This window comes from Stomoxys calcitrans, chromosome 2 (assembly GCF_963082655.1).
Source record: "Stomoxys calcitrans chromosome 2, idStoCalc2.1, whole genome shotgun sequence".
Taxonomy (NCBI): domain Eukaryota; kingdom Metazoa; phylum Arthropoda; class Insecta; order Diptera; family Muscidae; genus Stomoxys; species Stomoxys calcitrans.
The window spans coordinates 70,054,509-70,126,597 of record NC_081553.1 but is presented as its reverse complement, the minus strand read 5'-3'; the positions used below and the strand labels follow the sequence as shown (position 1 = coordinate 70,126,597).

Below are 72,089 nucleotides of genomic sequence, written 5' to 3'. Positions count from 1 at the left end.
TCTTCAAGTTCTCCCCATGTGTGGTGTTTAAGTGTCCTTTGGGAATACGAACAACAATGCATAATGGGCAAGTCGGTAGATCATTTAAAATACCTTGCCTTTGTTTTCATGGCTGTTTATCGCAAACCAGCGATAAATAAACAATTAAGTGGATACATTAATAATTTATGTATGGTGTCGAGTTTCTGAAATAATTATGATATACTCGGCCAACGATAAACACTTCTCTCGGCATCCAACAAGCAAACACCAAATGCAATTTGTATATGTGTACCTTTAAGTATGGGGCCAACTATCCGGTCCATTCGTTTGGTTCAGTAGGTACTTACTCCAGCTTTTGTCGGCGGTGGCTATCTGTACGGCCATAAACATGCAAACGATACGAATAAATTGTAATTAAAAACTGTTCAATAAATTCACATAAATTTGCCAGCAACACACCTGTGTGAAATGGCTAAATAGAGATGTTAATGGAGTTTAACAAAGACAACAACAACAACAACAACTACAGCAAAAACACAATATTATGGAATTGTTATTAATTTATGTGTTCTAAAATTCAATTGTATAGCAATTAACCTTTTCTCGAGAGAGAATTGACAGTTGCGACATGCCAATTTAAGGGGGAGTTTATTTAAAATAATTATAAAAAAAACTTAAATTATAGTATTTTGAATTTTTGCAACTGATAATAGAGGTTTAGTTGTGCAAGTGGAATATTAAATCATCATGTCATCCATAAATAAAATAATTGCAGCTTTTTTATTAAAAAATAAATTTATCACATATTTAAATTGTTTGTGGATGAACATTGCAAAATCATCACATTTTTATACCCTACACCATAGGATGGGGGTATACTAATTTCGTCATACTGTTTGTAACACCTCGAAATATGCGTCTAAAACCACATAAGGTATATATATTCTTGATCGTGGTGACATTTTAAGTCGAACTAGCCATGTCCGTCCGTCTGTCCGTCCGTCTGTCCGTCCGTCTGTCCTTCCGTCTGTCTGTCGAAAGCACTCTAACTTTTGAGTAGAGCTAGCCGCTTGAAATTATGCACAAATACTTTTTATTGGTGTAGGTCGGTTGGGATTGTAATTGGGCCAAATCGGTCCACGTTTTAATAGAGCTGCCATATAAACCAATCTTGGGTCTTGACTTCTTGAGGCTCTAGAGGGCGCAATTCTCGTCCGATTTGACTGAAATTTTGCACATAGTGTTTTGGTATCACTTCTAACAACTGTGCGAAGTGTGGTTCAAATCGGTCCATAACATGATATAGCTGCTATATAAACCGATCTTGGGTCTTGATTTTTGAGCCTCTAGAGGCCGCAATTCTCGTCCGATTTGACTGAAATTTTGCACATAGTGTTTTGATATCACTTCCAACATCTGTGCGAAGTATGGTTCAAATCGGTCCATAACCTGATATAGCTGCCATATAAACCGATCTTGGGTCTTGACTTCTTGAGCCTCTAGAGGGCGCAATTCTCATCCAATTTGACTGAAATTTGGCACTTAGTGTTTTGATATCATTTCCAACAACTGCACGAAGTGTGGTTCAAATCGGTCCATAACCTGATATAGCTGCTATATAAGCCGATCTTGGGTCTTGAATTCTTGAGCCTCTAGAGGGCGCAATTCTCGTCCGATTTGACTGAAATTTGGCACTTAGTGTTTTGGTCTCACTTTCAACATTGCGGAGTATGGTCCAAGTCGGTCCATACCCTGTTATAGCTGCCATATAAACCGATCTGGGATCTTGAGTTCTTGAGCGTCTAGAGAGCGCAATTTTCATCCGATTTGGCATAGATTTTGTACAACGGACTCTCCTATGGCCTTCAACATACGTGTGCAAAATGGTCTGAATCGGTCTATAGCCCGATACAGCTCCCATAAAAACCGATCTCCCGATTTTGCTTCTTGAGCCCCGACTCGGACTATAACTTGATATAGCTCCTCCTCCTCCTGCGTCCATATTCATTATTCTTTGTTTGCCAAAAAAGAGATACTGTAGGACTGCCACAATTTAAATTAAAAGAATATTCTCCGAACTTCGTGTTTCAATCTTAACAATTTCAAACAAAACTAGAAATTTTATTTCAATACATAAAAAGTATTTTCTACAATAAATCCAAAAGCTCCTTAGACTATATTATATTAAAAACTAACAAAGTAAAATACAGTACAAATATTGTGGAGATATAGTCACCACAGTACTCCCCCGCGGAAGAACGCTAGATGCGTTCTGGGATAATGATAACTCTTCCATAGCGCGTTCTTCTAACTGCAGGATTATGTGTAGGTACTTCTGCTGCTGGTGTTGGGTCAGGTTCATCATTCAATATAAATGCGGGCTTAAGTCGATCTATCGATATATTTTGATGCTTTCCATCAATCAGCAAAGTAAAAACCTTTTTGCGTCGATCTAGAATAAGGTAAGGCCCTTTATACTTAGGTTGCAATGGTCTCTTGTTACCATCTTGTCTAATCCAAACATGAGAACAACTCTGTAAATTCTTGTTTATAAAAATAACAGGTTTGTTGTGATGTTTTGGTTCCGTCGATAGCATATTTCTAATAGCAGTTTTAATGTTATAAAGTTGGCTTGTAGGATCCATATTGGAATCTAATTTGAAGAAATCCCCAGGAAGTTGTATAGGTTCACCGTATAATATTTCTGCTGGACATGCTCCAATGTCTTCCTTCGTAACAGATCTGATTCTTAAGAGAACAGTGTTGAGAGTCTTAGTCCATTGAATGTTTTCAGCACATGTTAATCCTGTTTTTAAAACTCTGTGGAAACGCTCGACGAGACCGTTTGATTGTGGATGAAAGGACGTCGTAAAGTTATGTTTTATGCCTAATTTACTTGTTATTTCCTTAAACATGTGGGAAGTAAATTGGCTACCTCTATCAGTAGTAATAGCATTTGGAAGTCCATATCGACAAATCCAGTTATTGTAAAAAGCATTGAAAACGGTTTCAGTTTTAATATCTTTCAAAGGAATCGCCTCTGGCCACCGACTGAAACGGTCCAAGCAAGTTAGTAGATACACGTAATCTTCGGATGGAGGCAAAGGTCCGACAATATCCATATGTACCACAGCAAAACGCGAAGTAGTCGGTGGAAACTTACCAAATTCACTTTTTGTATGTTTGTTTACTTTGCAACGCTGGCATTCCAAACAACTTCGAGTCCATTCATTAATATCTTTGTTCATTGAAGTCCAATAAAATTTCTTTGTTATAAGCTTACGAGTTGCTCGTATTCCAGGATCTGAGAGACTATGAAGGTTATGAAATACCTGTTTGCCAAACTCCTTTGGAAGAATTGGACGGGAAACGCCTTTTGATACATCGCACCATATTCTTATATCCGTGTTTGGTATATTTACTGAAATTATGTTGTCGTTTTCGCGGATAATTTCTTTTAGTTCTGGATCTTCATCTTGAACCTTCGAAAGTTTTTCATAGTCCAATGGCCGTATTTTGATGGCTTCGATTCGTGATAAAGCATCTGCAGTTACGTTTTGAGAACCAGGGATGTACCTTATGTCAGTAGAAAATTGTGCTATAAAATCCAAATGATTTCTCTGCCTAGGAGATGCTTTCTCCAGCTTTTGTTTGAAAGCGAATGTAAGAGGTTTATGGTCAGTTAAAACGATGAATTTTCTTGCCTCCAATAGATAGCGGAAATGTTGCACGCTTTTGAAAATTGCTAAAAGCTCACGATCATAGGTACTATATTTCATTTGTGTAGGCGTTAGTTTTTTAGAGAAAAATCCAAGTGGTTGCCACGATCCATCTACATATTGCTCCAAAACAGCTCCAATCGCATGGTTTGAAGCATCAACTTTTAGCACTAATGAAGCATTTGGAATGGGATGTGTAAGGAACGAGGCATTACATAAACTTTCTCTGCATTTAATAAACGCTTGCTTCAACTCATCAGACCAATCAATTTCGCGTGTATCATTTTTCTTTGTCTGGCCTTTTAATAAATCGTTTAGAACAGATTGTAGCTGAGCGCCATGAGGAAGAAATTTGCGATAAAAATTTTGCATAGCCAAAAAACGTCGGAGTTCTTTGATTGTTTTGGGCAAGGGAAATGACTTAATAACATCCACTTTTTCTGTAAGAGGTTTAATGCCATCGGGAGTGACATGATGACCAAGAAAATCTATTTCAGTTTGGCCAAATACACATTTTGAGGGATTTATAAAAATTCCGTATTTCTTGAAACGTTCAAATAATATTTTCAAATGTTCCAAATGCTCTTCCTCAGATTTTGAAAAAACACAAACGTCATCTATGTACACAAAAACAAAATGCAGGCCTCTACATACGTCATCAATGAAACGTTGGAAAGTCTGGGCAGCATTGCATAATCCAAATGGCATTCTCAAGAATTCAAATAAGCCAAAAGGAGTTATAACTGCCGTTTTCGGAATATCGTGTGGATGGACAGGGATTTGGTAGAACGCTTTCATTAAATCCAATTTTGAAAATATTCTTACTCCGTTAAGATGCATCTGAAAGTCGGTTAAATAAGGTACGGGATACTTATCTGGAACCGTAATTGTATTGAGAGCTCTGTAATCTCCACATGGTCTCCATTCGCCATTAAGCTTTTTGACCATATGCAGAGGATTTGCCCAGTTGCTTCTGGAAGGTTGTATGATTCCTTTGTTCAGCATATACTGGAACTCTTCTTTAGCTGCTTTAAGTTTTTCAGGATCTAGACGTCTACTTCTGCAGGAAACCGGTGGACCATGTGTTACAATGTGATGATAAATGCCGTGCTCAGAAGAAAAATTTTCGTTATGCATTATTATTTCAGGATATTCTCGAAGAAGCTGATGAAAACTAGTATCTCCAGAAACCATTTTTATACCTATAGAGCCTTCTTTACATAACGATCCACTTACTGCGAGCAGTGTTTGACCATCCACCAGTTTGCGGTTGTTGAGATCTGGCAAAAGATGAAATTGACGAAGGAAATCAGCTCCAATTATAGGACGAGAAACATCAGCTAGTATAAAGCTCCAAGAGAAAGATCTGCGTAAACCCAAATCTAATGAAAGGTTTATTGAGCCAAACGTTTTGATTTCAGTTCCGTTTGCAGCATAAAGTGATAGTTTTTGGGGATTTTTGCGATTTTTGCTAGGATAAACCGATATTTCTGCACCAGTGTCGACTAAAAATTGTATTTTTGATTTCTTATCGGTTATAAAAAGGCGGCCAGAGCATGCACCATCGACACTTTCAGCCGAGATTGGCGTCGATGGAGGAATTAGTTTTTTTGTTATACTGAAGCTGCATGGAGGAATACATTTGCGAGCGTTTTCCCCAAAACGAAGATGGTACCAGCACTTGTTTTTATTATTTGATTGCGTACGCGGTTTTGAATAAGAACGTGTTTTTTGTCTGGAACGGTTTTCCAAAGCATCAATTCGACCAATGAGATCATCTATTTTTGTTGACAAATTGCTTGCTGCAACATCCGGTTGAACCTCTGACACGAAACATGTCGTAGAAGTCGAGAGTGTTTCCATGATTCTATCAGCTCGAATTCCCAAATGGTCTATTTCTTGAGAATCGCACACTGCTTCGGACTTTCTCTGGCAAACGCTCAATAAATAAAGTCTTTAAAACTTCATCAGAAATTTTGCCAGCTGACAAAGATTTTAAACGCTGTAGGCAATGTGACGGTTTCTGATCTCCCAATTCTAGACCGCTTAAAACACGTTTGATTTGATTTTCTGCCGATTCAGCGAAGGAATCTATTATACGTTTTTTCATGGTTGCATACTTATTGTTATTTGCAGTGTCCATTAGTATATCTTTCACTAAAAACAGTACCGATGGATCCAAATTTGCCACTAGGTATTCATATTTGGTTGAGTCTTGGGTAATCCTATATAAACGAAATGTTGCTTCAACTTGCAAAATATGGTTTTTGCAAGTTGAAGCAACATTTTGCTGGTTCTTCTTTCCAAAAAGGTGGAAGTTTCGCGATTCTTGCCGATTCAATTCCAATATCATTAGAGGGAGGCATATCGCTATTTGCTGGATTGTTTTCTGTTGACATCTTAAAAGGTTGGAAAATTCTTAATTTCGGGGTCACCAAATTGTAGGACTGCCACAATTTAAATTAAAAGAATATTCTCCGAACTTCGTGTTTCAATCTTAACAATTTCAAACAAAACTAGAAATTTTATTTCAATACATAAAAAGTATTTTCTACAATAAATCCAAAAGCCCCTTAGACTATATTATATTAAAAACTAACAAAGTAAAATACAGTACAAATATTGTGGAGATATAGTCACCACAATACTGCGCAAAGAACTCGACAGATGCGATCTATGGTGGATGGTATATAAGATCCGGCCGGGCCGAACTTAGCACGCTCTTACTTGTTTCATTTAATTTTTATACCCTCTACCATAGATATTTCGTCATTCTGTTTGTAACACCTCGAAATATGCGTCTAAGACCCCTTATTCTTGATCCTCATGACATTTTAAGTCGATATATCCATCGATCTGTCTGTCTGTCTGACGAAAGCACATTAACTTTCGAAGAAGTAAAGCTAGCCGCTTGAAATTTTGCACAAAAACTTCTCATTAGTGAAGGTCGTTTGGGATTGTAAATGGGCCAAATCGATCCATGTTTTGATGTAGATGCCATATAAACCGATCTTGGACCTTGATTTCTTGAGCCACTAGAGGGCGGAATTCTTATCTGATTTGGCTGAAAGTTTGCATGAGGTGTTTTGTTAAGGTTTCCAACAACTGTGCTTAGTATGTTTAAACCGTTTCATAACCTGATATAGCTGTTATACAAACCGATCTGGGATCTTGACTTCTTGAGTCCCTAAAGGACGCAATTATTACCCGACTTGGCTTAAAGTTTGCATGACGTGTTTCGTTATGACTTCCAACTACTGCGCTAAGTGTGGTTCAAATCGGTCCATAACTTGTGATGCTGCCATATAAGCCGATCTTTGATCTTGACTTTTTGAGCCATTAGAGGACGAAATTCTTATTCGGATTTGGCTGAAATTTTGCATGAGGTGTTTTATTGTGGTTTCCAACAACTCTGCTTAGTATGATTGAAATCATTTCATAACATGATATAGCTGCCATGTAAACCGATCTGGGATCTTGACTACTTGAGCCTCTAGAGGGCGCAATTATTATCCGATTTGGCTGAAATTGGTCTACATATATCTTATTGCAGCTCTTATATAAACCAATCTCCCTATTTTACTTCTTAAGCCCCTAAAGGACGCAATTCTTATTCGAATTGGCTGAATGTCTCCAACATTCAATTCAATTATAATCCGAATCGGACCATTACTTGATATAACTCCAATAGCATAGCAATTTTTGTATCCTCTGTTGGCCTAAAAAGAGAAAGAGAGAAAAGGGTATATTAGATTTGGCCAGGCTTTTAGGCTTTGTAGGCTTTTATTTTTTACTTAGCTACTTGGTTACCTCAAAGGACTTGTGGTCATTAGCGGAACTCAGAATACAATTCCAAGCGCCGCGATCTACTGCGCTTCTTCTAAAACTTCTGACATCTAGTTTCGACATATATTGCTCCACTTGATCGGAGTTTTGCTCTTAGGTTAGGTTAGATTTAAGTGGTAGTTTGCCATCAAACCCACGTAGATGTTTTCGTCCATTGTGATGCCACAGGAACGGAAGAAGTAAGATGCCATTAAGTTCCTTTCATTAACCACCCGGATCGCTTTAAAAAGCCCAATAACTTGCGAATGTTTACATCCGCTACAACAGTCAGGTTCTCAAAGAAATGAGAACCCGAAGTGGAACTCCTGCTGACTGCTAGTGCGGGACACACACACACAGAAGGTGTTACATAGTGTCTTCTTCTTCGATGTCCTCACAGCTTCTGCAAAAGTCGTTGCTGGCAACCTTCAGTCTGTCAGCATGTTTTCCGATTAGACAGTGACCTGTCATGACGGACGTAATGACTGAGACGTCTGTTCTGGATTATTTCAAATAATTTTGGAATACTCACAGCGCCCTCTTTGTGACCAGCTATCATTCGTTGTCCTTCGGGCCTTGTCCTCAAAACTAAGCATACATGTAGCTAGAGGCATACCCACAGATGGAATATATAGGGTAGTACCTAGTCTCGCATGCTCGTCCGCATTACAATTCCCTGGGATATCTCTATGGCCCGGCACCCAGAACAGGTGAAGAATTAAAGGGTTCAGCCATCTCGTTGAGAAATCTGCCACAGTCGAGGGCGGTTTTTGTGTTCAGTAGTACGTTCTCCAAGGATTTAATGGCTGCCTGAGAAGATATTTATGCTAATCGTCGTATTTTTCTCCACTTTATTGGAGTTTTGGTCTTAGGTTACGCTAGGTTTAAGTGGCAGTCTGACATCAAACTCACTCAGACGTTTTCGTCTATTGTGATACCACAGGAACAGAAGAAGAAAGATGACTTCTAGTTCCTACCGTTGAACCATCCAGAATTCTTTGAAAAGCCCAACAACTTGCGAATGTTCACATCCGCTAAATCAGACAGGATCTCAAAGAAATGAGAACCTAAAGTGGAACTCCTTCTGACTGGTAGTGCGGGATACACACACAAAAGGTGTTCTATAGTCCCTTCTTCTTCGATTTCCTCAAAGCTTCTACAAGAGTCTTTGCTAGCAACCTTCAGTCTGTCAACATGTTTTCCGATTAGATAGTGACCTTTCATTACGGACGTCCGTTTTAGCCAGTGAAAGCAAAGCGGTAGACCTCTTCAAGTCTAGATTAGGCCACATAGTTTTGGAATGCTCACAGTCCCCCCTTTGTGATCATCTATCATTCGTTGTCCTTTGGGTCTTGTCCAGAAAACTTAGCTTACATGTCGCTAGAGGCATGCCCACAGTATCCAGTTTCCCTGGAATCTGTAGGGTAGTTCCTAGTCTCAGAATCTCGTCCGCTTTATAAATCCCTGGGATATCTCGGAGACCCGGCACCCATAACAGGTGAATTTTGAACCGTTCAGCCATCTCGTTGAGAGATCTGCGACAGTCAAGGGCGGTTTTTGTGTTCGGAATAATTTAATGGCTGCAAGGCTGTCTGAGAAGATATTTATGCCAATTGTCGTAATGACATTATCATAGCCATTCCACCACTTCCTTAATTGCAAGGATCTCCGCTTGATACCCACTGCAGTGGTCGGGTAACCTCTTCGATATGGCCAGTTCTAGATCTTTAGAGAACACCCAAAGCCCGCCTGGTCGTCTAGTTTGGAATCATCTGTATAGAAGTCTATGTAACTTCTATTACCAGGGATATCCTAGCTCCAATCGGTTCTATCAGGAATAGTGGTGTACTACTTTTTTTTATCAAAAAGTGGGTCAGGTAGGGTGTAATTCACACTGCCTGGCACATCGGATATTGTATCAAGGATAACACATTGTCCGTAGCCGCCACATGACCAAAGAAAAAGTTCTCTTAGCCTCACAGCAGTGGTCGCAGCAATTAGTATAGCCACAATGTCCAGAGGTATAAGTTGTAGCATTAAATTCACTTGATCAGATGGTGTCGTCCTCAGTGCGTCTGTAATGCACAAACAAGCCATCCTTTGGATTCGGTTGAGTATTGATCAGTAGGTGGAATTTTGAAGCCCCGTCCACCAGACCACAACACCATATTGTATTATAGGTCTGACAACTGCGGTATATACCCAATGCATGACGCTCAGTGTAAACCCCCAACTTTTGCCAATGGCTCTTTTGCAGGGGTATAGGAAAAGAGCTGCCTTTCCTGCTCTGCTTTTCCTGCTCTGCCTTTCTCCGACTATATCTTGATATAGCCCCCATATAAACCAATCCGCCGATTTAGGGTTTTAGGCCCATAGAAGCCACATTTATTATCCGATTTCGCTGGAATTTGTCAGTCGACATTCTTCTTCAATATAGCCCAGATCGGTCCAGATTTGGATAGAGCTGCCATATAGACTGATCTCTCGATTGAAGGTCTTGTGCCCATAAAAGGTGCATTTATTGTCAGATTTAGCTTAAAATTGGGATAGTGAGTTGCGTTAGGCTTTTCGACAACTTTCTGCAATTTGGCCCAGATCGGTTCAGATGTGGATATAGGTATCATATAGACCGATCTCTCGATTTAAGATTTTGTGCCCATAAGAGGCGCATTTATTGTCCAATTTCACCAAAATTTGGTACAGTGAGTTGTGTTAGCCCCTTCGACAGTCCTCTTGAATTAGGTCGAGATCGGTCCAGAATTGGATATAGCTGCCATAAATACCGATCTCTCGATTTACGGTTGTGGGCCCATCATAGGCGCATTTATTGTCCGATTTCGCCGAATTTTGGGACAGTGAGTTGTGTTAGGTCCTTCAAGATTCTTCTTCAATTTGGCTTAGATTGGCCTAGATTTGGATGAAGCAGCCATATAGACCGATCTCTTGATTTACGGTTTTGAACCATAGAAGAGGCATTTATTGTACGATTTCGCCGAAATTTGGGACAGTGAGTTGTGTTAGGCCCTTCGACGGCCCTCTTTAATTTGGCCCAGATCGGTTCAGATTTGGATGTAGCTGCCATATAGACCTATCTCTCGATTTAAAGTCTTGTGTCCATAAAAGGGTCATATATTGTCCGATTTAGCTAAAATTTGACATTGTAACTTATGTTACTCTTTACGACATCCGTGTTCAGATCGGTACGGTATGGTTCAGATCGGTCTATATTTGCATATGGCTACCAAAAAGACCAATATTATGTTGTACAAAATTGGCCCGGCCGAACTTAACTCCGTTTTAATTGTTGTAATCTGTAATCGTTAAGGAAGAAGTTTTTCAGAAACATATTTCGTATATCTACACTCAAATACTCTTCATATCTTTATGTAAAACTTAAAAGTACTCTTTCCGTCCCAAAAGTACCTTTTTAGTACCATTTGAAAATTTGGTTTTTCCATCCCTGATTCACACCCATAACAAATGCCATAGAAAAATCAACAACAGTTTGCTGTGTTAATGCTTCTTCTTCTTTCATTAAAAATCAATTCCTCATTTTCATGGCTTTTCTTTAAAGAAAATTAATTTTCATATATATTCGTCGCTTCTCTGAAAAAAAAATTTCGATTAATGCCAATTTCATTAAAATCCATTCAGCCGTGTGGCCGCAATATGTACCCCAAAATCGCCTTCATAAAACCTTGGCCAATATTATTATTAATCATTTCTAGAGAAAATCTTTTGGTTCTTGCATTTTATATCCATTTTAATGATTTTAATGCTCACATACTCACGTTAATGACGTTCATTTTAGTTTCCCAAAGTGTTCTTATTTCACCAGTTACCACCTATGGATATTTTTATAACTTTATTGAAAATATTGCAAATAGTTGTGTTAATAAAACTATATGAAGCTAATAAATTACAAATGTTTATACCTGGTTTTAGCACCCCAGTCCAAGTGTATAATTAAAATTAATTTCTTCGTTAGCACTATAACGGTATAATTCCACTTGGATGGTCGTAAACACTTTAAGCGTTCGCAACTTAGCAAAAGTCATAAAATCTTACGTGGTATACGTAATGAACGTTACACTTTGATCACACACACACACACACACATAACGTTTACACAACACACACACACTCATATGGAGTAGTCAATCGAAATTATTCCCCAATATAAATACAGCACAAAGATATCATAAAAGAAATAGGAAGATATGGATAAGAGATTTTATTCATCTTGAATTGAAGATTTAAGCTATGAGTAGTATTATGTTAAGTTAATTAAAAAAAAAAACTAAATAGATAAAAACAGGTAAAAAGGCATTAAGTTCGGCCGGGCCGAACTTTGGATATCCACCACCTCGGGTATATATGTAAACCCCCTTTCGCCACAATCTAGTGAAATTTGGATAACTTAAGCACCCAAATTTGTCACGAACATTGAGTGATCTAACATATATGTCACTATTCAATTTTGTAGAACAAACTAGTAAGGAAGGGCAAAAGTCGGGCGTTGCCGACTGTATAATACCCTACACCTACCCCATAAATACAATGTGGGAGCTATATCCAATTCTGAACCAATTTTGATGGACCTCGGGGAGCAAATATGTTCAAACTGTAATTACGGTGGACAAATGTCAATATTATTGCAAATAACTCGAAATCTGACGAACATATATATGGGAGCTATATCTAATTCTGAACCGATTTTGAGCAAACTTCTTAAATAATGTGGTAGTCGTCGAGAAAAGCGTTGTACGAAGTTTTGGTAAGTTTGGTCAATAAACGCGCTTGCAGTGGCTCTAGGGGTGAAAATCGGGCAATATATATATATATATATATGAGAGATATATCTAAATCTGGGCCGATTTCTATGAAAATCACCAGTAATGTCGAGAGTCATAAAAAAATTCATTTCTCAAAATCGGACGAACACATATATAGGAGTTACACCTAAATCTGAACCGATTTCGATCAAACATCTCAGATATTGGGGCAGTCGTAAAAATGGGTTTTGCAAAATTTTGGCAAGGTGGGTCAATAAATGAGCTTGATGTGACTCTTGAAGTTAAAATCGGGTGATATATATATATGAGAGCTATATCTAAATCTGAACCGATTTCTATGAAATTCACCAGTAATGTCGAGAGTCAAGAGGAAATCCTCCCTACTAAACTTCGAGAGAATCGTCTAACAAATCACCATTTTATTGCATTATTACTAAAAATCGGACGAACAAATATATGGGAGCTATATCCAAATCTGAACCGATTTTTTCCAATTTCAATAGGCTTCGTCTCTAGACCGCCTGTACCAAATTTGAAGACGATAGGATGAAAACTGCGACCTGTACTTTGTACACGAATTAACATGGACAGACGGACGGACGGACAGACAGACGGACAAAAAGACAGACAGACAGACGGACAGACAGACGGACAGACAGACGGACAGACAGACAGACGGACAGGCAGACAGACAGACGGACAGACAGACGGACAGACAGACGGACAGACACACGGTCAGACAGAAAGATGGACAGACAGACAGACGGACAGAAAGACGGACAGACGGACAGACAGACAGACGGACAGAAAGGCGGACAGAAAGACGGACAGACGGACAGACAGACAGACGGACAGACGGACAGAAAGACGGACAGACGGACAGACAGACGGACAGACGGACATAGCTAGTCCGATAGTCCGATTTTACTTTTATGGCATTCAGACCCCTTATCGGATAAAGGGAGGATCGGTCTATATGATAGCTATAACTAAATATAGACCGATCTGGGTCCTATGTTGAGAGGCTTAAAACTACGCACTGTTCCAAATTTTAGCGAAATCGGTTAAAAAATAAAGCTTTTATAGGCTTCAGACCCCTTATAGGAAATCGGTCTATATGGCAGCTATATCTAAATATACTCCGATCTGAACCATATTTAGATCGGGTGTCAGGAGGCTAAAACTAACCCTTTGTTTCAAATTTTAGAGAAATCGGTTAAAAAATTAAGCTTTTATGGGCTTCTGACCCTTTATCGACAGACCGGTCTATATGATAGCTATATCTAAATATTGTCCGATCTGTACCATATTTGGGTTGGATGTTGTGAGGCTTAAAACTGCGCACTGTTTTAAATTTCAGCGAAATCGGATAAAAAATAAAGCTTTTATGGCCTTCAGACCCCTTATCGGTAAATCGGTCTATATGGCAGCTATATCTTAATATAGTCCGATCTGAACCATATTTAGGTTGGGTGTCAGGAGGCTAAAACTACCCACTGTTTAAAATTTCAACGAAATCGGGTAATAAATAGAGCTTTTATGGGCTTCAGACCCTTTATCAACAGATCGGTCAATATGGCAACTATATCTAAATATAGTCCGATCTGTTCCATATTTGGGTGAGGCTTAAAATAGCCCACTGATTCAAATTCCAGCGAAATCGGGTAATGAATAAAGCTTTTATGGGCTTCAGACCTTTTATCGGCCTATATGACAGCTATATCTAAATATAGTCCGATCAGAATCATATTTGAGTCGGATGTTGGGAGACTTAAAACTACGCACTGTTCCAAATTTTAGCGAAATCGGATGAAAAAAAGCTATTATGGCCTTTAGACTCTTTATCGGGAGATCGGTCTATATGGCAGTTATATCTTAATATGGACCGACCTAATTCATATTTACGCTAGTTGTGGGGAGGCCAAAATAACTCACTGTTTCAAATTTCATCATAATCGGATAAAAAATAAAGCATTTATAGGCATTAGAACCTTTATCGGTAGATCGGTCTATATAGCAGCTATATGCAAACATGGTCCGATTTGGCCCGTTCAATAGCTTAACCAGCGTGCACCAAAAAAAACGCATCTGTGCCAAATTTCAGCTCAATATCTCAATTTTTGAGGGCTGTAGAGTGATTACAACAGACGGGCGGACAGACACACGGACAACGTTTAATCGTCTTAGAGTTTTGCGACGATCCGAAATATATATACTTTGTAGGGTCGGAAATTGGTATCTCGATGTGTTGCAAACGGAATGACTAAATGAATATACCCCCTATCCTACGGTGGCGGGCATAAAAAGAAAACAATAGTTGATATGATGAATAAAAATTTAAAATAATCTATTGACATAAAGCTTTTTTTATCGACTTATTTTTTCATCCCCAATTTATTTTTATCTACATACCATCTAATTGTCAAAACTCAAAGCAAATAATTTTCTCCAACAAAATGAAAAGGAATTTACTTCTGAGCAATTTTATACTAAATCTTATTGTTTTTGCTTCAATCACTTCGCAAAACAATGGGGCCGAAGCAGTTTCCCAAAGAACAAATTGTGGCATTCTGCAAAATAAAAAATTAACTTTGAGGTGCCACACCACCTATCCCAGGCATATTCGTATACGTTATATGGATGATTTGATTAAGCCCAAAATGCAATATGCCGTATTTCAAATCGATGGCGTAGAAGGACATTACCTTATTAGTCATGGATATAATGAACTATACGAATGCATCTCAATAAGGGTGATTTACACCAGACTATTTCAATGCAATGAAAATCTAGTGGAATTACAACATTCGGTGATGTATTGTCTTCCGTATCATGCCTCTATTGCTGATGAATTGATTGATTATTGCATGGGAAATGATGAGCCCAAAACCAAAGTCTCTTTTGTTGCTATGCATTACACCGATGTCGGTGGACATGCCAAAGGTCAAAGTGATGGAAGAATGCAAATTAAGGGACAACATTTGCTGATATGCCTTTTGGCATTCTTGATGCTTTAAATTGTTTTTTTTTTTTAAAGCAAAAAATACGATTGGTGATAAAATATTAAAAAGTACTATTTGCCTAGATTTTACTTCGAGTTGATTACCTTTCATTTAAGCATAGATGATATTTGATCATTGGATTCTAGCTACTTCTGCCAGCTCATCATTCTTATAAACTCTTTTTTAAAATTTCAGCGAAATCGGTTAAAAAAAAAGCTATAATGGGCATTAAACCCTTTATCTTGCGATCGGTTCATATGACAGCTATATCTAAATATAGTCAGATCTGAACCATATTTGGGTCGAACGTTGGGAGGATTAAAACTAGTCACTGTTTTAAATTTCAGCGAAATTTCATAAAACATTAAGCTTTTATGGGCTTCAGACCCTTTATCGGAAGATCGGCTTATATGGCAGCTATATCCAAATATAGTCCGATATGAACCATATTTGAGTCAGATGACGGGAGGTCTATAATTACTCATTGTTTAAGATTTCAGCGAAATCGGATAAAAAATAAAACATTTATGGGCATTAGACCCTTTATCGGGAGATCGGTCTATATGGCAGCTATATCTAAATATAGTCCGATCTGAACCATATTTATGTCGGGAGGCTTAAAATAACCCACTGTTTAAAATTTCGTGGAAATCGGGTAATAGAGCTTTTCTGTGTATCAGACCCTTTATCGGGAGATCGGTCTATATGGCAGCTATATCAAAATATATTCCGATCTGAACCATACTTAAGTCAGATGTCGGGAGGCGTAAAATAACCCACTGTTTCAAATTTCATCAAAATCGGATAAAAAATAAAGCATTTATGGGCATTAGACCCTTTATCGGCAGATCGGTCTATATAGTAGCTATATCCAAATATGGTCCGATTTACCCCGTTCAAGATCTTAACCAACGTGCATCAAAAGGACGTATCTGTGCCAAATTTCAGCTCAATAACTCAATTTTTGAAGGCTGTAGAGTGATTACAACAGACGGACGGACAGATACACGGACATCTTTAAATCGTCTTAGAGTTTGACGGCGATCCGAGATACTTTGTAGGGTCGGAAATTGATATTTCGATGTGTTGCAAACAGAATGACTAAATGAATATACGACCTATCCTACGGTGGTGGGTATAAAAATTCAGCTGAGCCCGGCCGTGGATCGAACCCGAACGTTCGGACAACTATGAAAAATTCGGCTGGGTATAAAAATTCGGCTGAGCCTGGCCGTGGCTCGAAGCCACGACGTTCGGACAACAATTCACAGTTGCAGTCGTCTTAACGCTCTGAGCCATCAACTCAACTTCCAAACGATGCACCAATCCACAAGAAATCCACGCTGCATTAAAACAAACCCACCTACATTGGTGACACAGCCAGTAGGACAAAGTGTCAGGATTGGTTAGTGTGTTGTATGCATTTCATAGAGGTTCTTTCACAATTTCTTCGATATAAATACAACCTACCAATGTACGACCTTTGAAGCCCTCACACTTAAAGATTTCTGATGAGGGTGAGGATATTAATCCGGCTCATGCCACTATGGGCATACACCTAAGCCAGTAATCGGCTAATTGTGCGCTGTGAGTTTTATTAGACCCCTTGATATCTATGCCAAATATAGTGTCGGTGTCGATCGGACTATATACAGATTTAGCTGCCATATAGGGCGATATACTCATATAAGTTCTTAAACTATAAAAGGGGCATTTATTGGGTTGCCCAAAAAGTAATTGCGGATTTTTTAAAAGAAAGTAAATGCAAAACTTAGAACGAACTTTAATCAAATATACTTTTTTTACACTTTTTTCTAAAGCAAGCTAAAAGTAACAGCTGATAACTGACAGAAGAAAGAATGCAATTACAGAGTCACAAGCTGTGAAAAAATTTGTCAACGCCGACTATATGAAAAATCCGCAATTACTTTTTGGGCAACCCAATATTACTTGATTTTGTTGAAACTAGTAACAGTGAGTTGCATTAAGCCTCCTAACATCAAAACCAAAAGTGGTCCAGATCAGACCTTATTCAAATATATGTAGCTGGCATATAAACCGATCTACCAATTTGAAGTTTTTATCCCATAAAGTTGGACTGGGCTCAAAGTGCTCGCCAGCGGCGAAGCACGGAACTAAGAAGGTACTTCGACAGCAGCAGTGAATGAAGAATCTAAGGAGAAATCGTCCACACCGCAGGTGCCCAGTGTCCTGAGAAAGAGTGGTACGGAAGCTCATAATGACAAGTTATAACGAATCTTGTAAGGATGAAGTCCTGGTGGAGTCAGAAGACGAGGCTTACACAACAGGAAGTTCTGAGTCCTAACTATGGTTCGGTTTCTACAGATAAATCTCCACCATTGTAAGGCCGCTTGGGCGGCACTAAAGGTCCTCCTGATGGCTGGGGTATTTGATTGGTGTTTCTTATCTAGGAACCATGGGTGTGTGAAGGAATGGTACGTGGCCTAAAAACTCCGCGATTTAGACTTATCAAGGGTACGAGCGATGGGAGACACTGAGCCTGTATTCTTGCAAAGGGTAGTCTAAATGTTATTCTTCTTCCGTCGCTAAGCACTGAAGAGTTAGTAGTAGCCAGCCTTGAAATAAACAAGTCTCATTACTGGCTGGCTTCCCTATATATGGCACACGATTCAGAGATGCAGCCTTCAGACCTTAAGTCTCTGGTTGAAGCTGCTTCTGTAGGGAAGAAAAGCCTCATTGTAGGAAGTGATGCTAATGCATATCACCAGATATGGGGAAGTTCGGATGTCAACGAAAGGGATAAGCTGCTTATTGAATATAGTATAAGTTGCAATCTGGCGATTTGTAATAAAGGGGATAAGCCGACCTTTATTATCAGGAACGGACAGGAATTACTAGATATTATATCGGAAGATATAAGTGGAAGAATATGCGACTGGGAAGTGTTGGATGACCACAGCTTCTCTGATCATCGTTATATTAGTTTCAGCCTTTTAGAAAATATTGGAGTAGTGACCCCTCGGCTAAACAGAAGAAAGGCGGATTGGAATAATTTTGGGCACAAATTCTGCACCACTATCCCTTCTGGACTAGAAAAGGAAGTGGAAACTACGGAGGATATAGACATAGTGGTCAAGCGGATCACGAAGGCCCTGTGTCAGCATGCCCTAGTGCCAAGCCAAGGGGCAAACAGGGACCGCCATGTTGGACCCCTGAGCTGGTTGGTCTAAGGAAGGACTGCAGAAAACTCTTCAACAGAGCAAAAGCCACAAGAGCACCACACGATTGGGGCATCTATAAGGCTGAGCTAAGAAAATTCATGGGCGTGCTTAGAAAGGCTCCGAAAAAATCCTTGGTAGAATTCTGCAGCTCCGTGGAGGATACATCTGAGGCCTCTAGGCTAATGAATTCTGTTTTTGGAGACATATTACATATCCAGATTTCAGAGAATGTATGGACAATGTCTAGCGAGGAAACACTAGAACTACTCGTTGGTACACATTTCTCGGGAAATTCTCCAACGGACAACGTGGCGCCAGAAGAGGTTGTTACTGATATGCATTCGTCGGAGGCGATTAGGGAAATTGTGTCTGAGCCGAAAATAATTTGGGCGATAAGATGTTTCGACTCCTTTCAGTCGCCAGGCCCTGATGAGGGTCATTTTCATTCCGAAAGCAGGAAAATCTCATCACACGAAGAAGAAAGATTTTCTTCCTATTAGTCTGTCATCATTTATACAGAAGACTCTTGAGAGGTTGATAGAAACATATCTTAGGGCAAAGAATCCTGGAGATTGCCTGTCGCGTCATCAGCATTCATTTAGTAAAGGCAAATCCACTGAAACAGCCCTTCACGACCTAGTCGGTTACATAGAAGGTTCTCTCGCTGTCAAGGAAAATGCAATGGTAGCATTTCTTGACATTTTAGGTGCTTTCAGTAATGTAAAACCGACGTCAGTCATGACGGAGTTGGAGTTTCTAGGCATCAACTCTACCGTTAGAAAGTTTATTAATAACTTACTTACTAAAAGACGCATTTCGGCAGGCTAGGGATTTGTGGATCTGAAAATATAGGTCAGCAGAGTAACTGCTCAAGAAAGTGTACTGTCTCCTCCACTTTGGAATATAGCCATTTACAAAATATTATGGTATCTGGAAGAAAAGGCGTAAAAGTGGTCGCGTATGATGATGAGGTGGCAATTGCGGTTAGGGGAAAGTTTCCCAGCACTCTAAGATAAATACTTCGGGAAGCTCTACGAGCAACAGCAAAGTGGGCTACCGAAAGTGGTCTGGGTATAAATCCATGCAAGACAGAAGCAGTTCTTTTCAGCAGGAGATACAAATTGTCTATAGTGGAACCTGTCTTCTTGGGTGGAAAGAATGTTTCATTTACAGAAAGCACAAAATACCTGGGTGTTTTGCTGGACTGGAAACTGAACTGCAAATCCAACATTTCGGAAAGGGCAAGAAAGGCCACTCTTGCCCTATACACCTGCAAAAGAGCCATTGGCAAAAGTTAGGGATTTAGACCGCGTGTCATGCATTGGGTATATACTGCAGTTGTCAGACCTATAATACTATATGGTGTTGTGGTCTGGTGGACGGCGCTTCAAAAATCCACCTACTACTCAATACTTAACCGGATCCAAAGGATGGCATGTTTGTGCATCACAGCCGCACTGAGGACGAAACCATCTGATGGACTGAATTTAATGCTACATCTTATGCCTCTGGACATTGTGACTACCCAAATATCAGCGACCTCTGCCGTAAGGTTATGGGAGCTTTCTCATTGGTCATGTGGCGGCCACGGACTCTGTGTTATACTTGATACAATATCCGATGTTCCAGGCAGTGTAGATTACACCCTACCTGAGCCGCTTTTTGATAAAAATTACCGTACCACTATTCCTCATAGAACCGATTGGAGCTACGATATCCCTGGTAACAGAAGTTACATAGACTTCTATACGGATGGTTCCAAATTAAACGACCAGAACTGGTCATGTCGAAGAGATTACCCGACCTCTGCAGTGTGTACCAAGCATAGATCCTTGCAATTAAGGAAGTGGTGGAATGGCTAAAATATAATGTCACAACGAACGAAAGCAGACGAGCTTGCGAGACTAGGAACTACCTTAAACACTCCAGGGACACTGGAATCTGTGGGTATGCCTCTAGCGACATGTAAGCTAAGTTTTCAGAGCCAGGCCCGAAGGACAAGGAATGATAGATGGTCACAAAGAGGGGGCTGTGAGCATTCCCAAACTATTTGGCCTAACAAAAACTCGAAGAGGTCTATCGCTTTGCTTTCACTGGCTAGAAAGGACGTCTTAGTCACTGGGTCTGTCATGGCAGGTCACTGTCCGAAAATATGCTGACATGGGCTGAAGGTTGCCAGCAACGACTTTTGCAGAAGCTATAGGGACATCGAGGAAGAAGAGACTAAAGAGGATCATCTGTGTGTGTGTCCAGCACTAGCAGTTAGAAGGAGTTCCACTTTAGGTTCTCATTTCTTTGAGAACCTGTCTGATTTAGCGGATGTTAACATTCGCAAGTTACTGGGCTTTTTTAAGCGATCTGGATGGTTTAACGGTAGCAACTAGAAGGCATATTCCTTCTTCTGTTCTTGTGGTATCACAATGGACGAAAACGTCTATGTGAGTCTGATGGCAGTCTGCCACTTGCACCTTACCTAACCTATTCCTTAAACGGCGCATTTATTGTCTGATTTTGCTGATATTCGAAACTAGGAATTTGAAATGATTCTCGGCATCTAAACCGAATATCATAGAAATCGGCCCATATTTGGATATAACTGTGCTAGTTTTTTAATACCCACCACATACGGATGGGGGTATCTTCATTTTGTCATTCCGATCTGTCCGTCCGTACGTCTGTCTGTTGAAATCACGCTCAAGCCTTTAAAAATAGAGGTATTTTAGGCCATAGGCAGGTTAAGTTCGAAGATGGGTTATATCGGACTATATCTTGATGTAGACCCCATAAAGACCGATCTGCTGATTTAAGATTTTAGGCCCATAAAAGCCACATTTATTATTCGATTTTGGTGAAATTTAGTACAGTGAGTTGTGTGAGACCTCTGGATATCCTTGTTCAATACGGCCCAGATCGCAGATAACGATCCACATAGAAAACGTTGCCACATAGACTAATCTCTCGATTTAAGGTCTTGGGCCCATTAAAGCCACCTTTATTATCTGATTTCGTTGAAATTTGGGACAGTGAGTTGTATTGGGCCTCTCGGTTCAGATTTAGATATGATGCCATATAGACCGATCTCTCGTTTAAAGGTCTTGGGCCCATAAGAGGCGCATTTATTGTCCGATTTCGCAACAATTTGGAACAGTTAGTTATGTAAGACCCCTCAACATTCTTGTTTAATTTCGCCCACATCGGTCCAGATTTGGGTATAGCTGTCTTATATGAAACGATCTCTCAATTTATAGTCATGAGCCTATAACTGTCCGATCTCACAGAAATTTGGTATAACGTGTTGTGGTAGTCTCCTCGGCATACCTGTTCAATACGGCCCAGATCAGTCCACATTTGTATATTCCTGCCATACATGTATATCGATCTCTCGATTTATAGTTTTAGGCCAATAAAAGGTGAATTTATTCACCGATTTCGCTGAAATTTAGCACAATGGGTTCTTTTAGACCCATCGATATTCGTACCAAGTGTGGTCAAGATAGGGCTCTATTTGGATATAGCTGTCATATATACCGAACTCTCAATTTATTTTTTTTGGACAATAAAACTCAATTTCGCTGAAATTTGACATAGTGGGCTGTTTGAGGCTGTTCGATATAAATTTTCAATATAGTTCAGATTGGTCTATGTTTGGATACAGCTATCCTTAGGTCCGATTCAAAAATTATGAATTTTCACCGTACAATGACAAAAGGTGTTTAATATATTATATAGGAGGGTATCCAAAGCTCATCCCGGCCGAACTTAATGCATTTTTATACTCACCACCATAGGATGGGACTATACTAATCTGGTCATTCCGTTTGTAACATCTCGATATATTCGTCTAAGACACCATAAAGTATATATATACTTAATCGTCTCGTCGTTCTGAGTTGTAAAGCAATAATGCAAATTTGCCCATGAACATTAAGGAACAGGCGCAAACTTCCCACATATCAATGAGTGCTGTCCAATTCAAGTTTAAGCTCAATGATAAGGGGCCACCTTTTTAAAGCCGAGTGCGAACGGCGTGCCGCAGTGCGACACCTCTGTGTGGAGAAGTTTTTTACATGGCTGCCATACCAAATGGTGCAGGCCCTCCCAAATGTCGCCAGCATTAGGGGAGGATAGCCACCGCGGAAAATTTTCATTATGTTTTTGTCAGGATTCGAACCCAGGCGTTCAGCGTCATAGGCGGACATGGTAATCATTATGCTACGTCGGCCTCCCGCGTTGTAAAGCTAGCAGCTTGAAATTAAGCACATACACTTAGAATTGATGTAGGTCGTCGGGGATTGCAAATGGGCCATATCGGTTCACATTTAGTTATAGCTCCCATATAAATCGATCTCCCAATTTGACTTCTTGAGCCTATGGAAGCCGCAAGTTTTGTCCGATTTGGCATTTGATATTTTGCACGTAGTGTTCTGTTCTAACTTCTAACAATTGTGCCAAGTACTGTCGGAATCGGTCTATAACCTGATATAACTCCCATATAAACCGATTTCCCGATTTGACTTCTTGAGTTCTTACAAGCCGCAGTTTTTTGTCCTCTTTGGCTTGAATTTTGCATACGATATTCTGTTATGACTTCCAACAACTGTGCCAAGTACGATCCGAATCAGTCTATAACCTCATATGGCTCCCATATAAACCGATCTCCCGATTTGACTTCTTGAGTTCTTACAAGCCGCAGTTTTTTAGCCGAATGGGCTGAAATTTTGCATTCGGTGTTTTGTTAGCACTTCTAATAACTGTGCCAAATACGATCCAAATCAGTCTATAACCTGATATAGCTCCCATGTAAACCGGTCGTTCGATCACCTTTGTTCGGTTCCTAGAAGCTTTAATTTTTGCTGGTTTGACAGAAGTTTGGTGTGTGGGATAAAATTATACCCTTCAACTATTGGATGCCCAAAAAGTAATTGCGGCTTTTTTAAAAGAAAGTAAATGCATTTTTAATAAAACTTAGAATGAACTTTAATCAAATATCCTTTTTTACACTTTTTTTCTAAAGCAAGCTAAAAGTTACAGCTGATAACTGACAGAAGTCACAAGCTGTGAACAAATTTGTCAACGCCGACTATATGAAAAATCCGCAATTACTTTTTGGGCAACTCAATAGATTTATTTTGTATAAATTTTTAGCAGAATCCATGGCGGTGGGTTCCCATTTACTTATTTGTTTGTTTTTTTGCGGTCTGGATGGTAGAATGCTTTACCCATGCGACGAGTACGTTTCTCGCATTGTGCCGGACTCATTTATCAGCGTTACCGGCTAAAAACCCACCCTGTGTCACCCATATCTTGTGATTATCCACATCATCTTCGTTGTGTCTGCGTCCAAACCTCCTCATTCATACTCTGCGCTGCTCCGTCCAGGTGCATTTTCGTCCTGCGCAGTACTTTCTCGGCGTATCTCATCACCGCCTCCCAGTTTTTCTTGTCTTCCAGCATCCTCTGGACTATTGTCTCAGGCGAAGCGTCACCAATCGCAATCAAATATGTTGGAGTCAAGCCTAATATAGATATAGCCGTCATGTTAACCTATCCCTCTATGGTATTTTACTTTTAAGCCCCCTTAAGCCTTAATTTTTGTCCGAAATTTGGCATGTAAGTACACTTAAGATTTCCAACAGCTATTTAATACTATCTGAATAAGGCCATAAATAGATTTAACTATATGACTATCATATCATTTCTTCATAGCAAACATTGAGTGCTACATGTTAGCCATGTAGTTGTTTTGGCCATCTAATACCTATTCGCTTATTATTCGAACCCTAAGAAAATGTGTGTCGAATCTTCAAAAACAAATGCCGTAGATTAGATTGGCCTCCTATTTTTAACAGACTCACTTAGACTATTTTAGTACATTGTGATACCGCAGCAGCGACAAACACTGGTAATCCCCGCACTGGTAATCCAAGCACGCCAACAACTCGGCTATCGGGCCGACCGATAAATTCCATTATTTGTGATTCAAATACTTTTCTCTTTTGTGATGATCCAATCAATATTGCCATTTGATTTTCCTTGCTTAAATTAACGATTTCCGATTTGTGTGCGATGAAAGGCAAATGGTTTGTTCATGTTGTGATAATCATTTGTGCTTGATTGATATAACAAAGACCAAATTATTTTTGATTTAGTTTGGGTGAGGGGTATAACAAACACATTTATTTGTTGAATTTTCACAATTAGGGTTGATTGTTCATTGAGTTTTTATTATGGATCCCTTAAATCAGCATGCAAAAAATGAAACGCAATTCTTAGTATGACCTCAATTACAATAAAGATGTTCTATGTGCAAATATTTACTTGTAAAAGGTAATTGAATGGGAGGAGTGCCCCATGAATACTGTAACAAGTGAGACGGTTACTTTGTATCAGGAAGTAATTCTGATACGATTTGAATGATGGCGTTTTAATGGCGTTGCTCCACTTCTACGACAGGCTGAAAGCCTTGCAATGCAAATTTGCCCATGAACATTCCATTAAGCAACAGGGTCAAACTTCTCACAGTCAAGTTAAAGCTCAATGACAAGGGACTTTCATTTTGCGTCTCTTTACAACTCTTTTGGAGACAAGTTTTTACATGGCAAATGTGGCCGGCGTCAATGGCAGTCTGCCATCAGACTCAAAAAGTCGTTTTCTTCCATTGTGATACCACATGAACAGGAGTTGTAGTTCCGCTTCAAAAAGCCCAACAACTTGTAAATTTTCACACCCGCTTAATCAGACAAGTTCTCAAAGAAATGAGAACCCAAAGTGGAACTCCTTCGATTGCCAGTGCGGAATACGCACACATCAGATATTCTATAGTCTCTTCTTCCTTGACATCTTCGCAGCTTCTGCAGTCTGTCAGCATGTTTTCCGATCAGACATTGACCCGTCATGACGGACACAATAACTGAGACGTATGTTCTAGCCAGCGAGAGCAAAGCGGTTGTCCTATAGGTTAGGCCATAAAATTTTGGAGTATTCATCCGGACCTGATGGAATATTTTCGGCATTACTACAGAAAGAGGCAGACTATCTGGCCAATATTTTCACAGTGTGCCTAGGACTTGCATATACTCCGAAAGCCTGGCAGGAGGCAAGGGTAGTGTCCGGTAAGGCAAGTTATGCGACACCAAAGGCCTACAAACCTTACGACCTTTCTACTCAAAACCATGGAACGTATTGTGGATACCATGATAAAAGTAGGACATCCAGCGAACTGCTCAAATACAAACAGCATGCCTATATCAAGGGAAGGTCGATGGAGAGGGCCCAGCACGGAGTTATGCATAAAATAGAAGAATCCTTCGATACCATAACGTACACCCTGGCGGTATGCATTGACCTCGAGGTGAGTTTAAACAATGTGCGGACCGACACACTGATCCAATCCTTAGACCAGTACCGATTAGAGATTGGGTAGACCATATGCTAAGGAACAGGTGGATAAATTGTGTGTCCCATGGCATAAATATAAGGGAGATGGTGACAGAGGAGGGATTTGAACCCATCTGCTATGCAGACGATGTTATAATACTTTTTAGGGGTAAGGATCCCAACCAGCTATGCAGAAGGGCCGAAAGTGTCTTACATATGGCATATGACTGGGCTACCCCCAGAGGCCTCAATGTTAACCCAGAGAAGACTGAAATATGCCTGTTCACGAGGAAGACGAAGGTGGGCCAATTTAACGCACCACGTTTCCTCAATAAGACCATTTCGATATCTGACAAGGTAAAATACTTAGGTGTGATCTTGGACAAGAAACTGAATTGGAAGTGTCACATTCGGAAGCGTACTGAGAAGGCTCACAGATGTTGGGCACTATGTAGACGAGCCGTAGGTTCGAATTGGGGCCCGAATTCGAAGATAGTCCACTGGCTCTACAGGAGCGTGTTTAGACCAATACTTACTTACGCCTCAGTATGGTGGTGGAGTGCTATGGAGAAAAAGTGCAACATAAGGACCATACAACAGGTTCAGAGAACAAGTTGTCTTGCCATAGGCGGAGCGATGAGGACCACGCCCACTAGGACACTGGAGACTATACAGATTAAGTGTGAGGCAGCCACTGCGGCTTTGAGACTTAAAGCAATGAGAGAATGGATTAAGTATGGGAGCAGCTCATACCATTGCGTTATAATCGAGGCGACGATAGGAAACCTGGAAGGAAGGGAAGTGGTTTCCGATCGGATGCGTGAGATGAAGCTTGAAGTCAAGTGCGAGGCACTGCTGCCATCGGAACAGTCTTGGATTGACGGAACCCTAGTATTGCCATCTGGACAATCATGTTACTCGGATGAATGAAGGCTAGAAGACAGAGTGGGCCTGGGGGTCTTCATTGAGAACCCAGAGACTGAGATCTGTTTTAGATTGCCTGACCATAATACGGTCCTGAAGGCGGATATGCGGGCGATCACGGAATGCGAGAAGTGGTGTGGTGCTAACGCGAGGACGTCGAGTGTGAACATCTTTACGGACAGTAAAATTGCCATAAGGGCAATAATAACAAGGACGGAGAGGTCACGAACGGTCTTGCAGTGTAAGAAGGAGATGAACGCCTTCCATGAGGATGGCAAAATCTGCATCATTTGGGTGCCGGGGAATAACGGAATAAGAGGGAATGAAAGGGCAGACGATTTGGCGGTGAAGGCCATTGAACTGCCGTCAATAAACTTGGTTAACCTGAAGCTTTTCGCGTCGACGCAGTCCGAGTTAAGAGAGTGGGCGACGAATGCGCATGCAACACTGTGGAACAACGAAACGGTCGGTAGGACAGCGAAAATCCTATGGGGGGAACCAGATCGGGAGAAGACGAGGCTATTATACATAACGGGACACATAGGACTACGAGCTCACTTATGTGAAATCGCTGCGACAGCTGATAGCATGTGTAGGGCATGCCGGGAAGGTGATGAGACGTTGAAGCATTTCCTTTGTCATTGCCCGGTTTTCGCTGCTAACAGATACTGGTACTTAGGGGAGTGGTATTGAAAACAATTATGAATTTTGTAAGTAGCACGGAATTGCTAATTTAAATTTTCTTTTTCGAAGTTACTTTATAGTTTTTAGAGCTCACAACAAGCCGACAACTGACTTAGGTGCATGTCCATAGTGGGATGGGGCGGATTAATATCTGCTCCCTCTTTTCAACCTAACCTAACTTAAACCATCGTTGATGAGCTTTAACTAGGCATTTCATTTATATATAAAAGAGAGTTGATATTGTCCAGGAAATTCTACCAAAGAATTAAACATCAAACGGATGGCTTTGGTGCAGAAACATCTTCCTGCAGAAACAATGAAGGAAAACTAGTAACTGACACAGATAACATGCTGAGGATATGGAAAGAACATTTTACCCAACTGCTAGTGTCCGACGTTGGCGGCGAAGAGGATACCGCAGAACTAATCCCTGATGATGGCATAAAATGTTTAGCTCCTAGTCAGAATGAGGTCCAGGTAGCAGTGACCCGACTAAAGAACAACAAGGCAGCAGGAGCCGATGGGTTGCCCGCTAAACTATTTAAGACCGGAGGCGACACGCTGATAAGGCGTATGCATCAGCTTATCTGCGCAATATGGCTATAATAACGCATACCTGATGATTGGAACCTCAGCATACTATGTCCCGAACACAAGAAAGCAGACAAGACGGAATGTGCCAACTACAGAGGAAAAAGTCTCCTCCCCATCGCATACAGGATACTCTTGATCGTACTGTGTGAAAGATTAAAACCTAAAGTAGCGGTAGCAGTGACCCGACTAAATAACAACAAGGCAGCAGGAGTCGACGGATTACCCGCTGAACTATTTAGACCGGAGGCGACACGCTGATAAGGCGTATGCATCAGCTTATCTGCGCAATCTGGCTAGAGGAACGCATATCCGATGATTGGAACCTCAGCATACTATGTCCTGTACACAAGAAAGGAGACAAAAGGAAATGTCTCAACTACAGAGGAATAAGGAATCTCCTCCCCATCGCATACAAGATACCCTCGAGCGTACTGTGTGAAAGATTAAATCCTAAAGTAAACGAGATAATTGAGCACTACCAATGCGATTTTAGACCTGGTTAATCCACCCTAGACCAGATATTCACATAGCGCCAAATCCTGGAAAAGACCCGAGAAGGACAAATCAACACCTACCATCTCTTTTTTGACTACAAAGCTGCCTTCGATACTCCTTTACGTTCAAAGGTATTTCAAGCCATGTCTGAGTTTGGTATCCCTGCAAAATTAATAAGACTCTGCAGGATGACACTTGCTGATACACGTTCCTCAGTAAGAATAGGAAAAAATCTCTCCGAAGCATTTAATACCAAACGAGGTTTCAGAAAAAGAGACAGCTTATCGTGGGATCTCTTTAATATCCTACTGGAGAAGATTATACGAGGTGCAGATGTGAATAGATATGGCACACTAATCACCAGAGAACACATGCTACTCGCCTATGCCGACGACATCGATATCATAGGTTGATCACCGGAAGTAGTAACTGCAGCCTTTGAAAGAATCGAAAGAGAGTCAGTGAAAATGGGTCTGGCAGTAAATAAAGATAAGACGAAATGGATGGTGGCAACTCCCAAAAAGCTTTGCACAACCGAGCAGATAAAGAAGAGGGAGAAAGTTGGGAACCACAACTTTGAGACAATCAGTTACTTTATCTACCTCGGCACCGCCGCAACCGAAACGAATGATACCAGTTTTGAGATTAAGCGAAGAATAATACTGGCAAACAGAAGCTACTTTGGACTATGTAAGCAGTTTAGAAACAAGGCCACCTCTCGACAGACGAAGACTACACTTTACAAGACACTGATACTACTCGTGCTGTTATATGGTTCTGAAGCATGGGTACTTGTGTGAAAGCAGATGAGGCAGTGCTTGGAGTGTTTGAGAGAAAGATTCTTCGTAAAATATATGGACCAGTTTGCGTTAATGGAGGATATAGGCGAAGTATGAACCACGAGCTGTATGACGATGATAGCATCGTTACATGCATCAAAATACAACGGCTGCGTTGGCTAGGTCATGTTGTCAGAATGGATGAAGAAGCTCCAGCAAAGAAGTCTTTTGAAGGCAAACACGGTGGTACACGCAAACCGGGAAGACAAAAAGGCCGATGGAAAGATCAAGTTGTGGGAGATACCTCGAAACTTGGTGTCAGATATTTTAGAATGAGCACAGAAGATCGAGGCGCTTGGAACGCTATTCTACGTTCGGCTAGTGGAACAAATATTCTGTCATAGCCAATTAAAGTAAAGTTAGTAAGAAAGAGTTGATGTTGTATGGTAATAAAACTCATTTGGTTGCTTTTTTTATTCAAATACTTTTTCGTATCGTTTATTTGTCTTTGCATGCTGTTTCTCATTATAATAATATAACATTGTATAAAAATACATACATTTAATTTTTTTATTCGTTTTTTTTTTTTCAATATTTTACAATAATATTTACAACATTTATGTGTCATATGCAGGAGATAGTGGTATATATAGAAATTTTTTAAACTAAAATTCGTCATCAGTAAAATCCGGTCTAATGGCGAGTGGTCATGTAAAAGATATGAGGAGTGAGAGAAATTGAATGTGGTATCAATGTATGTGGCAATAAAGAGTCAGGTTTCAGGGCAGTGGCAAGATCAGTTTGCTACAATAGCAAGGAGAGCGAAAGAGGATGGGAATTCAAGTATGTCTATAAAAAAAAATGAAGGTTTTGGTAAAGAATTGGGGACAGAAGGCTAGTGACCGGTAGGTCTATAAAAGTTTAAGTTATAGTGACAAGAGTTAGGCTAAAAGAGACCAGTGTGATATCTTTCTGGAAAGTAAAGTCGAAATGAAGGCAATCAAAGAGAATACAAAGTGGTGTAAGAGCAGGAGAGAGAAAGAACAGACATAGTTAGAAACTGAGCTGAATAGTAAAGAGATGACTCTAGGGAGAAGATAAGGAAATGCATAGAACTGTAAAGTATTGTAAAGTTAAGAAAATAAGTCAAAGACCCAAAAAAGGCCAACAGGTTTAGTTCGATAGTTGATAAAAATGAAATTTGAAAAACTTTCTTGGGCAAGATCTGCGTTTATGCCTGATCTTCTCCTCTCAAGAAAGCATTCAATGGAAAAAAACAGAGCGTGTGTCGAGTTTCGGAGAGCATAGTAAAGTACATAAAGTCAGGGGGAAATTCTGAAAGTTTGAAATAAGTGAAGTAGTAGAAAATCTAGAGAATTATGGTGCGGCTTGTTAACTCTTCAATGCTTCAAACTTAACCTTCCTAAAGTAAACAAAAAAAAAACATACATACATACATATTTATACATTAACAATATCCATTTTCATTATAGACATCATGCTTCTTTGAATCAGTTCCGTGGGCTTTAAATTCTTCTTCTTCGTTCTACATCTACATCAGTTGGCTGCTTTAGGTTTCCAGTAAATTCTCTTAAGGGGGTACAGGGGTGGAGTGCGTTTTTGTTTTTACCATTTGCCATAGTAGTCATGACCAGCGGGACCATGGCTTTCGGCGGCCACAGCATTCAAATGGGCAGCACGGGCATGTTGCACTTCTGCGGGCTCCACTGGCACACCATTATGGATGACTGGGATGTGCAGGGGACCATGATAGGGACCACTGGGTACATGATGGGCAGAGGTGGCATAATGCGAGGGAGCACCACCATGACCAGAGTGATCACCATCCCAACGGCCATCGTAATGACCATCATCATGATCGGCGGGACCGGCGTGAGCGGAAGCCTTGGCTAGAGCAGCATAGTGGGCGGCCTTGGCATGTTGCACTTCAGGGGTCTCAACGGGCACACCATTGTGAATTACCGGAACATGGTAGCCATGGGCAGCCAAAGCATGAGGAGCAGGTCCACCGTGACCACTACGGGCAGCAGCGTGAGCAGCAAAGTGGGCGGCCTTAGCGTGGGCAACTTCGGGAGTATCATGAGGAGCACCATGTCCATGACCGGCAGCGCCTAAGGCTTTGGCATGAGCAGCATAATGTTCGGCTTTGGCGGCTTGTACATCGGGCGTATCTACGGGCACACCACCATGGGTCAATACAACGGGAGCAGCATGGGCAAATCCGGGATGTCCCCACAAGGAACGCTTGTACAAATGATGATGTCCCCCATGGGCAGCAGCAGCAGCGGCGGCAGCATGAGCAGCAGCATGGGCAGCCTTGGCATGAGCAACTTCGGGAGTATCATGAGGCACGCCCTCATGTGTCAAAGTGAGATGAGCTTGGGGTCCATGATAGGCATGACCAGCAGCATAATGATCATATGCGCCGTCATGGGCCACGGCCAGACCATGGGCGGGAGCTGGAGCCGGAGCTTTGGGCAAATTGGTGCCGGTGGCATGGAAACCAGTATGGGGATCGGCTGTATAGTGCACAGATTGTACATGACCATGACCATCCACATAGGAGTAGGAGCCATGCGTTACACCACCATGGGAGGTTTCATGTTTTTGCGAATTTGGATCGGAATAGCCATACGAATAGCTATGGCTGTGGGGATCCAAACTGGCATATTGTGTAGATACGGCACCATGATAGGAAGCAGAGCAGCTGGCCACCAGCAGGGCTGTCGCAATAATCTGCAGAAAGAAAAAACAAAAAAAGTCAATCACAACTTCGATGATGGTTATATTTAAATGAAATAAAGTCTTGAAAATATCAGCCAGCTGACTTATGGTCTCTAGAAAATCAATCCAATAGGCATACAGAGGAGAAACAGAAAATCATAACTCTCATGCCATACATGTGTTTTTTCCTTGCTTTCTTCTTTGCCACTGGCCAAAGAGTGGCTAACCAAACCATTACCCTGGTCAGCTCAGTTGGTCTGCACCACATGCCATGATTACCAAAGAGCTTCAGTATTGACTACCATATGATTGAAATCATTCATTACATGTTTTATAATAAAATATCTATAATCATTTTTCGTATTATGCCGTTTGCTTTACTAACTTTCTGCCAACCCAAAATTTGACCCAGAGTTTAGAGTTTTGTCAATAACCGCCACACAGCAAAGAGCATGTGGCACACAGTGTTCAACCAAAGAAAGACAGATAAAAAAACCATATATCCTTCAAATCTGCGAATGTATGGGTATTCAAGAGGTTTAGAAAGTTAATCGATTTTTCTTTTTCTAAACTTTCTGGTCCTATGTGATGTGAAGATCAGCCAGAAAAGGCAATCACTGAGCCTAAAGAATTCAAGTTGGAATATCGGTCTTTATGAGAACTACCTCTGCTTTGTGATCTTTCGGGAGTGTCTTTGGTGTGGGTCATTTTCACCAAGTCCTAAGTCAAAACACTGTGCGCTAACCCACTGCAATGTGCACCATACCACCAACCTACTCTTCGACCGCACGGTGGCAGTCATGAGTGTCATTTATTCCTACAGCAAAACTGTATGCGGTTTATGGTGTGATGGCAACAAAGGCTGTGGCAATTGTTGAATGATTATTTTCAATTTCATTTCAGTGATGTTTCTTTTGTTGTCTTAGTTTCCTATTCGAAGTATTTCAACAACATGCTTGGGGCAATCTAATAATTTCATTTGTAACCATTTTAAGTGTTGGTGCTTTAGAACCACTAACCTGTAACCAAGCAGACAATGTATAATTGTGTTATTCATTGTAGCCCATAAACTGGCAAACGGTAATAATAGATCATCGAAGGCTATTATGATTGCATGTAATGACGGCATGTAATCTTGGCAAGTGATTGATATCTTTCTTAGAATATTATGACTACTTTTCTTTAAATGGTGAGAAAATAATAGACAACAAATAAAACTAATTTGATATTGATTTGTGGGCCAAAATGGCCTTAGAACATTTGTTTGGCTTCTCGCACACACTGTGGCTGTGGTAATCTAGAAGTTCGTGTCTTAAGTCTTTTGTTTGAGTCATACGATATTTGGTGTGAGGGTTTCTAGTTTTTGCCAAAAGTGCATTGCCACTCATTTGTTATGCATAGTGGGCACTATTGACATTGCAATGAACATCAACATCAATGTAAGTCTTGTTGTTGTTGGCTGTGGAATGTAAATTATATGCATGTGACTATACATTTGGCTTCATTAAATTTGTTTGGCCCAAAGTTGTGTAATAGTTGTAAATAATAGTCGAAATTGAGTTAATTTTTGAAGCAAATTTACAGAACTCAAAGTCATTATAGATGGTTGAAGTTGAATTTTGACCAATTTACCAAATTTCAAAAAAAAAAACATTTTTGCTGCAAATACTGTGTTGAAATATTTGAAGTTCGTGTCTTAAGTCTTTTGTTTTGGTCATATTTGCCATTTTTTCTATACTTTTTTTTAAACTTTGGATTCTCAATTTGTCAAATCGGGAGATCGGTAAACATCATAGCTTTTCATAAAAATGGATCTATTTGACCTATTTATAATCCTAACCCAACAAGAAACATTTGTGTCAAAATTAAAGTGGTTCGATTTTTTTTATTAGGACCACAGCTATTAAAACTAAGTTCTCGAATTTTTTGGGAATTTTTCTTAAAGCTTGAAGTCGTTGTGAAAAACTTCAGCTAAATCGGAGGCTCAAGAAGTAAAATCGGGAGAACGGTTTATATGGATATGAATGTCAGGATATGAACCGATTCAGACCATATTTGACACATATGCTAATAGTCATGAAAAGATCGAGTGTGCATTATTTCAGCCAAATCGGATAAGAATTAGGCCGTTAAGAAGCTCAAGTAGTAAAATCGGTAGATCGGTTAATATGGAAGCCATATCAGGTTATGAACCGATTCAGCCCAAATTTGACACCCATGCTAGAGGTCATAAAAAGAGCGATTGCACCGCTTTTTTCCACCGGAGGCCACCGTAGCGCAGAAGTTACCATGTCCGCCTATGATGCTGAAAGCCTGGGTTTGTATCCTGGCGAGACCATCAGAAAAAAATTGTCAACGGTGCTTTTCGCCTCCTAATGCTGGCAACATTTGTGAGGTACAATGCCATGTAAAACTTCCCTCGAAAGAGGTGTCGTACTGCGGCACGCCGTTCGGACTCGGCTATAAAAAGGGGGCCCCTTATCATTGAGTTTAAAACTTGAATCGGACTGCACTCATTGATATGGGAGAAGTTAGCCCCTGTTCCTTAGTGGATTTATGTGGATGTCAATGGGCAAAATTTGCAAATTTTGCAACGCTTTTTTCAGTTAAATTGGGAATGAAGTACGCCCTCCAGAGGCTCAATAACTACAATAGATAGATTGGTTTAAATGAGAGCCATATCAGGTAATGAAGCGATTCGTACCCTATTTCACATGTCTGCTAGAGATCATAAAAAGAGCGAATATGCAAAATTTCAGCCAAATTGGATATGAAGTACGCTCTCCTGAGGCTCAAGAAGTAAAATCGGTAGATCGGTTTATATGGGAGCCATATCAGGTTATGGACCGATTAAGACCACATTTGACACGTATGCTAGAGGGCATAAAATCAGGCACAACAGTTTATGAACTGGTACGGATCATATCTTAAATGTCTTAAAAAAACCTCACAGTACAATATTTCAGCCAAATCGGTTAAGAATCGCGCTATCTAGAGGCTCAATAAATAAAGGGTGATTTTTTTCGATATTATCTTTTTGCCAACAATGGTTTAGACAGCTCACGCACGTTTCGTCTTGTGTTTCACTGTCAAACATCTTCAGCATGGTCAATAATTTAATCATGAATCGTCTTACAAAAGAACAACGCGAGCTCTGTTAAGAAACCTCATCGCGCACTTCTTCCATTGAACGCCAAAGCTCATTTTTGGCTCAGTGGGAACATAAATAAGCAGAATTGTCGATTTTGGAGTGAAGATCAGCCAGAAGCATTGCAAGAGCTATCAAGAGCTGCCATCCAGAAAATGTCATTGTTTGATGTGGTTTATGGGCTGATGGCATCATTGGACCGTACTTCTTCAAAGATGGTGTGAATCGTAACGTAAACGAGAGAGCTATCGTGAGTTGATATCCAACTTTTTTTTGCCGAAAATGGAAGAACTTGACTTGTATGACATGTGGTTGCAACAAGACGGTGCCACACAGCACGCGTAACAATGGACTTATTGAAAGGCGAGTTCGGTGAACATTTTATTTCACCTTCGGGAGCGATCAATTGGACGCATAGATCGTGCGATTTAACACCTTTTGACTATTTTTTGTGGGGCTATGTTAAAGCTCATGTCTATACAGATAAGTCATGTTGCCTTGGAAGACAACACTGAAGAATTTGGAGAAATGTTGGAGAGAGTATGCCAAAAATTGCGGATTGTAAGGACTCAAGAAGTCAAAGTGACAGATCGGTTTATATGGGAGCTATACCAGGTTTAAGAACGATTTAGACAACACTTGGTATGGTTGTTGAAAGTCATAACAGAACACTATGTGCAAAATTTTAGCCAAATCGGACAAAAATTGGGGTTTTCAGGAGCTAAAAAAGCCATATTAGGAGATCGTTTTTTATGGGAGCTATATCCAAATCTGAACCGATGTGGCCCATTTGCAATCCCCAATGACCTACATTAATAGGAAGTATCTGCGCAAAAATTTCAAGCGGCAAGCTGTATGCGTTTGACCGCTATCATGCTATCATTTCGACAGACGGATGGACGGACATGGCTTGATTGACTCAGCATGGGGTCTTAGATCAATATTTTGAGATGTTGCAAATGGAATGGGTAGATTAGTATACTCCCATCCTGCGGTGGCAGGTAAGACGGACGGACGGACATGACTTGATTGACTTAAAATGGGGTCTTAGATCAATATTTTGAGATGTTGCAAACGGAATGGATAGATTAGTATTCCCCAATCCTGCGGTGGCAGGTAAAAAATAGTTTAGAAATGTTGATGTGTTTGTTGCTCTTAGCATTGATGATTAGTTTGTATGGGAATGGTGGATATTAAGACTTTCTTCTCTCTTACTGAGCTAAACGTCACCTTGAAAATTTTTTATAAAAATTTTCCTTATGACAATTGTAGTAAAAATTTTCTATAAAAAAATTTTTGTAGAGAAACATTTTTCTCAAAATTTTCTGAATAAAAATTTTTCTGTTGAAAAATTTTACTCAAAATTTTCTATAAAACTTTTCTATACATTTTTGTTAGATTTTATAAAGTTTTGTGGATAAGGCCATATGCCTTTCCGAAAAGAAAAGTTTCCCAATTGTTTTCGTTATTCAAAATTTTAAACTAATTTCCAACAGAAATTTTGAATATGTCGGCTAATTTAGTCATTTTATGGAATAAGGATACCTCTATGAAGTTTCTAAGCATCTTAAAATCTTTTATAATTATTTTGTATTTCTTTTGCTGTGCTTCGTTGGAAGATTGTTAATCACTATTCATTTTTCTTAGAAATGTTTGAACATTTCTCTAGTTTTTGATTTCACATAACATCTCAGATATTTAAATATAAAATGAAAAATTTATTTTATATAGTCTTGAAAAATTGTTCTCTTTTGGTTTATATTCAATACAGTTCCTGGTTCTTTTTGCCAGTAATCACTAAAAATCATTTTGTTTTATTTTTAGACATTTTGTTTTTTTGATTTGTTAACAAAAATGTTACTTACAAATGATTTCATGTTTACTAATATAGAATTAAAACTTAATCACACTTAAAGAGTTCTTAAACAATTAGAATCACAATTGAAAGCAACGGCACACGATTGTCCTGTTTGTTTGTTGGGTGGTTTTTTTTTGTTTTTGTTAAGGATAATTATTTTGTATAATTTTGTATTTTTGTTGTTGTTATTGTTTGAAACTAAACACACGCTCAGTGGGCTTAACCTCCTAGAATCGCGACTAGGACTGTTAACGAACTGTGCTAACAAGTGCCAAACTGCGCCAATATATACCCCCAAAACAGAGCGGCCCGGTCGCATTACAAAGCTGGGCAAGCTGCAAATCGTTCGACAAAACCAGAGCACAAAAATCGACACACAAAACAAAAACAAAAAAAGATCTAACAAAAACAAATTCATTCCAGCCGATAGCACGCCACCAGCCACCAATGAACCACCAAGATACGGGCGGCGGCAACTCATATGCAGCGGGAGCGCTTTGCTAGCTTTTCAACTCACAAGAAGCAACAACAACAGACAGTTTAAGAACTGCAAAATAAAAGCGGCAGCAGCACAAGACACGGACAGACAGACCGACAGTTGGACCGACAATAGTAAAGCGCGAGTGCCTAGATAGATTAGTGAACAATCAAATGCAAAAGACAAAGGCAATAGCAACAACAAAACGACACCCAACAACCATCAACAATGCACATGCGCACACACTCTCTGCCCATGTTAAAGTAGAGCGAAACACGGGCAGAAATCATAGCAAAAAACAAGTAAAAGCGTGCTAAGTTCGGCCGGGCCGAATCTTATATACCCTCCACCATGGATCGCATATGTCGAGTTCTTTTCCCGGCATCTCTTCTCAGGCAAAAAAAGGATATAAAAAAAGATTTGCTCTGCTATTAGAGCGATATCAAGATATGGTCCGGTTTGGACCACAATTAAATTATATGTTGGAGACCTGTGTAAAATGTCAGCCAAATCGAATAAGAATTGCGCCCTTTGTGGGCTCAAGAAGTAAAATAGAGAGATCGATTTATATGGGAGCTATATCAGGCTATAAACCGATTCAGACCATAATAAACACGTATGTTAATGGTCATGAGAGAATCCGTCGTACAAAATTTCAGGCAAATCGGATAATAATTGCGACCTCTAGAGGCTCAAGAAGTCAAGATCCCACATCGGTTTATATGGCAGCTTTATCAGGTTATGAACCGATTTAAACCATATTTGGCACAGTTGTTGGATATCATAACAAAATACTACGTGCCAAAATTCATTCAAATTGGATAAGAATTGCGCCCTCTAGCGGCTCAAGAAGTCAAGACCCAAGATCGGTTTATATGACAGCTATATAAGGTTATAGACCGATTTGAACCATACTTGGCACAGTTGTTGGATATCGTAACAAAACACGTCGTGCAAAATTTCATTCCAATCGGATAAGAATTGCGCACTCTACAGGCTCAAGAAGTCAAGACCCAAGATCGGTTTATATGGCAGCTATATCAGGTTATGGACCGATTTGAACCATACTTGGCACAGTTGTTGGATGTCATAACAAAACACGTCGTGCAAAATTTCATTCCAATCGGATAAGAATTGCGCACTCTAGAGGCTCAAGAAGTCAAGACCCAAGATCGGTTTATATGGCAGCTATATCAGGTTATGAACCGATTTGAACCATACTTGGCACAGTTGTTGGATGTCATAACAAAACACGTCGTGCAAAATTTCATCCCAATCGGATAAGAATTGCGCACTCTAGAGGCTCAAGAAGTCAAGACCCAAGATCGGTTTATATGGCAGCTATATCAAAACATGGACCGATATGGCCCATTTACAATACCAACCGACCTACACTAATAAGAAGTATTTGTGCAAAATTTCAAGCGCCTAGCTTTACTCCTTCGGAAGTTAGCGTGCTTTCGACAGACAGACGGACGGACGGACGGACGGACGGACGGACGGACGGACGGACGGACAGACGGACGGACATGGCTAGATCGACATAAAATTTCACGACGATCAAGAATATATATACTTTATGGGGTCTCAGACGAATATTTCGAGTAGTTACAAACAGAATGACGAAATTAGTATACCCCCCATCTTATGGTGGAGGGTATAAAAAACTCTGAAAAAAAAAAACAACGACAATGAATGAATGCCCCCACCGAAGATAGAAGACGCAAATCCAAAATGTACTACACCCAAGAATTTTAATTGTTGTTGTTGTGTTTTTTGCTTTTGCTTTTGTTTTTGCGGCTGAAAAATTGACAAAAGCAAAAAAAACTTTGGATTTGTAAAATAAAAAAGGCAACAACAAAACAAGAATTAATAATAAGAATTTTTATTAAGTAATTGAAATGCATTGAAAGCCTCTGGCATACATCAATCACACACACACACGCACACTGTTTAGAGTAGGCAAATGTTTCAGGTGAAGGCGCTAATACGGAAATTTTGTAATGTTTCTTAGAACGGGCAACATCAAACACTTGAGTATATTAGAAATATACGGATATTGTGGAGGAATTTTAGTGTTTAATAAAAAATAATATTTGTCTATAATTTCTATAGCAGTTGTTAAATTAAATCAGACTGCTAGGATTTATAAGACTACAAGGTGAGTCTGGCCCGCTCCGCTGCGCCCTAATTTGCACCCCGCGAAAAATAATCATTTTCATTTTTCTCCAAAATTTTCTATAGTTAAGACCCATCTTAGGGTGGGAAAGTTAAAAAATAATGCCGCAAATAAATTCCTATATTTAATTTTTCTGTATTTGCCATAATAAAGATAAATGCTGCATGATCAACTTTGACCGTTCTGTCCTTTCTCGTTCGTGCTGTCGTCTCCATTCAGTTGATCCATTTGAAAACAGCCAATAGATGGCGCTAATTTAAATGTTAGTGCTGCTATGGGCAAAGGAAAGGTATATTCTTTAAAACTCAAAATGTTAATAAAATAACTTAAAAGTTCTGGATTCCATATCGCCCCAGATCGTTACGCAATCACATATATGAACGTCTTAGAATTTGACATTTCACCTATCTGTTGTATTGGAAATCTAAAGATTTCCTTTAGCTACTCGCTAGGTGTGGCTTAGCTCCTATAACATTGATCATCATGTTATGATGACTAGCTATTAAAATCTTAATTTTCTATTTTTTAAAATCACATCAAATTGCCATATTGAACGATTCTCTGTGGAAAGGAAATAATTTGATAGTCTATATATTTGGTGCTCTGACGACAGTTCTTAGTAATTAAACCATGTAAAACTTTTAAACAAAAAAGTGTTTCCCAGCAGCACGTCGTTTGAACTTGTCTAGCAAAAGAGGCCCCTCATCGATGAGCCATCTTGACGATAAGGTTTGCAACTTCTCCTATCACACATTAAGTTGGTGATATGGCGGCCTACATTGATTTATGTCCCCAAATTAATAAAATCAGACAGTGTCCTGTTAGCTCATTATGATTGATCAACTGTTTTGGGAAGAGGTGGCCCGCTAGATATATGAGCAGAATAAAGATATCAGATTCACAGTCCACAACCAAATACCTTAAATGTATCCCATATTGTCATGATTGGTGCACACAGCCGTTTAGTGGAGAGCGTCTATAGGAGGATTGTGCGCCACACCCCATTTGCCACTTGAGCACAAATTTGACTGACGCACTCCACTCAAAAATATAACAAAACGAACCGAAAAATATCTACCACTTGATCCCCAACTATTTTAATGAGTCAAAAAACCTATTGGAGGGGTTTTTAGAAGGTAAACTACCAACTAAATTCTTGTACACAAAGTTTAATATCATATTCGTAATGTGTTTCCAAATACCTTTCATTTGATTCTCGGATAATATTCCGATTTGGAGGCTTCTTGGGTTGGGGGTACCCCCAATTACTTGGAACTATTTTTTTTTTTGTCATATTCGTTGTCTATATGTCAATATGGGATTCAAATGAAAGGTATATGGGAGACCTTTCATTTGAGTCCCATATTGATAAGTACTTCCCATATGTCTGTTTAGGGGAGTTTTTGGGGTTGGGCGACCCTTTGGATCCCAATTTTTGATACCTTTTCTTTCTTGCATTTGATACCTATATTGTCCCTTTCGGTCTACTTTTGATTTTAAGTGGTGTTTTTGGGGTAACGGGGGAGGGTCCGCCCCCTTCCAATATTAACAAATTGTAAAGCCTATTCCTCCTTCCTGTCCATATTTATAATATACTCCCGAATACCTTTCATTCGACCAATTTTAGGGGGTTTTGGGGTCGTGGCGGCCCCCCAGTTACTTGGACCCAAATTTTAATATAAATTTCGTACTCTACTCCTCAACACCTTTCATTGGAGTCCCATATAGCCCCAATCGGTCCACTTTTATTTTAAGTTCATATTGGTTTTGTGGTACCGTAAGATGGCATAAAAATTTTCGCTTGAATCGGTGCACTCATCTCCGATATGTGGCGTTCTTTTTAAATTAGGGTAAGTGGGAGGGTCCGCCCCCCATTGAATATCAAAAAATGTAATATCCTATATTCACCGAGGGCTTAAACTGTATCATCTGTAAAAATATCATGAATCAGTGAAAAGATTTGAATATTGACCAGCGGTTCATAAGGGCAATATTTCGAAATTGACATCATATCATATTCCGATTAAAGTTCTTGGGTTCAATTTCGACGAAATATGGAGCAGGGTGCAGCTTAGGACCCCTCCACATCCTTGCCCGATATGGTGGTCAGCGAATCGCCATATAGTATCAATGAAAGTAGATCTCCAAAATAAATGTCTAGGCGTTTCATATAAATGAATAGTGGTCAAAAGGCCACGTTTTCATACCCTACGCCACTACTGTGGTACGGGGTATTATAACTTAGTGCTATTATTTGTGACACCCAGAATGAACCGAGATAGACCCATTGATAAGTATACTGATCAACTTAGAGGAGGTCACCGTAGCGTAGAGGTTAGCATGTCCGCCTATGACGCTGAACGCCTGGGTTCGAATCCTGGCGAGACCATCACAAAAAATTTATCAACGGTGGTTTTCGCCTTCTAATGCTGGCAACATTTGTGAGTTGTCGCATTACAGCACGCCGTACGGACTCGCAAATAAAAAGGAGGCCCCTTATCATTGATCCGCCCATGTCATTATGGACATACACCTAAGCCGGTAATCGGCTTGTTGTGCGCTCCAAATACAAAAAAGTAACATCGAAAAAGAAAATCTTAGTTAGGAATCCGTGCTACCTTAAAAATCCGTAATTGTTTCCATGTCACTCCCCTATGTTGGTTCATATCTAGTATAGTGTCCCCACCTAAGGTATTTGTTAGACGCAAAAGCCGGGCAATGACAAGGGAAATGCTCCAACGTCTCATTATCTTCACCGCATGCCCTACACATGCTGCCACTTGCCGCACCGATTTTACATAAGTGAGCTCGTAGTCCTATGTGTCCCGTCGCGATACCAATGTCAATGCTGACCTCCTTCCCGACATTCGGCCCGGAATTGAATGTTGAACATTGTAGAAGTCATTGTGTATTATTTCAGTCCATTCGGATAAGAATTGCGTCTTGTAGGTTTATATGGAAGCTGTTTCCTGCGTTAGATCGATTCAGACCATATTGGAAAGTTGAAAGTCATGGGAGAAGTCATTGCAAAAATTTCTGCCAAATCTGATGAGAATTGCGCCCTCTAGAGGCTCAAGAAGTCATGATACCAGACCGGTTTATATGGCAGCTATATCAGGTTTTGTACAGTTGTTGGATGAGAATTGCGCCCTCAAGCGGCTCAAGAAATCAAGATCCAAGATGGGTTTATATGACAGCTATACCAGGTAATGAACCGATTTGAACCATATTTGACTCAGTTGTTGGAAGCGATACCAAAAAACCACCACGTGTTTTTCAGTCAAATCGGCGGAGAATTGCGCCCTCTAGAGGCTCAAGAAGTCAAGACCCGAGATCGGGTCTACGACCTACACTAATAAAAAGTATTTCTGCAAAATTTCAAGCGGATAGCTTTACTCCTTCGAAGGTTTGCGTGCTTTCGACAGACAGACGGACGGACAAGCGGACAGACGAACGGTCATATAGACGGACGGATCAAAAATATATATACTTTATAGGGTCTTAGATGCATATATCGAGGTGTTACAAACAGAATGACGTAACTAGTATACCCCCATACTATGCTGGAGGGTATAAAAAGAAGCTCCAGCAATGAAGTCTTTTGATGGTGTGAATATGTGTAGCGCGATATTTCGAAACTGGGTTCCAGAGATTGGAGAAAAAGTACAGAAAATTAAGGCGATTGGACATTTAAAGTACGTTTGGCTAGAGGGATACATTTTCTGTAATGACCAATTAAAGTAAGTAAGCATTAAAAGAAAACAAAAGACTTAAGACCCAAACTTGAAATAGCAGTTCTCTTGATTAGTTGGCGATCGTTTTCATAAATCGATTTTTTTTTTTTGTTTAAATTTGTCTAAGAATTTGTAACACCCAAAAGGAAGAGAGATAGACCCATTGATAAGTATACAAATCGACTCTGATTCGATTTAGCTATGTCCGTCTGTCTGTCCGTCCGTCTTTCTGTCCGTCTGTCCAAACTACAGGTCGCAATTTTCATCCGATTGTCTTCAAATTCGGTATGGGCATGTTTTTCGGCCTAGAGACGGAGCCTCTTGAAATTGGAAAAAATCGGTTCAGTTTGGATATAGCTTCCATATATATGTTCGTCCGATTTGCAGTAATAATGCAATAAAATAATCATTTGTTAACCGATTCTCTTGAAATTAGGTAGGAAGGATTTTTTTATGAGGCTCTATTTTACTGGTGAATCTTTTAGGAATCGGTTCAGATTTGAATATAGCTCCCATATATATGTTCGTCTGATTTGCAGTAATACAGCAATAAAATGGTCATTTGTCAAGCGATTCTCTCGAAATTCGGCAGGAAGAATTTTCTTATGACTCTCGATATTAAAAGCTAATATTATAGAAATCGGTTCAGATTTGGATATAGCTCCCATATATATGTTCGTCCGATTTGCAGTAATACAGCAATACAATGGTCATTTGTTGACCGATTCTCTTGAAATTTGGTAGGAAGGATTTTCTTATGACTCTCGATATTAAAAGCGAATATTATAGAAATCGGTTCAGATTTGGATATAGCTTCCATATATATGTTCGTCCGATTTGCAGTAATACAGCAAAAAAAAGTCGTTTGCTGACTGATTCTCATGAAATTTGAAAGGAAGGATTTTCTTATGACTCTCGATATTAAAAATGAATATTACAGAAATCGGTTCAGATTTGGATATAGCTCCCATATATATGTTCGTTCGCTTTGCAGAAAGACGGCAATAAAATGGTCATTTGGTAACCGATTCTCTCGAAATTTGGCAGGAAGGATTTTCTTATGCCTCTTGATATTAAAAACGAATATTATAGAAATCGGTTCAGATTTGGATATAGCTCCCATATATATGATCGTTCAATTTGCAGTAATACAGCAATAAAATGGTCATTAGTTAACCGATTCTCTCGAAATTTTTGAACCATCAAAATTGGTTCAGAATTAGATATAGTCCCACTTTTCTATTTAAAGGGTAAGTGTAGGGTATTATAAAGTCGGCACCGCCCGACTTTTGCCTTTCGTTACTGGTTTTTCTCTAATTCAATAAATTTTTCTATGCTATAAATCCTTTAAAACCAAATTATGCTGCACATAATTCTCTAAAATCTATCTATCAACAATCGATTTTTCTCAAAACAAAAATCACCCAAATCGCCGCTCTGTTTAATCTGATTGTTAAGTAATTTTAGCTTCTCTTACAATGTGATAATCGAAAATCATAGTTATTCAAATGAGAGCTGAAAACACTAAAACCATAATTAAATCCTAGCTCATTTAGCTATGGCTGTGACTTTCCAACAGCCGAACAAAGTTGCAAATTCCAATTGTACAACATTTTTTCCCCCCGATTTGATTGTCTTGCAAACAACTATACTTGGATATGTAGACGTGTATGTTTTAGTGTCGTTGCAAATTATGAACAGAATTCAAAAAATTGCATAGAAGTTTTCAGGCAAATATTAAGACATAACAGCAACACTCAGCTGACAATTGCAATTAACATTCTTTTTGGGATTTAAATAACTGTTGTCCAAACTAAAAAAAAGATTTTAACTAAATGACAAAACAGAGCAATAGAGAATAATACAATGACGGCAATAGAGGTGGGGACAGAACACTTGTTGGCAAAATTACTATTTGTAGTTTCTATAGTTAGGCGAGTTATAGGCGCCTTCAAAACCCAATGGCCAACATCAGCGTCGGATCTTGGAGCAAGCGGCTCGCCACAACGAGGGATACATGTACAATCCCACAAAACCCATGCGGTTGGGGCGCTGGGCCAGTAACCCGCCCCCGGAAAACTATGAGAACTACTATGAGAAACAAAGGAATAGTAAAATCGGACCCCCCAACGTTGGCGACCTACGCAAACGAAAAAAGGACCATGATTTGCGGATCTGCACCTGAAATGTCCGCACTCTTTATAGAGAAGGTGCAGTATACGCGCTGGCGGATGTATTAGAGAAGTACAAGGCAGATATCACCGCCTTGTAGGAAGTGCGGTGGACTGGGCGTTACTACAACTCCAAACGGTGACGAACTGTACTATAGCTGCCATAACACGAGGCATGAATTTGGCTGCGGATTTGTGGTTAGTCGGAGACTGAAACACCTCGTCTCCAGTTTTACTCCGGTAGATGAGAGGCTAGCCACAATCCGCCACAAAAGCCAAATTCTTCAACATCAGCCTTATTTGTGCCCATGCCCCGACGGAAGGCAAAGACGAGCAGACCAAGAATATTTTCTACGAGCGCCTCGAGAGAGAATATGACCGCTGCCCCGCCCATGATATTAAAATTGTTCTGGGAGATTTTAATGCGAAGATAGGGAAGGAAGACATTTTTGGTCCAACAGTCGGAAAGTTTAGCCTCCACGAGATAACGTCCAGCAATGGGTTGAGGATGATAGAATTCGCCGCGGCAAAAAACATGGTGGTTAGCAGCAACAGATTTCAACATAAAAATATTCACAAAGCCACATGGCTGTCACCCGATCAAAACACAGGAAACCAAATTCATCACGTTGTGATAGATGGAAGGTAATCATACAGCGTGTTAAATGTACGATCGATCCGTGGAGCGAATATAGATTTGGATCATTACCTTGTTGCAAAAAAGGTTCGCAACCGTTTGAACATGGCGAGGAAAATACGATCTGACACTGCATGGAAGCTGGACATTGAAAAGCTGCAAACACTACAGATGACAATGGCATACTCCACTCGACTGAGACAACTGTTTGATGAAAGCACTCCTTGTTCCGATGATATAATGGCGCAGTGGCAAACTTTTGCCCACTCCATGGAAAATGCCGCGAAATCCGTACATGGGTACCGGAAAGCCTCCTCCCCCAAGAAACCCATGGTACGACAAAGAGTGTCGACATGCTACTGAAGCCAAGAATGCGGCATATGGAGCAACCCTGAAATCAGTAGCAACGCCCCAGATGAAGGAGAGGTATCGGGAGAAAAGAAGAGAGGAGAAACGTCTGTTCCGCAGAAATCAACAGGAAATGGAAAGACGTGAGTGTGAGCGAATTGATATAAATAAACAGGAGTCAGAATGAAGTCCGGAAATTCCACCAAAGTTTCAAACAACAAACCGATGGCTTTTGTGCAGGCTCATTCTCATGCAGAGACAAAAGGGAAGGTAACTGACACAGCTAGCATGCTGGGGATATTGAAAGAACATTTTACCCAACTGCTAGTGTCCGATGTTGGCGGCGAAGAGGATACCGCAGAACCTATTCCTGATGATGGTATAGAATGTTTACCTCCTAGTCAGAATGAGGTCCAAGTAGCAGTTACCCGACTAAAGAACAACAAGGCAGCAGGCGCCGACGGATTACCCGCTGAATTATTTAAGACCGGAGGCGACACTCTGATAAGGCGTATGCATCAACTTATCTGCGCAATCTGGCTAGAAGAACGCACACCCGATGATTGGAACCTCAGCATACTATTAGGTTGCCCAAAAAGTAATTGCGGATTTTTTAAAAGAAAGTAAATGTTAAAAGAAATGTAAATGTTCCGTACACAAGAAAGGAGACAAGACGGAATGTGTTAACTACAGAGGAATAAGTCTCCTCTCCATCGCATACAAGATATTCTCGAGCGTACTGTGTGAAAGACTAAAACCTAAAGTAGCAGTAGCAGTGACTCGACTAAACAACAAGTCAGCAGGAGACGACGGGTTACCCGCTGAACTATTTAAGACCGGAGGCGACACGCTGATAGAGCGTATGCATCAGCTTATCTGCTCAATCTGGCTAGAAGAACGCAAACCCGATGATTGGCACCTGAGCATGTCCAACTACAGAGGAATAAGTCTCCTTCCCATCGCATACAATGTACTCTCGAGCGTACAAGTGTGAAAGATTAAAACCCAAAGTCAAGGAGATAATTGGGCCCTATCAATGCGGCTTTAGACTTGGTAAATCCATCCTAAACCAGGTATTCACACTGCGCCAAATCCTGTGGAAAAGACCCGAGAAGGACAAATCACCACCTACCATCTCTTTGTTGGCTACAAAGCCGCCTTCGATACTCCTTTACGTTCAAAGGTATTTCAAGCCATGTCTGAGTTTGGTATCCCTGCAAAATTAATAAGACTCTGCAGGAGGACACTTGCTGATACACGTTCCTCAGTAAGAATAGGAAAAAATCTCTCCGAAGCATTTAATACCAAACGAGATTTCAGCCAAGGATACAGCCTATCGTGTGATCTCTTTAATATCCTACTGGAGAAGATTATACGAGATGCAGATGTGAATAGATATGGCAGACTAATCACAAGAGAGCACATGCTACTCGCCTATGCCAACGATATCGATATCATAGGTCGGTCACCGGAAGTAGTAACTGCAGCCTTTGAAAGAATCGGAAGAGAGTTAGTGAAAATGGGTCTGGCAGTAAATGGAGATAAGACAAAATGGATGGTTTCAACTCTCAAAAAGCCTTGCACAACCGAGCAATAAAGAAAATGGAGAAAGTTGGGAACCACAACTTTAAGATAGTCAGTAACTTTATCTACCTCGGCAACGCCGTAACCGAAACGAACGACACCAGTTATGAGATTAAGCGAAGAATAATACTGGCAAACAGATGCTACTTTGGACTAAGTAGGCAGTTTAGAAACAAGGCCACCTCTCGACAGACGAAGATTACACTAGAGAAGACACTGATACTACCCGTGCTGTTATATGGTTCTGAAGCTTGGGTTCTTGTGAAAGCAGATGAGGCAGTGCTTGGACTATTTGAGAGAGAGATTCTTCGTAAAATATATGGACCAGAGAATATAGGTGACGTATGAACCACGAGCTGTATGAACTGTATGACGACGATAGCATAATTACACGCATCAAAATACAACGGCTGCGTTGGCTAGGTCATGTTGTCAGAATGGATGGAGAAGCTAAAGCAAAGAAGTCTTTTGAAGGCAAACAAGGAGGTAGACGCAAACCGGGAAGACCAAATGCCCGTTGGAAAGATCAAGTTGTGGGAGACACCTCGAAACTTGGTGTCAGAGATTTTAGAATGAGCGCAGAAGTAACCCAATAAGTAAAGTTTCTATAGTTGAAAGACCTAACAGAGGTAAAACCTGTAACACATTTTCGTATTGATTAAAATTAGTTACAACTAAAAGTGATACCGATAAAACTAAGATTTAAAAAAAATCACTTTTTTTCTTACTTTAAACAAAAAGTTTGGCCATATTGTACTTTTAAAATTCATGTAACAATAACACACACTTGATCTCTTAATCTGACAAGCAACAAATAGTCATTGCTTTTACGTTTACACTTCACTTGCAATCAACCTTGGACGCATGCACAAGATTTCCGTTTTTTCGAACATTTTTAAAATTCCCCTATCTAAAGATCTTTTCATCTTGAGCAGCTATTCCCTCATCACTGTGGGCGCCACATTCCATTTGCATTCGGTGTGAAAACATTCCTATGAATAAATAATTATTACCACCTATTATTGTTGTGGCAAACAATTATTAAATAAATTTACCTGACCTTGTGGCTTTTGTTTTTCCGACATGTGGCGTGGCAGTGCTAATATTAGAATCCAATCGAATACCTTAGGAATTTTTCAATTTTTGAAAGTTTCTTTTTTATTTTGGTGTTGTGGTGGTGGTTTCGCTTTCAGTTATCGTTTCGATGCCAAAACCTTTTTTGCCCTCACTGTCTCCCTTTCCCTTCATTGCGCGGTTATCGTCCGCTTCCAATGCAATTTATTAAATAAAGCATTTTCTTTAACATTTTTTTTTAAAGCTTTGGCCCATTGATTTTGGTGGGGGTAGGTAGGTGCTTTTGTATGTAGCCTAGTAAATTTTTTTGGTACATTTTTTGTTTAAGAAATATTGTCTCCCCACCACTTTAGAGTCACAATTCGTTGTGGCATTGCAACATAACTCTCTCAATTGTTGGTGTTATTTTTTGGGCGTTTGCCAGTTTCATTGTAACTGTTGCAAATCGCTATCTGCAGCACCAACACCAGCGTTCAGTAGACCAATGCCAACAACAGCAACAACATTTTTAGCATTGTCACAATGAAGAAAGACATTCAACTGGCTTAACTGGCGGAACTATTGAAAGAATTTTGTAAAGGCAAGATGTAGCATAATTTGTATAAATTTTATTTTTTTTTTAATAAATTTTGTCAAAAATTTCATTGCGTAAAATATGTAATAAAATCTTTTTTATGGGGAATTCGTTCAAACTTTTTTTCATAGGAAATTTCTATAGAAAATTTTATCACAATTTTATTTTTATAGAAATTTTTTTCTAATATTTTTTTTTATAGAAAATTTTGTCATGGTTTTATTTTTAAAGAAAGTTTTGTCAAAATTTTATTATATTAAATTTTATCAAAATTTTATTTTATAGAAAATCTTGTCAAAATTAGAAATTTTTTTTTTTATTTTATTTTTATTTTTTTTATATAAAATTTTATTTTTATAAAAAATTTTTTAAAATTTTATTTTTATAAAAAATTTTTTTTTTATTTATTTATTTATTGACAATTATACTTATAACTAAATTACAAATATAATGCAAGCTCTGACTACATAGGTCCTAAGCTTGAGAAAAGTAAGAGTTTATTAGCATTATATAATAGGAAATTTAAACGGAACATTTATATAAATATTTAAAGAGAAAAAAGAAAATTAAGTTATATTACAAATTTTGCGTAATTCAAGAGAATTATGTGAGTATTTACAAAGGGGAGAATTTAAATAAGGTTATATAGGTTACATGATTTAAGAAAATTAATTAAGTCTAATTTGTTTGAAGGGGCATTGATATTGCTAAGAATCTCCAATAAACTTTTGTTTGGAAAATAATTTGATATAAGCAATTTAATATGTGGGCAGAATAAAAATATATGAGTCGTATCGGAAGTACTGGATCTACAGAACGGACAGTGTTTATCTAAAGTTCGGTCAATGACCTGGTCATGTGTCAAACGACAGTAACCTAATCTTAGCCTTATAATTTTGACTTGATCACTCCTGGACAGTAATTGGTCTTTGTGTAGATAGTCTTGCAGATTTAATTTATTTCTATTCAGATTCTTATACCAAAGCGAGGAGCTGTTCCATATCTCAATTTGTTTTAATGAAAAATCTTTTTGTATATGTTTCTTTATATCATTTGGGGATGTATTTGCGGTGGATATAAGAGGCATTTTATTGGCTTGTTTAGCTACTGCATCAGCAAATTCGTTTCCTAAAATATTAGAGTGACCTGGAACCCAAATTAATTTGATTTTTCTATTTTCTTGGATCAGCAGATCTCTTATTATGGAGGAATAAACCTCAGTACTGTTGTGGTTCGCTATAGAGTCCAAGGCAGATAATGAATCAGAGACGATAGCAAAATTGCCTTTAGATCTCTTTGCGAACTTGATAGCTTCAAGAATTGCGATTATTTCAGCCGAGAAAACTGAGCTATATTCTGGAAGAAGAGATGTCTTGATAATTCTCTTGTCGGTAACTAGACTATAACTTGTAACATTGTTAATTTTAGAACCATCTGTGAAAATGAAACTATAGTTCTGCAGTTTGGTGCAAATATTCTGAAATTCAGCTACATAAAGATGTGGGATTGTATGCTCCTTTGAATACTTTCGTAGGGATGTATCTAATGTTGCTGGATTGAACCTCCAATAAGGGTTATTCGTCTTGGGAGCGGGGTAGTTGAAAGGTAGGTTGTAGGATTTACAGGCGGAAACAATACGCCCAATAGCGGAGTCTGTTTTATAAAATTTCTTAGTTTTCAAAGCTTTATTAAGCATTTGCATGAGGGGGGTTTTATCATTAAATAAAATTGTTTTAATCAGCTGGGCTGTAGCAATATCTCTATAGTCTTCAATAGTCTTCAGGTTAGCTTCGAATAGTAAATTAAAAATTTTTGTAGTGCGGTGTGCACCTAGCGATAAACGCACGGCAGAATTATATGTAGTTTTGATTTTATTGAGAAGGGCTTTGGAGGTGTATCCGTAAAGATATATACCATATGAGATTTTCGAAACAATGACAGAACGTGTTATAGTGATAAGTGTAGAGGTATCGCAAGAATAGTTTTTGTTTGACAAACATTTAATAATGTTAAGCCTTTTTGAGAGCGATGTGCTTAATTCCTCTATGTGGGAATCCCATTTGTACTTGCTGTTGAAGGTTATGCCTAGTATTTTTAATTTGTTCACTGGACATATAGAGTAGTTGTTGCAGTTTAGAACTGGACTGCAGTTTCGTTTTCTGCAAATGTGGAGATGCTTACATTTGTCTATTGACAGTTCCGCTCCGGAATAGTTACACCAGTCTTCTATAGCGCATATCGTATTGTTAAGGTCGATGATCGGTTGGTTCAGCCTGCTAAGTTCCTTTATTATTACAAAATCATCGGCGTAGGATAAGAATTTCAGAGATTTGTCTGATTCGAGTAATTCTGAAAGCTTATTATAAGCGATTAGAAATAAAACTACAGAAAGGGGTGAACCCTGGGGTATACCATTGTGAAGGTTATTGAGTTCGGAGCTGTATGCTCCAACTTTTACTTTAATCTTCCTATTAGTTAAGTAGTTCTTAATGTATTTAAAAATTTTGGGTCCGATACCCCATTCCTCCAATTGATTGAGAATAGTGTGTAAGCCAATCTTATCAAAAGCTTTTGAAAAGTCAAGTGATATTATAGAAATGTGTTTTCTTGTTCTTAGGGAGTTATTTATTATATAATCTAGAAGTAAAAGTGGATCTGCTATACTTTTACCTTTTTTAAAACCAAATTGGTTATTGTTAAGTAGCTTATTAGAAGAGATAAACCACCATAGTCTATTGGCTACAATTTTGTCCAGTACTTTGGAGCAGCATATGTTTAGAGATATAGGCCGATAAGAAGAAACAGAAGTTTTGTCGCCTTTAGGTTTTAGTACTGGGATAATAAGACTGTTTTTATAGAACTGTGGGATTTGTGTGTTCAAGATGTCGTTGTATAATCTCACAATACGTTTCTTGGTATTTAAATCAAGATGTTTTAGCATTTTGTAATTGATTCTATCGATTCCAGGTGTCTTGCCCTTAAGCTTGTTAAGAGATATTGTGAATTCTAAAAAATCTATGTTAGTCTCTATAAGACTAGCATTTTTACTAGGAACTAAGTGTTTCGGGTTCTCTAAAAATTGGCTCTTTAACGATTGGAATAACGTCGGAAAATTAGAATCTTCTGAAAGCTGGGACCAGTATGAACAAAATCTATTTGCAATTCCCGTAGGATTTGAGATCATCCCGTCATCGCCGGATATGTATGCAATAGGTGTTTTCGGCTTAACGCCGCAGAAACGTCTAATATTGGACCAAATCTGGCCCGTAGGATATGAATTGTTAATCACAGATGTAAATTTATCTATTGATTTCTGCTTGGAAAGTTTAAGTTCCCTCTTGTATACTGCATTAGCCCTACGATGTGCGACAAGGTTCTCGTCAGTAATATTTCTTCTGAATAAATTTAAAAAATGATTTCTCTCTCGCTTCAATTTATCTAATTTCTTGTTCCACCATGGAACAAAGGGTCTATACTTAGGGGTTTGATATTGCGGAATTGCTTCGTTAGAAGCCATCAAAATTATTTTTTGAATATTAGCAGCTTCTTTATTAATATTCTCACTACGTTGTCTTTCCAAGCAAAATTTCTCAGAAAGACTCTGAAAAAGGGGCCAGTTGGCCTTGCTTGTATTAAATAAAGGTTTAAGTCGAAACCCATTATCTGAAAACTTTGCCTGAAACAGCGTCGTCACTATAGGGAAGTGATCGCTACCATAGAGATCAGTCTCTATATGCCAGTTAGCATGAACTAATAGTGATGCTGAAATTAAAGTGAGATCTATATGGGTGAAAGTCTTGTGAGTAGAAAAATGAGTCGGCGAACCGTCATTTAATATAGCTAGATTTGATTGGGTAATAAACTTTGAAAGAATTTTGCCTCTTTTATTGGTCTTAGCAGATCCCCACTGGGGATGCCAACTATTCATATCTCCTGATATGAGCATGTCATGAGAAGAGAAAGAGAATAGATGTTCCAGGTCCTTGATCGTAAAGGTTTTTGACGGGTTAAGATATGTCGAGTATAAGTAGATATTTGATTTAGCGACAATTTTAACACATACTGTGTCCAAATGGTCATAACTTCCGATGTACTCATGTTGTATAGATTTATGGATTAGTATTGCAGAATTATTTGATGTATAGATACAAAAATTTATTGGTATTGGTATGCTATTTTTAGTTTTGAAGTGAGTTTCTTGAAGAGAAATAATATTGGGTGTGTGCTTCTTTATTAAAGTTAATAATTCATTATAGTTGTTGCAATAACCTTTAATATTCCATTGGAGTAACTTAAGTACCATGATATTAAATAAGAGAAAAAAAAATAAAGTGCAGCTGTTAGATAGAAGCAACGTATAAGAGTTTTTTCTAATTGGTATCCACGTTGAGTCGAGAGAAATCAAAACGGTAGCGATGACTCGAGATGAGACCAAAACAAGTCACCGATGACTTGAGTGGAAGCAAAACAAGTCAGACTCTCCCGAGTGACGTCAATCGACTCAACTGACTGTAGTGTTGTTCTTTTACTCGTCGGATAAGTTGTCACTCTCCGTTGAATTTTTGCACAATTTTTTTGGATTGTTGATAGCCGCACTTTTGCTCTTGAGCTCATTTCTTGTTCGTTTCGATATGTTCTTCGGCAGTATGTTGACAGTTGTTGGTTTGTCGCGAGCATTCACTAAAGGCTGCGGTGGTGCGGGGTCTGATGGTTTTGCCTGCTGTTGCTTCTTATTTTCACACATTGCGTAGTTTGTGTTGTTGTTGGAAGTAGTTGGGAGATCGTGATAGCTTACAGTGCTTCTTGTAACCTTGGAATAGACAGTGTCATTTGGATGACGTTGTTTGTATGTTGCGAGAGCAGTTTTGTGATCTACTTTGTCGAGTGTTTTAATGGCCTGTATCTCTTTGAATTTTAGAAAAACGGGGCATTTTTTACTGAGCACAGAGTGGGACTTATCATCTAATTTGTTCTCATCGCAGTTTATACATTTAGTGTTGTTTTGGCAGAGTTCATTTACTTGTGTGTGAGCTATGTCACCGCAGTTAATGCAAATTTTATTATTTTTACACCGTTTTGTTGGGTGTCCATAGTGGAAACACTGACGACACCTCATGGGCAAGGGAATATAAGGCCGCACGCACGTTTTCTCATATCCAATATTAATTTCATCAGGTAAATTGGGTAGAGAAAAAGTAATTATAATGAGACCAGTTTCGATGAGAGAGTCTTCATTTTTTTTTAGAATTTTTTGAACTTCGGTTACGTTTTGTTTTTTTAGTTCATTTAGAATTTCATTCTCAGGGATTCCACGTAGATCATTACAGTAGATAACTCCCTTGGAATAGTTGAGAGAGTTATGTTCTTTCACTTCGACTTTTATTTCATTTGTGAGAGAAATGAGTTGGAACAATTTTGTGGCTTGAGTTGCAGTTTTTGTTTTAATTAGAATATCGCCACTTCTGAGTTTTTTGCACATTTCAATTTCTCCACATACACTATCAATGACTTTTTTAATTAAGAAAGGAGACACATTAATGAGAGTTTCTTCACTATCTGTTCTTGACATCATGAGGTATTTGGGACCAATAGTGTAATTTTTAAACAATTTCTTATTGTCAATTTCAAAATTGGGTTGTTTGGTATTAACACTCATTTTTTTGTTGTAAGTAGAGAGTTTTGGCTCTGCGGTTTTACAGACGTTCGTTCGTTTTCACAGTCAGAATACGACTCCATAAAAAATTTTGTTAAAATTTTATTTTAATAGAAAATTTTAACAAAATTTTATTATTATAGACAACTAGTTGGACAACGCCCGCTCCGCTGCGCCTTCTTTCACTCTCTTGTCTTATCTTTGAGGGTGCTGGTACGGCCTTTCAAATATTTCGCCCCAATGTGAATATCATATTCATGCTCTATTCCCAAATTATTTCAGTTGAGCCTTATATTGCTATGGTCGGTAAATATGTCCGCTATGGGGATGTTTTTGAGGGTCACAAATAGTCACAAATACCTTTCATTTGAGTCTAATATTATCTTTATTGGTTTAAATTTCCATTTGGTGGGCTTTGAAGGTGGGGCGGCCGCCCCAGACATCCCTCCTTTAACAAGTATTTGAGCCGCAATTGCAGTTGGTTTAGCGGTAGTTTATGGGATGCAACTACCCCCAACACTTGGTCTCAAAATTGGATATCACATTTGCCTTCTACTAGCAAATACCTATTATTTGACCCCCTTTATGCCATATCCCTTATATCCTTTTAGGGTGGAGACTCAAAAAGATATATCGAATTCGTGCCACTGTAGGCTATGTCTGCCTATGACGCTGAACCCCTGCGTTTAAATCCTGGCGAGAATATCGGATAAATTTAAAGCGGTGGTTATCCCCTCTTAATGCTGACGACATTTGTGAGGTAACATGCCATGCATGGTCATGTAAAAAATTCTCCCCAATGAGGTGTCGCACTAAGGTACGCCGTTCGGACTGTGTTTCCTCTCAGACATATTTACACTATTTCTGAAAATTTTAAGAAAATCTGTTCAGCTGTGTTTGATTCTACGGAACAAACAAAAAAACCGAGTCCCACATAGTCATAATGGGTCGTATGCCCATTTAAAGCGTTTTGGGGGGTAGGGTGACCCCCTATATTTCGATCGATTTTGCATGCCAGATTCGTAATCTACTCCCGAATATCTTTCATTTGAGTCCGATATTGTCATGATCGTCCAAACAACCTATTTTAGGTGGTTTTGTTGTTGTGGCGGCCCCCTGTTACCTGGACCCAATTTGAAATATGAAATTCGTACTCTACTCCTGAGTACCTTTCATTTGAGTCCCATATTGTCCCGATCGCTCCACTTCTATTTTTGGGTAGTACTTTTGGGGTAAGGGGTGCTTTGGGTGTGGGGTTGTCCCCCAATCACTAAGCCCTGAAAATATATATCATCAACGTCCTCTTTTCTTATATATTTCAACATATATTTTGGAGAAGGGGTGAACCCCCAGAATTCTATTCTACTCACAAGTACCTTTCATTTGAGTCCCATATTGCCATGGTAGGTAAATATGTCCAACTTAGGGGTGTTTTGGGGGGTTGGGGTGGTCCCCCAAACACTTCGTCCGACAATTCGATATCAGATACGTTTTCTAATCTTAAATACCTTTCATTTGAGTCCCATATTGTCGTGATTGGTGTATACATATATTTCGTAGATTTTGGGGTGGGGCGCCCACCCTAGGTACCCCATCCGAAATTTGGATACTAAATTTTTGTTTGTACGTTACTAAAGGAGAGCACACAAAATTTCGCTTAAATCGCACCATCCATCTCCGAGATCTGGCGTTTATGAAAATTAGGGTAAGGGGGAGGGTTCACTCCCCCTTCAGATATCAAAAAATGTAGTACCCTATTTTCACCACATCAGGGATCATTATGCACCATGTCATATATCAATGTGGTCATAACTATGTCCTCTTTTGGGGTTGGTTTTGGTGAAGGGCTGTCCGCCAAACACTTTGTTCCACATTTGAATAACAGATTCGTATTCTACACTCAAATATCTTTAATTTGAGCCCCATATTGCCATGGTCAGTAAATAAGTCCTGTTTAGGAGGGTTGTTTTGGGGAGGAGGTGGATCCCCAGAAATTTTACCCCACATTTGGGTATCATATTCGTATTCTACAGTTAAATACCATTTAGTTGAGCCCCATATTGCCATGGTCGGTAAATATGTCCGATTTAGGGGATGGGTTGGTCCCCCACATACTTGGTGCGACAATTGGATATCAGATATGTTTTCTAAACTTAGATACCTTTCATTTCCGTCCCATATTGTCGTGACTGGTCCGAAATTTGGATACCAAATTTTTGTTTTTGAGCTATTAGAAGAAAGCATATCCATCTCCGATTTATGGAAATTCCGAAAATAAGGGTAAGAAGAAGGGTCCGCACCCCTTCAGATATCAAAAATTTAAGCACCCTATTTTCACCACGGGTCCATAATGCATCATCTTTGAAAATTTCAAGAAAATCGGTTCAGCCGATTTTGAGTCTATAAGAAACACACAAACAGACAAACACAAAATAATTTTGTATACCCTCCACCATAGGATGGGGTATACTAATTTCGTCATTCTCTTTGTAACCTCTCGAAAAATTCGTCTCAGACCCCATAAAGTATATATATAATGTCCGTCCGTCTGTCTGACGAAAGCACGCTTACTTTCGAAGAAGTAAAGGTAGCCGTTTCAAATTTTGCACAAATACGTCTAGCGCCTTGGTTCAAATCCCGGTGCTAACATCAGCGGTGGTTATCCCCTTACTAATGCTGGCTTCATTTGTAAGGTATACTGTCATGTGAGAACTTCTCTAATAAGTGGTGTCGCTATACGGCATGCCGTTCGAACTCGATATAAAAAAAGAGGCCCCTTATCACTGAGCTTAAACATTAATCGGACTCCATTGATATGAGAGAAGTATTCCCTGTTGCGTAATGGAATGTTCTGGGAAAAATTTAGCGGTTGGGATTGTAAATGGGCCATATCGGTCCATGTTTCGATCTTGGGTTTTGATTTCTTGAGCCACTAGAGGGCGCAATTATTATCCGATTTGGCTAAAATTTACCATGACGTCTTTTGTTATGACTTCTAACAACCTTGTCCAATATGGTTCAAATCGGTCCATAACCTAATACAGCTGCCATATAAACCGATCTCCCGATTTTACTCCTTAAGCCCTTAAAGGACGCAATTTTTATTCGAATTGGCTGACTTCTCCTATGGTCTCCAACATTCAGTTCTATTGGGTTGCCCAAAAAGTAATTGCGGATTTTTTAAAAGAAAGTAAATGCATTTTTAATAAAACTTAGAATGAACTTGAACCAAATATACTTTTTTTACACTTTTTTTCTAAAGCAAGCTAAAAGTAACAGCTGATAACTGACAGAAGAAAGAATGCAATTACAGAGTCACAAGCTGTGAAAAAATTTGTCAACGCCGACTATATGAAAAATCCGCAATTACTTTTTGGGCAACCGATCCGAATCGGCCATAGCTTGATATAGCTCCAATAGCATAACAATTATTTTCTCTAATCCTTTGTTGACTTGAAAGAGATACTAGGGAAAGAACTCGACAAATGCGATCCATGGTGAAGGGTATATACGATTCGGCCCGGCCGAACTTAGCACGCTTTTACTTGTTATATGTAAGATTTTGTCCAAATATGATTTTATATAAAATCTTGTAATTTTTTTTTAAATTTTACTTTATAGAAGGTTTTGGTAACAATTTAGTTTTAAGCTAATTTTTGTACAAAATTCATGTTTGGAATTTTTTTTTTTTAATTTTATTTATTCACAACGGTACCTTTCCTCTTCCAATTCGATAAAATTCCGCATGAACCATTTTTTAATCCCCCATTTTAATCGACATGTATGACCGACCATATGGCCTGTTGCTAAGACACCACACGAAAATGTTTCTATCTCCTGGCTTAGATCATTTTCTTGTCATTTATAATAATATTTTTGGAGTTTTTCTTGTATTTCCACTTCGTTGGCTGGTATTTTTTTTTTGTTTGTTGCTGTCCAATAATTCTATAGTTTTTCAATATATGGGCTTGTGCTGGTGCTGGTGCTAGAGCTGCTGCCGCTGGAGTGTAAATAGCCCACCTTGCCACATGCCACAACAATTGGTGAACGACATACTGTTGTACATACATGCAGACATGCAGCAGATACATATTTCTGATATTAATTCGTACACCCATCCATCCATCTATAGCGGAGGTTCACAGAGAAATATGATTGGACTTTGTTTTCATTTTTCATTTGGTTGTTTCGAATTCTCATAAAGACCATATGTTTTATGATATCTTTGTTTTACCATCAGCAACTTAATTTTAGTTAAAATGTTGTTTTTAATTTTTATTGGGTCATTAGATCAGGCTAGTATTAAAGGGTGGGGGCCACTGTTATGGCTAATGGAAAATTGAAGCAGACAATGGTTATTACAACCTCGCCCAGAGAGGTTTTAATGGCGAAAATTAGAAAAAGGATAGTTTTGATTTACCAGTCGAAAATGTAGCCTCCGCATGGATTTGTCCATAATAGATTGAGGCTAAAAATATTAGGGGCCGCAAATAACGCATTAAGTAGCATCGAGTTTCAACCTCAAGACACTCACACGGTCACATGGTTATCACGCGATCAACAACAAGGACCCAATTTGATCATGTTGGGAAGATCACTCACTATTTACCGTGAGCGAAGTTCGAATGTCATTCGTAGCACCTAGTTATCCAAGGCGTTGGGCCCCGACAAAATCTCTACACTGATTCTAAAGAATCTGAATCTACCTGAAGTTGAGTACCTGTCAACCGTCCTCAACCTGCCTTTGAACACCCTTATAGTTCCCGATGTCGGGAAAATGGGCAAAGTTTTTCCTTTACTGAAGCCAGGAAAGGGCCCGAGTTTGGGGGAGTGGTACAGACCGATCTCCCTTTTTCTCACCAGTAGCCAAGACGCTTGAGGCACTACTCCTCTCGAGCCTTGTTGAAGAATTTCCATGTGATAGGAAGGTCCTCGTGGCGATGGACCTATGGACGGCATTCGACACGATTAACCATGCCAAACTATTTGAGGACACCGCCAATACGTCCCTCCAGCAGACAGGTCTAAAACGCTGGGTGGCTAATTATTTGTGTGGTCGCCAGTCATTTGTGGAATTTAGAGATAAGAAATCGAAATACCGTAGAGTGAAAAAGGAAGTTCCCTAAGGCGGGGTGATATCTCCGGCACTGTTTAACCTCTATCTATGCTCCATTCCACCCGCTCCAGACAGCATAGAGATCGTATCATATGCGGACGATTGTGCGATCATGGCATCTATTGATGACATCTGCTATAAGTGGAACATCTACTTTAACGAACTTGTCTCATATTTCGCTGCAAGAGATCTGAAGATATCTGCTACCAAATTGTTCACTACAAATATGCGTGAGGTGAATAATGAGCTCAAAGTGATGGTCGATGGAGAAGTGTGTCCCAAAATACTTGGCGCCACATTTGACAACTTTTACACATTCTTCCCACAGGCCATTGAAATCTGCGATAAGGTCAAAAGTAGAAACAAGGTCCTCAAGTCATTTGCCGGCAGCACTTGTGGTGCAGACAAAGGAACCTTGTTGACCACGTACAAAGCAATTGGCCGGTCTGTGGGTACTTATGTAGCGCCAGTGTGTTCTCGTCAGCTCTGTGACACGCAGTGGAATAATATACAAATCTGTCAGAATGCCGCCCTTCGAACTACGACGGGTTGTCTCCTCAATTCTCATGTGGACCACCTCCATCAGGAGACAAAGATCCTACCCGTGCGAAGACATAACTACATGCTGTCTAAGCAATACGTTTTGGGCTGTTATCGCTGAGACTATCCAAATCATCATCTTGTGGATAGGTATTCATCGCCCATAAGCCTAGAGGTAGATCTTTATGATCTAGAGCGTGTTGTTCAGTGCTACAACAGAGAACCTCTAGATCAAGCGGCATATCAAGCGTGTCTAGATAACATGCATGCAGACATGGTAGCAGATGCGGTAAATGGCTATCGGGTGAATGTAGTCCTTGGACAACGACCGTCTCCCATTGCACCTGAAGAAATTGACCACCCCCGGCAAACCAGAGCAGTTTTGGCTCAATTGGGAATCGGCAGATGCAGACGCCCCAACTCCTACTGAGCAAGGATTGATGCCGGCAAGCAGGATGTATGTCCCGATTGTGATCAGAGACTACACGACACACGTCACCTGTTTAACTGCACAGCCAGACCCACTCGCTCAGACCCAGATCCCTCTGGACGCACCCCATTTTAGTCGCAGAGTTCCTGGTTCTGGATGCTCAACAGAATCAAGCAGACGAAAGACAGAATACAACAAATTGCTACAACAACATCAATAACCAATATAGAACCCAAATTGAACAGTGACATGTATTTATTAGACCACTCAATGTCCGTGCCGAATTTGGGCCAAATCGGACCATATTTGGATATAGCTGCTCGAGATGGTGGGTATTCAAAGATCGACGCGGCCGAACTTAACGCATTTTACTTGTTACTGCCCATTTCTTCTTTGGTTGGATTAGGATGGATGCACCTATTTAATCACGACCCCCTATGTCTTGGGTCTGTTATTTACAATGGAGCGATGAGGACCCTCTAGGGCATTAGAGACTATTCTAGATATCCGATCCTTTGTCATATAGATTAAGTGTGAGGCAACTACCGCGGCTATGCGACTTATGGCGATAGGACCAGCTCATACCATCGCGGTATAATCAAGGCGATTATAGGAAACCTGGAAGGAAGGGAAGAGGTTTCCGATTAACATTCGCACCCTCTTTTCAAACTAACCTAACCTACTGTGGTATTGCAATAAAATTTGTTTATGTCAGCCATATTCCAGATTGTCTCTATTACCTAACGTGACCTTCAAACCACTAACACCAACTCCAAATACAACAATCTATTGTAAATGGATTGATAAATAGATGTTAATCCCAAAACAACCTGATATACGATTTTATTCCTTAGCCTCTAGAATCCCCAATCATTATTCTATTAAACTGTAGTTTGGTTCGGTAGGGGCAACTAAAACCCCAAAAACCCACATTAATGCTGCCCAGATAATACTAAAAGTTTATATAGAGCTCTTATTAACTCATCCTTCGCTTTAACTTTATTGAGTTCATTGGGTCCCTAGAAATCTCAAGTCAATGAATCTTAAATGCTAATCTTATGTATAAAATTCAATTTGTGTTTGTTTGTTCCGTATAGACTCAAAAACGGCTGAGCCGATTTCCTTGAAATTTTCACAGATTATGTAGGTTGGTCTGGAAAGAAACATAGGGAGGGGGGGCGGACCTTCCCCCTTACCACAAAAGTACTACCCAAAAATAAAAGTGGACCGATCGGTACAAAATGGGATTCAAATGAAAGGTATTCGAGAGTAGAGTAAGTTGGGTCCAAGTACTTGGAGGGCCGCCCAAGCCCCAAAACCCCTTAAAATAGGTTTATTTGGCGATCATGACAATATGGGACTCAAATAAAAGGTATTCGGGAGTAGATTACGAATATGGTCAGGAATTAGGAATAGGCTTTATAATTTATTGATATCGGAAGGGGGCGGACCCTCCACCGTTACCCCAAAAACACCACCGAAAATCTAAAGTGGGCCGATAAGGACAATATGGGTATCAAATGAAAATTATGCGGGAGTAGATAACGAATCTTGCATACAAATTCATGTCGAAGTATAGGGAGTCATCCCACCCACGCAAAAACGCTCAAAATGGGCACATTAGCCAATCACGGATATATGGGACTCAGTTTGTTTGTTCCGTATAGACCGAAAAACGACAGAACCGATTTTCTCGAAATTTTTGCATATTGCGTAGGTTGGTCTGGAAAGAAACATAGGTTATATAATTTTTCGGTATCGGAAGGGGGACGGACCCTCCACCTTATGCCAAAAACACAACCAAAAATCAAAAGTGGATCGATCGGGACAATAAAGGTATCAATTGAAAGGTAATGGAGAGTAGAGTAAGAATTTCAAAATAAAAGTTGGGCCCGTGTACCTGAGGGGCCGTCCCAGCTTCAGAAACCCCTAAAATAGGTTTATTTGGCGATTATGACAATATGGGACTCAAATGAAAGGTATTCGGGAGTAGATTACGAATATGGTCAGGAAGTAGGAATAGGCTTTATAATTTATTGATATCGGAAGGGGGCGGACCCTCCACCGTTACCCCAAAAATACCACTCAAAATCAAAAGTGGACCGATAAGGACAATATGGGTATCAAATGAAAAGTATGCGGGAGTAGATAACGAATCTTGCATACAAATTCATGTCGAATATAGGGGGTCATCCCACCCCCACAAAAACGCCCAAAATGGGCACATTAGCCAAACACGGTTATATGGGACTCAGTTGGTTTATTTCGTATAAACTGATAAACGACAGAACTGATTTTCTCGAAATTTTCGAAATATTGTGTAGGGTGGTCAAGAAGGAAACATAGGATATATAATTTTTCGGTATCGGAAGGGGGACAGACCCTCCCCCTTATGCCAAAAACACAACCCAAAATCAAAAGTAGACCGATCGGAACAATATAGGTATCAAATGAAAGGTATTGCGGAGTAGAATACGAATATGGTATTAAAATTTTAATCTAAGTACCCATCGGATCGCCCTAACCCCAAAACTCCCCCAAACAGACATATTGGACGTTCATTTCAATATGGGGTTCCAATGAAAGGTATTCGGGAGTAGATTTCAAATCTGGCATACAAAATCACATCGAAGTATAGGGGATCACGCCACCCCCCAAAATCGGCTTTAGACCCATTATGACTATATGATACTTGGCAGAACCGATTTTCTTAAAATTTTCATAGATTTTCATTGGGCCAATTGGAATAATATTCGGCGCATATTCTATAGCCTAATCCTTTGAAGACCTGAACAGGGAGTGGAAGACCAGGGCATTGGTCAAAGATGGCCACCACACTATGATCCAAAATCGAAAAGTCTCAAAATCCCTCTATAACTTTAAAATGGAATAAAATAGTCCCAAACACCCTACTGGGTCCAGGGATGAACTCATCGGCAGTGCAATTTTTTCATAAAACAAGTGCTAAATTTTGTGCGGCTACGTCAGATTTATAAAGGGTGATTTTTTTGAGGTTAGGATTTTCATGCATTAGTATTTGACAGATCACGTGGGATTTCAGACATGGTGTCAAAGAGAAAGATGCTCAGTATGCTTTGACATTTCATCATGAATAGACTTACTAACGAGCAACGCTTGCAAATCATTGAATTTTATTACCAAAATCAGTGTTCGGTTCGAAATGTGTTCAAATTTTGACAAATTTTGTTCAGCGATGAGGCTCATTTCTGGTTGAATGGCTACGTAAATAAGCAAAATTCCCGCATTTGGAGTGAAGAGCAACCAGAAGCCGTTCAAGAACTGCCCATGCATCCCGAAAAATGCACTGTTTGGTGTGGTTTGTTCGCTGGTGGAATCATTGGACCGTATTTTTTCAAAGATGCTGTTGGACGCAACGTTACGGTGAATGAACACATTTCGAACCGAACACTGATTTGGGTAATAAAATTCAATGATTTGCAAGCGTTGCTCGTTAGTAAGTCTATTCATGATGAAATGTCAAAGCATACTGAGCATCTTTCTCTTTGACACCATGTCTGAAATCCCACGTGATCTGTCAAATACTAATGCATGAAAATCCTAACCTCAAAAAAATCACCCTTTAGTAAGACTAGCTGAACCGGTATATCGAAGTATAGGGGATCATGCCAACCCTCAAAAACGCCATTAGACCCATTATGACCATATGATACTTGGCTGAACCGATTTTCTTAAAATGTTCACAGATTGTGTAAGTTTGTCTGGAAGGAAAGATAGGCTATATAATTTTTAGATATCAGGTGGATGGGCACAATAAGTGTATCAAATTAAAGGTATTGGAGACCAGAAAACGAATATGGTATTAAAATTTGGGTCCAAGTACCCAGCGACATCCCCCCAACCCCAAAATTCATCTAAACAGCTATATTCGAAGTTCATGTCAATATGGGGCTTGAATGAAAAGTATTAGGCAGTAGATTACAAATATGGCATAAAACATTAGGTCCAAGTTATCTGAGGTCGCCCACCCACAAAAACCCCAAATGGGCATATTAGCCGACCATGGGTATATAGGACCCAAATGAGAGGTATTTGGGAGTAGATTACGAATATGACATTAAAATTTGCGTTCAAGTCTAGGTGGCGATTTTCCTCCTCAAGATACGTCAAATGGCTTATTTGACCCATTATGACAATATGGGACTCAAATGAAACGTATTTGATATCCAATTTTGGAGCCAAGTGTTTTGGGGAAAGCCCTAAAGCATCCAATAAACTGAACTTCATTTCCGTTGGAAATAAAGAACGAATTTGATATCTATTTTCAGTGCAAAGTGCCGGTGGCCGCCCCAGCCCTAAAACACCCTCCAAACGGTTCGTATTTACCGGCCATGGCAATATGGGGCTCAAGTTAAAGGGATTTGAAAGTACAGCACGAATATCCATATTTTAGTCGAAATGTCTGAGGTGCCATCCCTCCCCTAATGAAAACTTTACCCTAAGGAAGAACATAACCACCCAGAACCGAGAAGGGGCAAATTCTCACACATCAATGAGTGATTTCCTATTCAAGTCTAAACCCAATGATAAGGGACCTTTTTTTAAGAGCCAAGACCGAACGGCGTCCCGCAGTGCAATACCTTTTTGGGGAAATTTTTTTAAATGACCATTCATGGCATTTTACCTCGACAAATGTCGCCAACATTAAGAGGTGATAAACACCGCTTTGTCCGACGTTCTCGCCAGGATTCAAACGCGCTCAGCGTCATAGGCTACAATGTCACGAATTCGATATCCGCATTCAGGGCGAAGTGACCCCACCCTAAACAGATATTAGAGAGTAAAAGAGCGGGCCCGGTTCGCCTAGTTTTTTATAAAATACATTTCCCCTATACTAACTTTTACTTTCAAATACAGATATTCGAACAAAAATTTTGCCTTGTGATTTATTTCCCACTTCAAAGCCACATGAAGGCAAAAAAAAAAAACACTTTAAATTTGCCACCAAATCCATAAATTGCTGCGTTCTTTGCTAAACAATGAATCATCTAACAAATCATACAAATGGATGACCATAATCTAATATTCGATTGCAAATTATTTTTTCCAAAAATAACCAAAAGCAATTGAAGCTGTAAGTGATGGCCATTAATTTTGCCAGTTTCATCGACTATATGGAAATGCATGCTAACATGGCCATAATTCACTTTATTATGGAAAACCACTCACTGTTGGTGAGCTTCAGCTTGGGCTTAGCCGCGGTCTTGATGGAGGTGGTTGTGGTTGTGCGGTGGTGATATTGGCTATATTGTCCATATGGGGGCTGTTGGCCATACATACTTCTGTATCATGCTTGTCACCAAAGCAATTATTATGATTTTTTATGCAATTCTGGTTTATCGAATCCATTCATGTTTTCGATGTTGGAACTCTGGCTACCTTTTTGGTAATGGTGGACACTATGGGGTTAGTCTGTAAGGCGGGCGGGGCGAGGAGGCAAGGTACCAAGTATATGAATTTTTGTTTCCAATGTTTATTTTTTTTTGTCTATTATAGGCCACATTTTTGTTGGTAATCACAATCAGCAGAGTTTTGCTTTATTTTGTTTAGTTTTCTGTTGCATCGTTGCCGCTGCCACCGCCTCTATGGCATTCTTGCAATTCGAGAGTGGGTGGAGTTGTTTCTTCAATGTTGGTTGTTTTTCTTCATGATTTTCGGTTTCGATCGCTCTGTGTCTTTTCGTCTTGGCCGGTGTCTAAACGTATGCACAATGGAAGAGTTAACCAATTCTTTGATACCGTTAAGGGGCATTGCAAAATGCCTTTTTATTAAGTCACAAATATTGCAATTGTCTTTATTTGTTCAGCTTTTCTTTTTCTTGTGCCATTATGATTTATAATTTATCGTTCAATCTAATTGTGTTGAATGGCATTTAAATTAACAGTTTATGTAACACATGAAATGCTGATTTTTATTTAATTAAAATGTTTGAGATATTTGATATGTGTAGAGTAATTTTCAAATGGACACGTGTTTTAGAAAGATCTCAACAAGTCTAAAGGAGTTGTCTCCTACCGAAAAGGTAAGGCTAAAGGTGCATAAAGGTGGTGGGGTTAGGCAATGTCTGAGGAACTATGATTTACATCGCTATAGTCTGGCATATAAAATGGCTGGAAAAGGAAATTCCCCTACGTCGATCAAATGAGCTTGAGAAGGCGTCGATTCAAAACCAGAAAAGCCCTTGTTAGCAGATCATTCAATTGGATTAGGCTGAAGGTAGAGCAGATGGGGAAACATCCGAAGTTTTGAATGACAACAGCTTCACTCATCATAGGTATATTAGGCCAATTGGAATAACATTCGGCGCATATTCTATAGCCCAATCCTTTGAAGACCTGAACAGGGAGTTGCAACTGTGAAGGCATTGGTCAAGGATGACCACCACACTATGATCCAAAATCGAAAAATTCTCAAAATCCCTCTATAACTTTGAAATGGATTAAAATACTCCCAAAATTTTAAGAGAAATTTGGTAATCGCTACTGGGTCCAGGAATGGACCCATTGGCAGAGACATTTTGTCACAAACCAGATGAATATTCCAACAATATCTAGTATACACTGCACAACAGTAATTTTTATTAATAAATAAACACAAACAAGTGGAATTTATATAATAAAACAATCAGTTTAATTAATATTTATTTGGAGCTATTTTGAACACGACCGTACTCTAAGAGAGCCAAATGAGTAACTCCAAATGAGTAACTTGCCAAAACACTATTCTTGGGCCGATACCATCTTTGCTGTGCGAATACATTAGTTTTATAGTAAGACTAGCCGAACCAGGCCCGCTTCGCAACGCCTTCGTTAACGCTGTTATATCTTTTATTTGAGCCCTATATTGCAATGGCCGATCCTGTTTTGATAGTTATTAGATGGGAACATTTCGCCCCAAATGTGGATATCAAATTCGTGTCTTTGAGGCGCATAGGTAAGCAAGTCCGCCAAATGCAAATTTTGCCCATGAACATTCCACTAAGGAACAGGGGAAAACTTCTCACATATCAATGAGTGCAGTCCGATTCAAGTTAAAGCTCAATGATAAGGTGCCTCCTTTTTATAGCCGAACGGAGTCCGAACGGCGTGCCGCAGTGCGACACCTCTTTGGAGAGAAGTTTTACATGGCATAGTACCTCACAAATGTTGCCAGCATTAGGAGAGGAAAACCACCGCTGACAATTTTTTCTGATGGTCTCGCCAGGATTCGAACCCAGGTGTTCAGCGTCATAGGCGGACATGCTAACCTCTGCGCTACGATGGTCTCAAGCAAATCCGCCAATGACTCTAAAAGCGTGAATTCAATTTCTGGCGACAAAATTGGAAAGATTTCAAGTGGTGGTTATCCCCTCCTTATGTTGGCGGCATTTGTGAAGTGCAATGCCATGCATAGGAGTTATGTAAAAAGGAGGTCCTTTATCATTTAGCTATAACTTGAATCGGATAGGACTCATTGATATGTAAGAAGTTGAACAACGTTCTTTAATGAAATATTTATGGGCAAATTTTTCTTCTACTACCTTATACCTTTGATTGACCTCCTATATTGTAGTGGGTAAAAAATATTTACGGTTTTGGGGTGTATTTTGTTAGTGAGGTGACCAACCAGACACTTGGCCCTTTAAGTAAATATAAGCTTCGTGTTATACTCTCAAAAACTTTTTATATGGTAACAAAAATAACAGGTTTTGTTTCTGCCCTATGTTGTAGTGATTGGTCTCTATATCCACTTGACGGGGAGTACTTTTTGGAGGTGGGATCAAACCTCAGACATTCCGCCCAAATATGGATGTCAAATTAGTGTTCTACTCTCAAATACCTTTCAACAAGTATATACGGATTGGAGGGCGTTTTGGAGTTGAGTATGGCACTCGGCCACTTTGCCTTAAAAATAGGTATCCAATTCGTTCTTTATGTTCGGGAAAAAAATGCTTTAGAGCTTACCCACAAATACTTGGCCCCAAAAGTGGATTCCTTTTCTACACTCAGATACCTTTAGTTTGATTCCTATATTGTCATGATGGGTCAAGTAACCTATTTCAGGTGTATAAGGAGGTTACGCGCCACCTAAATACCTTAAAGGAAAATTTTAATGTCATTTCCCTAATCCACTCCCAAATTGCTTTCATTTGAGTCCAATATAGCCATGGTGGGCTAATATGCCCATTTTGGGGGTTATTGGGGGTGGGGACACCTCCCATTACATGGACTTAATTTTTTTGCCATATTTGTAATTTACTCCCGAGTGCCTTTCATTTCAGTCCCACATTGTCATGATCATCTAATAACCTATTTTAGGGGTTTTGGGAGTTGGGGCGGCCCCCAGTTCTTAGGCGCCAATTTTTAATATTAAATTCGTACTCCACTCTTGAATATCTTTCATTTGATTGGGTGAACCGATTTTTTTGATATTCACCAGCAATTTTGAGAGTCACAAGAAAATCCTTCCTGCCAAACATCGAGAGAATCGGCTAACAAATGAGCACTATATTGCAATATTTCTCAAATTCGGACGAACATATCGTATATAAGGGAGCTATATCTAAAACTGAACCGATTTAGACGTTGAAGTAATTGTCGAAGAAAGCGTAAATGTTGGCGAGATTGGTCAACAAATGCGCTTGCAGTGGCTCTAGAAGTAAAAATCGGGCGATATACATATATGGCAGCTATATCTAAATCCCAACCGATTTCTATGAAATTCACCAGCAATGTCGAGAGTCAAGAAAAAATCCTTCCATCCAAATGTCGAGAGAATCGATTAACAAATGACCATTTTATAGCATTATTACTGCAAATCGAATGAACATATACATGGGAGCTATATCTAAATCTGAAGCGATTTCGAGCAAACTATATAGATATTGTGGAAGTCGTCGAGGAAAGTGTTGTACAAAGTTTTGGGAAGATTGGTCAATAAATGCGCTTGCAGTGGCTCTAGCGATATGGATATCTGAGAGTTATATCTAAATCTGAACCGATTTTTATGAAATTCACCAGTAATGTCGAGAAAATACTTCCTATCAAATTTAAAGGGGATTGGTTAACAAATTACCATTTTATTGCATTATTACTGCAAATCGGACGAACATATATATGGAAGCTATTTCCAAATCTGAACCGATTTTTTCCAATTTCAATAGGCTTCGAGAAACATGCCTGTACCTAATTTGAAGACAATCGGATGAAAACTGCGCCCTGTGGTTTGTACACAACAGACGGACATAGCTACATCGAAATCAGAAAGTGATTCTGAGACGATCGGTATACTTATCAATGGTTCTATCTCTCTTCCTTCTGGGTGTTACAAACCAATGCACTAAGTTATAATACCCTGTACCACAGTAGTGGTTTAGAGTATAAACATGGATAATATCAGTGTCTTGTGTAGTGTAATCTTCATCTATCAAGAGGTGGTCTTGTTTCTAAACTGCTTGCTTAATCCAAAGTATTACCTCTTTTCTTAATTTCAAAACTGGTATCAGTTCTTTCTCCATTTTCTTTATCTGCTCGGGTGTTCAAGACGTTGTGGGAGCTGATAACATCAATTTTTCCAACAGATTTTCCCTAACGACCTCATTGAATAGCATATTGATGATCGTTGTCGCTGTCATAACAAATTTCTCTTCCCTCTCGTAGCGGGCTTGGTAACCTCTATCTGCGAATGCCTCATTTTCCGATAGAAATTCATTCTCTGAAGTACTAATCAAATGCAATATGTGTTGTAGAGTAGCTCTACGTTGTTTTCTCTAATCATTTCTTAGACACTTTAATTGATCTAGTTTTAAAATATTCCTATCTACAATCTCACAAATCTATATGTCCGCATAAAATACATGATTTTTGTTTTTAATTAAAAATTATAACTTCTCTGTTCTGTTGATTAGACTGTCTTTGGCTTCTTGCACACATCCAATTAGAAAGAAATCGTAAAATATGAATTTTAAAAAATGTTTGTACAAAATTTACACCCTACATTGTTGCAAAAAACAAACATTAACACCCAAAGTAGATCGATTACCAAAGACCATTAAATCGCCAATTGTCACCAGTGAACCATGCTTTAATTTACTATAAAAATTTATCAACAATGCCATGGAGGGTGGCAACAGACAACAGCAAAGAAAATTATGACCAAATGGACAAATTAATAATTGCTCCCCATTGGCCTGAAATTAATTGTGTTATACTAGCAAATAAATTATAGAGATTTTGATTTTATAATCACATTCATATGCGCATACTAATTTCTTTTTTAGAAATAGTTTGCCATCAGATAATGTGAAATACGAGGGGTCTGAAAGAAGTTGGGAAGTAAGTGGACACATGTTATAGTTTTCAAGAAAAAATTCTTGAACCTTAACCATGGGTATCCACAAAATTAGATGCTTGAAGCTTTACA

The 72,089-nt window shown here is 39.4% G+C and overlaps 3 protein-coding genes across 3 annotated transcripts; all 3 read right to left on the bottom strand.

Annotated features, from left to right (window-relative positions):
- Positions 1 to 29,936: 29,936 nt before the first annotated feature.
- On the bottom strand, positions 29,937 to 37,384 carry LOC106091730 (histidine-rich protein PFHRP-II). The gene is made up of 2 exons (XM_013258367.2): positions 37,139 to 37,384; positions 29,937 to 32,137 (listed from the first exon to the last, which is right to left on the bottom strand). Exons 1-2 carry the CDS (start codon positions 37,148 to 37,150, stop codon positions 31,007 to 31,009), a joined length of 1,143 nt encoding a protein of 380 aa, XP_013113821.1. The 5' UTR covers positions 37,151 to 37,384; the 3' UTR covers positions 29,937 to 31,006.
- A 13,157-nt stretch (positions 37,385 to 50,541) lies between these two features.
- On the bottom strand, positions 50,542 to 52,335 carry LOC131994687 (uncharacterized). Its single transcript, XM_059361496.1, has 2 exons — positions 52,323 to 52,335; positions 50,542 to 52,266 (listed from the first exon to the last, which is right to left on the bottom strand). The coding sequence occupies exons 1-2, from the start codon at positions 52,323 to 52,325 to the stop codon at positions 50,542 to 50,544; spliced, it is 1,728 nt and encodes a 575-aa protein (XP_059217479.1). The 5' UTR covers positions 52,326 to 52,335.
- Positions 52,336 to 54,435: 2,100 nt separating this feature from the next.
- Positions 54,436 to 55,566, bottom strand: LOC131994686 (uncharacterized). Its single transcript, XM_059361495.1, has one exon. It carries the CDS (start codon positions 55,564 to 55,566, stop codon positions 54,436 to 54,438), a length of 1,131 nt encoding a protein of 376 aa, XP_059217478.1.
- Positions 55,567 to 72,089: the final 16,523 nt, after the last annotated feature.

Excerpts from the sequence above, each read along its gene's own strand:
- LOC131994686 (XM_059361495.1), bottom strand. The coding sequence starts at position 55,566 with ATGAGTGTTAATACCAAACAACCCAATTTTGAAATTGACAATAAGAAA.